The 72,089-nt window shown below is 37.2% G+C and overlaps 1 protein-coding gene across 2 annotated transcripts; it reads right to left on the bottom strand.

Moving 5' to 3' along the window:
- Positions 1 to 15,310: 15,310 nt before the first annotated feature.
- CRISPLD1 (cysteine rich secretory protein LCCL domain containing 1) lies at positions 15,311 to 55,112 on the bottom strand. 2 transcript variants are annotated; one of them, XM_040083948.2, is made up of 15 exons: positions 55,051 to 55,112; positions 53,805 to 54,127; positions 35,149 to 35,267; positions 34,883 to 35,015; positions 33,317 to 33,432; positions 32,325 to 32,425; positions 31,053 to 31,232; positions 30,899 to 30,959; positions 30,707 to 30,773; positions 29,964 to 30,094; positions 27,008 to 27,051; positions 26,849 to 26,921; positions 24,685 to 24,760; positions 18,612 to 18,742; positions 15,311 to 16,741 (listed from the first exon to the last, which is right to left on the bottom strand). In XM_040083948.2, the coding sequence occupies exons 2-15, from the start codon at positions 54,060 to 54,062 to the stop codon at positions 16,690 to 16,692; spliced, it is 1,542 nt and encodes a 513-aa protein (XP_039939882.1). In that variant the 5' UTR covers positions 54,063 to 54,127; positions 55,051 to 55,112; the 3' UTR covers positions 15,311 to 16,689. The 2 variants fall into 2 exon arrangements, with proteins under 2 accessions (XP_039939882.1, XP_039939886.1); XM_040083952.2 differs by lacking the exon at positions 55,051 to 55,112 and having other exon boundaries at positions 53,933 to 54,076.
- Between the last annotated feature and the right edge of the window lie 16,977 nt (positions 55,113 to 72,089).

The raw sequence follows: 72,089 nt of genomic DNA on the forward strand, positions 1-72,089 counted from the left end.
CACACGCAGACAAGAGATTTTCGCAGAGGTTCTTCTGATCCAGCTCCCAGCTGAAAGAGCGGAGAGAAGAGCCCCTTTGTTTATTTTTTATTTTTTATACATTTGTGGGTCTAGCAGAAGATTGGCTTTTTGGGGTTTCCACCCCTCAGCCTCAGTGGCCAGACCAATTGTCAGTTACAATTGTTTTCAGGTTAGAAATATGCAAACAAAGGACAGAGAATGAAAAACAAAGGATTTGTTTATGTTACATCTGTGGGAAAGGTAGAAAACTCTTAATATTGCACAATAACTAAAAAGATCTGACTCCATTTAAGAAAATCAAAAGGCTCAGAAAAACCAGGGTAACAGGCACCAATGGAGAATGTGCCTCATGTGAAGCAGTGCGAAAGCATGAGTGGCCTGACCAGTGCTGGTTTTGTTGCCTAATAACTTTAAGGCAACACATCACCTCTCCTGTCCCAAGTGATCAACATAAATGATAGAACCAAAAGTGGTGAATTAATTCCTTGGTTTGGTTTGCTTGCTTGTGTGGTTTTTGCTGTCCTTACTAAAATGTCTTTATCTCAACCCTCAAGTTGTCTCATTTTTGCTGTTCTGATTCTGTCCCTTATTTTGCTTCAGAAGAGTGAGAAAGTGGCTGTGTGGTGCCTTAGCTGCCTACTGGAGTCAAACACAACATACACAAAACAAACGCAAATTACAAGAATCAAAGAAAAACAAATGTTATTTAGATTTGCTTACTCTTATTTGTGTTCCCATAAAAATTTAAATTCACAAAAAACCCTCAGAGTTCAACAGCAGTGAATGTTGAGTAAATCACTCAATTGCCCATGTATGAATTCAAATAGGTAATTTTCAACATTTCTTTTCGAAAATATAATTATCTTGCCTTAAGAGTTTAAAGCGAGGTCAATGTCTTGCTCAAAAGCAAGGATCAGCTGGTGCTTTTCCATTCGCTAGTGCTAACTAAAATCTCAAAGAGAAGCAACATCCCACAGCTGCTCCCACCCCAAGTATTCACATTAATGTTTAAAAGTCCAGTTCAGTAATGTGACTGCCAACGCAAGCCACTCAAAAATATTTGAACTAAAGGCAGTAAATGTTTTACTATTAACTAACTCTCAAGATCTCATCTGTTAAACAAGAAACCTGTTCATGACTTCTAAATAAACTTATATCACAAACAGGTCTTACTAGAAGGGATTGCATGCTTGGCATTTGTCTCTAAAAGACCTCTGAAACAAGCACTGAGCACAGAGTCAGTAAGTATCTTTATTTGCTGAGCTGCAAGGAGACTTACTTATGAAAAATGGTTCTTAATTACATGTTTTGTGGGTGATAGCCAATTCTACTACAACTAAATGAATGTATACGGCAATATTATTCACTCTTCTTTCTAAAAGGCCATGTTGAATGCTTAGTGTACAGCCCTGTATCTGTAAAGGGCTATGGATCTGACAGGAATTTCAATGATTTTTCAGTAGCTGGCTTGTTCAGTAGTGCAAAGCAATAGAGCTGAACACAACTGAATGCCTGGTCAATGCATGCTCTCCAACCTCATAGGTTAAAGCACCAAAGAGGGGAAAATAAAAGTTACTAGTAGTGTCTAATCTGTCTCTCAGTGACTTCAGTGGGATTGCAATATCAGTGCAATTTGATGGTTTATTTATTTACTGAAGTTTCATCAGTATTAGAGGATTTTTAACCGTAGCATCAAAAATTTTTGAGAAACATTACGTTCTGTGAGAACTCAACAAGCGTTTAAAAAACTCCACCCCTTCTGCTATCTGAACATGATATTGGAAGTAGCTGGTTCTCTTGAAGAAGGGCCTGAGGGTTGAATACTTAACATTTTTACATTCCAATAAGTAACTGCATCTCTCATAGCATAACGCATTCTGCATAACCTGGTTGTATGTCATAGATATCCTCCATTTTTTAATGTTAAAAGTCATAGAAGGCTAGATTGAAGATAGAATGAAGAAAAGAGAAAGGAAGGAAGTGTAGATTTATATATGGAACAATTTTCCTAGTCTTGCATAAAGTACAAGAGGATAGTAGAAGGTAAATATTAATAACTTACTTGGTTCAGTTTCAGAACAAAAGCACTCTTCAAGGGACTCTGTTGGAAAAATTATATCCTGCAGAAGCTGCAGCAGATAGAATGGGAAAAGTCAATCTCCAAAGCAAAGCACTTACTTTTACTGAGTAATCTTTATTAGGAGATTCCTTATGGCAGGAAAAAATTATTTCAGTTTTAGAACTGATGCGTTTTGAAACTGCTGCAACTACCCATGAGCTTGTTGCCTTTTTGTGGTCCTCCATCTTAGAGCCTCTAGGGAACAGCTGAGATCCTTTTGTAGACAGCTTCAAGATCATTACACCTGTGATCTGACCATAGGGGATGAAATCTGGCATGTACTAGAAACTTTGCGTCCCCACTGTCACCATACCCAGCCTGATAATGCGCTGCTCCTGGATGGGTTTCTAGGCCCTGCCCTTCCACCCCAGGGAGCCTCCGCTGTCTTCAGCCCCCTGGATCAAGGGATCTTCTGCCTCACGTGTGGCCAACATTCTGAAAGTCCAGAAGTTGATGATTTCCACGTGGTCAGATAAAAGAGAGTGGTGAACACCGGTGGCAGCCTTTTGACCCACCACCAGTGTATGATACCCTGTCTAACTGGAGCAGTTATGCTAGTATGAGGTAAGGTGTGTCTTCAAATGACACACCTGATGGACGTACTTATCCCTGCCCAAGCTTCTTTAAAGGAACTGGTTTTGAAGCTATGGAAGGTAATTTTAATTATACCAAATTCAGGAATCTCACCCATAAGGGTGGGAGAAATACATTAAGATACTAGTAATTCAAATATATCAAGATAAATGTTTTGTTGTAGCCCATAAAACTTTGCCCAATTTCAGTCAAATGTCAATTTTCATTTCAATATCTTTTATTCTTCAATAGCAAGTAGTAGTTTATGCAGGAACTGTATCTTTTTCTTCTGTATAAAATTTAAGAGGTGTAAAGAGATTATTATGAATCCTAGCATACTTTTTCCCTCTCAAACATTGTTAGAGGCTCATCTTACCCCACTGACCAATGATTTTGCCTTTGTTCAAAGTTGCCTATTCACTTTTACTTCTCATATTAATACATCTAGTTTTGCTGTGCATGCAAACTTTGTGGTTCTGATTTTATTTTTACTGAGCCTGGCAACAACAAAATCAAAATTATATTGGATTGCTTATACATTCAAATAGAAAGGAAACACTGCCCATGGGGATAGAAATAATCATCTGCAATTTAAACTACCCCTTTAGGACCCTCCAAATATAGAGAAAGTTAAACAATAATATGTGGACAAAGGACTGTGGGAGTGATGACATTTTAGAAAAATCAAATGTTGGCACAGGAGTATAGTCACTAATGGAAAAGCAAATAAGTAAATTTTATTTCAAAACTGATAATGAGGTCCTACTTATTTTTCAAGGACAATTCTTGGTTTCACCCCTCAAAAGCGGTGGTGTGCTACATACATTGTTTTCCAGCATATGTCTGCCTTAAATGATGCCTTAAATGAGGTTGCCCTCAGAGGTTGTGGAGCCTCCAACCTTGGAAATATTCAAATGCTGTCACGGTCCTGGGCAACAGGTTCTAGATGGCCCTGCTTGAGCAGGGGACCAAAACATCTGCAGAGATTCCTTCGGAGCTCAGCCTTCTGTGATTCTGTGAAATGTGATGTAAACTGCGCTTCTATGGATTTTAGTATTGCATGTAAGAAGTTAGGACTGAAAATTAACAAAGATCTTGGCAGATGATATCATAATATTTTTTCCAGTGTTCAAATGGTTTGATATCAAACAAGTAAATGCCAGGCCAATTGTTATCACGTTTTACTTACTATCTGGTTAGAAAATGGCTCAGCTTATCCATTCAAACAGAATGCAAAAAATTGTCACACTTATTTTAATATAGAAATAAATCTTCCAGTTTATAAGAGATATTTCTTTTTTCTCCTCTTTTTATCTTATTCTCTTTCTTTTCCTACTCCTTAATATTTTCTGCATATACATATATATATATACACACACATATACACTGGTTTGCTAAAAGGCTGATGGAAAGAAAAAATATGACTATCACATTGTTTGATAATGTAGTTTAAATGCGTTCATGATTTAATAGCTATTTTTCCCAGAATCACATATTAAAATTATTAGGTTTTCGAAATACCTCTGATCTTATCTAGTGCCTTCTACAAGGGACAGATTTTTCAAAAGACTACATGCATTAAGTATTGTTTTACTCTGATTTTATGTACCTACCTGTATTTTTCTAACCCTGTACTCCAAAAATCAGATTTTTTAGATTTTTTTTCTGTAAATGTGCAGGTTATTTACCAACAAACATATATGAGTACCCATATTAAATAAAACCCCGCCACAGTTACTTCATACTTCTTCATCCAATGAGGACCATTTGCATCATTAGATTTTGGCCCTGATTAATAGAAAACAAGAGATGTGTGTATTTTTCATTCTGAGTGTTCCTGAAGCAATGCTGAGGAGGAGAGGTTTGGGTTCTGCGATACCATACATATTCATAGGATGCAATCTATATTCCACCAAATAATAGCAAAGATTAAATTCAAAAAAATAATTTAAAGAGGTTCTTGTTCACTCCTCCTAAATATTCACTAGATGCAGATAAAAAAAATCAGAGCACTCCCATGGGATTTGGCACATTTTGGGGCCTGGCAAAATATCATCTAGACCTGGCTCACCAGGACACACTATAAAAACAAGTACCTATTAGTTTGTATAAGACTGCTCTAAACACCGGGCTTTTTGCATCACCCATTATTTTCACTGTGCTTAGCTTAAACTCTGGCTCTGAGTTCAGCTTGCATAAGTAGGTTGTCTGCTGGGGGCTCTGCAGGGGTTGGTGAAAGAGCTTCTCTCTCAGTCAAAAAAAATTAATGACAGTAAAATTACTTCATCATGCAAGCTAGAGTTTCTGTCACATCCATGCAGTAAATTCAATTCTCTCCTGCTTTATTTCCTGAAACCTTCATGCTGGAAGAGATATACTCCTTTGTATAACCAGTTATTTATGAAGCATTTATTTCAATAGCAGTAACTTTAAAAAAATACCATCAATTTAAAGAGAGGGGTTTTTTTGTTTCCTGTATTACCATTTTGTGGTGTTGACCAGGAAATGAGCCATGGAGCAGGAAATCATGCATGCTCTGTTGTATAAATTTATGGAGGTGACAGATACAAAACCAATTTAGATGTCCTTTTAAAAAGCTTTACCAATGTTTATTTTCTGCATGGTTTTGAAGACTGTAGCTTTAGAATACCAAACTACACCACCAGCTCATGTAAATTAACAAATATTCCTTGAAGTCAAGATCACTGGCCTGATTGACACCAGCTAAAAATTTGGCTTGAGCTTTTAAAAATCACTGTGAAAAAATGTTTGTGTTGTTTTCCTTGACTAAGATTGTTTGCCAAAGTGGGAAATGAAGCAAAAGCTTTAGGGCTAGAAGAGTTTCAGCTATGCAGCTTAAAAACAGCTGGGACAATGGGCCATTACAGGCAGTTGCTTATTCCACATGACAGTAAAATTATCTGATTTTTTTACTAAATCTGTGTCCTTTAAACCAATAAATCCTGTTTATTATGCTAGGGCATTTATGCCCTGGCAGAAGGAGATCAAGGGAGCTGTCAGCTGTGTCAAGCACAGAGATTTTCTGAAAGCCAACAGAACTGTAACTTCATCTCCAAACTTGGCATGCCAGGTTTGAGGCCAGCCCACATAAGAGAAGGCAGGGAAGCTCAAGGTTTATCTGAGGCAGAAAGGCCTCTTGCAATGAGACCATTCCCCTGTTGCATTCCTTTGGTCGATGTAAATTGTACCTTGCTTGGAAGATCTTCCTGTGTCTTTGTGTACTATTCTTATTTGCAGTAGTAGACTAACAAGATTAGATGGCTTGCTGTACAAAAAATCTGGCATACAGAGAAATACACCCAACTGGTTCATAGCAAAGCACCCCAAAAAGACATACAGGTATAAGACTGTTGAAGAAATGTGTGTGGTGGAGAGGAAGGAGTGAGATCTAAGATTAAGCCTCCTCATGGAATTACAAACACTTTTACCCAGGCTGTTTGAAGTAAAAAGAAAGTCAGTCATTCTTATGCGACAGAGAAGCAAAGTATTTTGAATCATCTGTACACTTAGTATTTTTTTCCCTCTGAAAAAATTTCATACTGTTTTGAATGTTCTATAATTCATGCTACTTTCTCAAACATTTCTAAACCAAAGTGTTTCACTTCATCTGTTCCCCACTGAGCTGCTCTGGTGAAATCAGACAAATAACTTTTTTTCTGAAACCATTCATCACATTCAAATCTCTCTGCTTAGTTTGTGGATATAATGTAGAAAAAAAACACTTGCTTTTCACAGAGTTTTGTTTTATCTCATGGTACTGCAACACTTCCCACTTTCACATTGTCTTCTGAGTTGTGCCTTTAGCTGATGCATATAGGCATGAATAGACTGACATAATGCTTTAAGTTTGAATACGTCTGTCAGTGATTACAAGACTCAGTAACAGCCACCTGAAATAGCAAAACTGGTCATCACTTTCAGCCTATTGTTCCATTTTGTACAGGACATGTTCTGAGTGGGTATTTTGGGCTCCTGACAGTGGAAATTTGGGACACTTTTTAGAACCAAAAGAAGATCACAGACATACATCCATCTTGAAGAGTCATATGATGAGAAAAGTTTGTTTTATGGAAAATAATATGAAAATATGACTGCATATATATATATATATATATATGTATAAAAGTGTGTGTATATATATATAAAACATAAAGAATAGTGTTCGTCAGTGTCTGAAGATCGCCCCCACCTAAAGAATGAAAAGCATCAACTAATCCCTATTAATCCCTGCATTAAACTTCCTGATCCTGCAGCCACTAGTTGAGCAGATTAATATCAGACTAGTAAGAAGCACTAGAGGCAAGGCATAAAGAGGATACTTTCTGTCAATGGATCAACACTGTTTCCCTTAACGCCCTTGCAGAGAAGCTTAATGAATTATGGCCTTGATGAGCAGAGAGTGAGATAGATTAAAAACTGGATGAATAGCAGCGCCATGAGAGAGTCATGACCAGTGGCACAAAGTCTCATTGGAGGCCAGTGTTCTCCAGGCGTCTGTACTGGGTCCAAGACTGCTTAACTTTTTCATTAACAATCTAGATGAAGGAGGACAGCATATTCTCAGTGAGCTTGCTGATTACACAAACTGGGAGGAGTGGCTGAAGTGCCAGGTCATACTTCATGGTGCTACAACTGAAGTGGAACAACTCTGTGCACCAGTATATACTGGGGGGCACCCAGTTGGAAAGCAGCTTTGAAGAAGAGAACCTGGGGGCTCTGGCGGACACCAAGTGGCACGTGAGCCAGCAGCGTGCCCTGGCAGCAAACACTAATGGCGGTCTCCTAGGCTGCATTAGGAGGGGTGTTGCCAGCTGATGGAGGGAGGTGGTCCTGCTCCTCTACTCAGCCCTGGAGAAGCCTCACCTGGAGTGATGGGTCCAGTTCTGGGCTACTCACCATAGAAGAGACACAGACATACTAAAGAGAGTCCGGCAAGAGGCCACACAGATGATTAAGGCACTGGAGCTTCTCTCCAATGAGGAATGGCTGAAAGACCTGGGACTGTTCAGCCTGGAGAAGGCTCAGAAGGATCTTCTCAATGTCTAAAAATACCCAAAGGGAGGATGAAAACAGGACACAGCCAGGCTGTTTTCAGTGGTGCTTGTGACAGGATCAGAGTTAATGGGCACACATTGAAACTCAAGAGGTTTCCTCTGAACATCAGGAAACAAATTTTTACTGTGAGGATGACTAAGCACTGGTACCGGGTGTCTAGGGAGGCTGTGGAGTCCCCATCCTTGGGGACACTCAAAAATTGTCTGGACATGGTTCTGGGCAACCCACTCTAGGCGGCCCTGCTTGAGCAGGAGGGCTGAACTGGATGATCTCAAAAGGTACCTTCCCACCTCGGCCATTCTGTGATTCCATGATCATGCTCCACTTCAATGTCCCAGTGAAGTGGATTGATGATGATGATGATGATGATGATGATGATGATGATGATGATGATGGAAAGAAAAAATACCCTTATTCGAGTTTTGGGGGATCATCACAGATAGTGGTGTGATTACTCTGTCAAATGACTTACACCAGTTTAACTAAGAAGATAATCCAACCTCTCACCAAATTTCATCCATTATATCTAGCAATAAAGAGCTTGATCGCCTCACAATTTTTTTTGCTAAAATTCCTAGTGCTCAAAACCGTCTGTTGTCATTATTATTACAATACTGAAGATGTTTTTGTTATCACGCTTCCTTGTACTTGCTCCGCTATGGCAGGACTCCTTCCCCCCCTCCCTCTCTCTCTTCCTCTCTCTGTGATTTCACATGAGCATTTCCAGTGACAGAGCCCTGCAAGGAGTCTGCCATCCCTCTAGCCCTGCTGTGCAGAGCGATACAACCACAGACATCCCCTCCAGATTTTCTCTTCTTTTGAAACTCCCACCTTTGACTAGGAAGGAAAAGAGGCATTTATGCTCTCGCTGAGACACAAAGCAGCTGGGTTAGGTGGGAGGAGAGACACTGCCTCTATTTCACAGTCACTTCTGTCACTAGGTATGAATTATGAGAGTTGGGTAGCAACTTCAACAGTGCAGATACTTTTTGTAACTCCAGGGTCAACCGCAGAAGTTTTACTGAATAACAAGTCCTTCACTAACATGTATCAGTTAGTCAGTAGGTTGAAAGATGCTATTTCCTTCACACTGGCTTTTGGGAGAAACAAACTGCATTCCACACAACCATGTTACTTTCCTTGCACTATGAGGATAACCCACATATTATTACAACTTTTATAACTTTTTAACAAAATAAATTCTCTGGATTTTCACTCCTAACACACTGCTGCCTAGAAATACATGTATCAGGAGAGTATTACTGACCAATCTGGTAGAGATACATGGTGAATTAAAGATTGGAAAGAACAAGCAAAGAGTTTTAAACAGACTACAGGATCATAAATTCAGTTTTAAGTTCTTGTAAGTGATTTAAAATAAAATTACAAGTTGCGCTTCTACATCTACAAATTTAAATAATTAAATATCTAACTCTAGAAATTAAGAGACTGTTCAGTTTAGAAGACATGAAGATGTACTTGCTAACTAATCTAAGCAATTTGGAAACCTGTTATGGAAAAATTATAAAACAAACAACTCTCCACCCCATATTTGGCATCTATCACCTCCTGACTCTTAGAATAGCTCTTAAAGGAGGAAGATCCACAATTGTCTTTATTTCATCAGGGAATACTGAGAGCTGTATTACAAGCAGTTTCAAGGCATGAAGAAGTATTTCTGAAATATGAGGAATATTTCTTATTTCAATTTACAGCTAGCACTAAATGACTTCAGAGTCGCATTTGTTAAAACTAATTGCAAACCAATTTCTTGTGCCAGTCCTAAAAAACAGGGAAATGTAACTCAGATGGATACCCATTTAAGTGTTTTTTTGGCAGAAAGAACAACGCTCACAGGAAAACTGTTTTCTGAGAATTTGAGTGAACTTGAAAATTTGCATCAGATTTTTGTGCATCAGTATACCTCGACAAGTCTCCCTACCAGTCAAACTCCAGATAAATTCTCATTCTCAGCCCCTCTGACTTCAGTATTTGCCTAAATTTAAAAACCAAAAACCCAATGAGCTTTGAGATGTTACTTAAAGGTAATTTGGTTTGGGATAGCAGACAGCTTTAAGGTATTGACATCAATCTTTATTAATATCTACTCTTTGTTTTATAGCAGCATCTACCAGTTCTACTCATGGATCATGTGATACAAGCACATAAGTTCATCTCCTAATATATCCGAGCGCCCTGCTTTCCTTAAGAGGCATTTCTCATATTCTCTGATATCTCAGCTATTCTAGCTTTTACTGCAAATTTGTCTCATCTTTCCTGTTAAAACTTTTTCCATAACTTTGACTTATGTTAAATAAGAAGCTGGGCTGGAATCTCAGCCTTCCCAGGAGTCATAGACTGACATTTTTATAGGAGTAGTTCTGAATTGCTGTTTGGGTGCTGTACTGATGTGAGGTAAATAACAGCTTAATGTCTTCTGAGAGACTTTGGTAGAGATGATGATTTTCCTCAAGTATATGAAGGTGTTTTGTTTTAACTGTACTTCGCCAGGACTTGTAATGAAAATTACAAATTGAATCGAAGCATTAGCAGAAAAGAAAGAACAATACTTCTTTTGTGTATTAGATGTAACTGCACATCTCAGTCAAGGTGTGACTTCCTTATTCCTAGGACAAATCTTGCATATTACAAAACAATAATAAATTAGAAATTAATTGCCTTGTAACTTTAGAAAAAGCCTTTAAAATGCTTTAATAGCTGCCAGAGAAGTGTTCAAATTTAAATCCTTTTAATATTAGTGTCAAGCAAAAAACTCACAGCATCTGCACCATCTGCACATCACTGAACATGTTTGGTATAATATGCATAAACCTTCAATCACTGGCAGAAGAGCATGTCTTTATTAATAAGCCACCAAACCCATCTGTCTAGCTATTCCGCATTTTTTATAAGGCAAACTGATCTACTTTACCCTGCAGCTCTTATTGGATAAGAGAGAAGGGCTCAGAGTATTTCACAAAATTATTCCTTGGCTCAGTTTTATAGCCATGCTGGAGTAGGACTATCACCTCCTGTACAGTAAGAACTAAATCAATTCATACAATGCACTTCTTTGTGTACCGAACTGAGCTAAATCCAAAATCTGAGACTAAGTCCTTTTGCATAAAATGATTGCTCTGTTTGTGTGTTCAGTGCAGCCCGCGGCCTCAAAGGTCTTGGAGTTGTTCTGACACAATGAAAGAAATACTTATTCAGAGGACATGATCTTCAGTAGGCAAACAACCACCAACAAGAAACAGATGGATTTCAACAGATAAATACAGAATAAAGATTGAACTGACTACAGGGAGATTTATTTAGCAACTGTTTCCAATTTATCTTTGGGATGTACAGTAGCAGCAATTTATAAGAAGTCAGAGCCAGCTTGCTATTTACATTGCATATAAACAAGCCTAAGTGAATAATTAAGCCACTGAAGTACTTGTTTTTCAAACTGTGCAGGTTGTTTGGAAGCTCTACTCCATCTTTTAACTTCTTGAGGATCTTAAAGTATAATTAGTGTTATGATATATATATAAACTTATCTAATCTTATGAGTTTCTAGCTTGCAGATATGTGAGCCAACCTAAATGCAAGTTCTTGTATTTATTCTAAGATTATACTGTTGATATGGATATTGTAATAGAAAAGCATTCATTCAGAAGTAACTGCAAACACATGAAATGAAGTTTTTTAAACTGTATAACCAGACTTTATATTAAATAAATCTCAAGATTATTGCTAATATTGTTATAAATGTTTATGCTTTAAATTAAATTTGGAGATTTAAAAGCTCAGGAGTTACTGATATTGGCAACTGAAGTCTTTTGTGTGCCTACTAAAACATAGTGTTGTTTGGTCAGCATATCTCAGTTTTTAACCAACAGCTTTGCTGCCAACCTTCAGAGACTAGCCCATTGTTAGCAAAGACAAAACCAATATTGGATACAGCACCGAGGGCAGATATTGAACTGAATAACTGGGGTGATTACTGAAGTAATTGATGCAGGTAGTAAGACACAGGAGGATCATGGCCATTTTGGTTACGTGTTTTTGACTTTCCTCCTTCCGTCTCTTATATTTTCCTGTGCCTTATCATACCAAGCTGCTCTGACTGCATACTTTGCTAGCTTCTGAATATTTAGTACTCATTATTAGCACTTTTTACAAAATGCTATTATGGTTTAATGATGTAGGCATCTGTCTCCCAGCAAACAGGCTAAGATGAACAAGACAGCACAGATCATTGAACAGCTGATGGCAAATTTCAGTTGTCACATTATCATCCTATGCTAACATGGAGCAGGAACCACATTGTATTGTATTTTCGCTTGTCATATGAAGGACTTCCTCTTTACTAACAATAATATCAATAATATCAATAATGACCATATATAAAATACTATTTCAATCATTTATTTCTGACAGCAAAGACAGACTAAAGCTAAGACTGATAGCATGGCTTCTTTTCTCATATTCACAATGCATGGTTTTATAAAATCATACGCAATCTTCTGAGTGTTAAAGTGTGCTGTCATTTGTATATCTAAAACTCTCTAAGATGCATATTACACACTGAATGAAACAAAAATCCTTAGGCTTTTCACTCCTTGTATAATTCCCTAGTGTTCCACAGATGCTATAAAAACCCTTAAGCCATAGAACTGTGACAGTACAGTATTTCATACAGTATTTATATACATTTCTGAACAGAATATTGCACTGTATGAATAATCTTTGTAACTTCCAAATATTTACATTTCTAAATCTTGCCCTTTGTATGACTACAGAAATTGCAGGAAATAAACCCTCCCTTGTGTATTCACAGGAATCTGGGTTATCTGGCTTTTAAACTAAATTCAAAACATACTTCAAAAGCAATTCCACGTGGAAGACGCGGTCAATTTGAGTAACTTGGTTGCATCTCTGCCATATGAAGTAAAGCATCATGCATTGTCCTGAACACATCTATCAATACATGCTGATGTTATTTTTCTCTTTCAAATCCACTGAGAATCCATAGGCAGCTGACGCTCTTGACATTTACATAAAACTTGAATCTATTTCTTCAGTTACAGGTTATCCCAGCCTGTGTTTCAGGCTTGGTTTCAAAATCACTTTATGTAAAATTTTTAGATCAGACTGTTCTCTATACAGAAATCAAGACACAACAAAATCAGTGAACTCTTTAATAAAAATTACTCAGCATCCACATTTTAGGAAATGTTTTTCATGTTTCCTTACTTTATATGTCCAGCTAGTATTATATGTCCCAAGTTCCCTAATGCCAAAGTATCCTCCCACAGCTCCCAGAATGGTGAGCAATTGTTAAAAGAATCATCTGTTTGGGTCTGACCACTTTAGTTATGAAATCAGCTACTTTGGCTGGACGGGACACAGCACAGGAGAGCAGTACTCCTTACCAAACAACTCACCCATGCTTGACAAATGCTTGACTCCTCTCCAGATAATTCCAATGCACTTCTTTGGAAAAAATCCCTCATGAAGCAAGCCTTAATGGGAAATACCACAAGATTGTAGGAAAACGTTCATATGTACCCTTTGCTGCTTCATATATGCTTTTAGGGGCCTATTGTATTTAGCAGGTTTACATTTCTTGGAATTTTAGCCCTTTCAAAAATTCTAAATGTCAAATATTAAAATAGTATTAGTGCATGAATACATTAACAGTATCAATGTATTAATACATTTTTTGTTACGTTGTAATATATGTTGTAATAATTCTTATTGACTACTTCTAAGTCTTCCCTGAGAAGAAAGTTAAGTATTATGAATAGCATTAACTAAAATTTACTCTCCTACTGATTTTCCTTTTTTTTTTTTTTTTAATTATTATTTCAAGTTCAGAATACAATTTTTAAACTGATCAGTTAACCAAACATTCTTCAGAATTTAAAAACTGAATTTTCTGTATGTTTTTTTCTCATCAGCCAAGTTTTCCAATACTGTTAGTTACTCCTTCAGGCTTTGTGTGAATTAGTTGTGAGCATCTGGCCTACAGTTGCTTCTGCTGCAGAATGAAATACCAAAGTGTAGCTCCCACTCTACAGCTTTCTGGAAATGTCTACTCATTGACTTATTACTTACAGAAGAAAATTTCTCAAAAAAACAGTGTTAGCTGGAAAATTTAGATAAGAACAGGATAATCATTGCATGTAAGAAAGCAACAGAACTCCAAAAATTTGGGCAACAGTATACGTGAAGAGCAAGGGTGGTGAGTAACTTTCTCCTTGTCACTCTGTTGATTAGTAGAGCTGCTCACAGCAATTATTCACACATGGAATGTTGGAGGTATCTCTTTCTCTTCCCACTAAGCATTGATTTTATTGTTATGGCCCCAAGGGTCCACCCCTGCCCCATTGCAGAGGAACTTCCCGGAAGTGTGGGCCAGACTTGAAAGAAAAGATAACACAGATACACAAAAGAACAAAAAAAAAAGGCATCAGGGAAAAAAAAAAAAAAAAAAAAAAAAAAAGGAGGAAAAGGACAGAAATTTGGTGTGGCAATTGTGTTTCCATGCAGGACTCCATCCACCCACCTACCAGAAGGAAGGAAGTTGTGGTTATTGCTAGAGGTGTGGCTGCCTTGCTCTTCTCCTCCCCACAGGCTCTGCCCTGCCTGGTGCACGAATCAGGCTCAGCACCCTCGCTCCACAGCACCCCACAGGTTATCCAGGGGTTCTGAGGAGCCTGCTGGGGATCACCGGCCAGGCAGAGCTTCTGGACAACAAGGCCAGGCTGCAAGGAAGCACATCCTGCCTGTTTGGATAGCGACACTACTGCTGCAATCAAAATGTTATGGTTTGAAAGCCTCCCTCAGTAGAGATGTCTGTCCTTAATTTCAAGGGCAGCCTTACTGAATTTTATGTTCTGATGACCCCAACAACCCCAACTGCAGGTATGCAACATCTTCCTGTGTTATTGCTTTGGTGCTTTTAAGAAAACGTGGTGCAAGTCTGTCTCAAGCCTTTGACTGAGTTGGAGATTCATCACAGTCAAAGTCTACTTGCACTTTGGTTTCAATCCTGAAAAATGGTTAACACCAGTATTGCAAAATCTATATAAAACCTTCTTTAAATGGCCACCACTTGCGGAAAAGAATAGGGTTATACATAAAAGACTCTTTGTCTCCCTCATCTATTTGACCTTGGTCAAAACTTGAAAAAATGAGATTTATCCGTAAGACTTCTGAGTGGAAGTTTTGGGTCTGAACTGCCTTTAGAGTTTTAGAACCTCAGACTATGGCTGCTTGCAATGTTTAGGTCAGAAAAACAAACAAAGACATATGGTTAGAGTGGCTGTTAATTTCTTTCTCTTGAATCAGGACAAAACAAACAAACAAAGAAAAAACTGTGAAAGGTATTCTTACAATGTAAATTAATTTTATTCAAAACAGGTTAAAAAAAACTAACAAAGCTTGCCTAACTACATGAGGTAGTACATGTAGCAAAAGAGAAGGCAGAGTATCCTATTCTGAAATATGAAGAATATGAATGTTTACAAGTTGGAGTGAAATAAATTCAACAGAAACAAAATATACCAAAAATAAAGTTTAACAGCTTTTCAGTCTTAAAGCACCAATACACTTTTCATAGAAAGAAACATAGTATCACCACTACATGTTCTTCATATACCATAATATGGTAAAATTAATGTACCAAGCTGTTCATCATAAATGAATTCTTTAAAACTGTGAAGCAACAAATGACATAATTGTCACTGGGCTTCGTACCACTATACTTCCTGGCCTGCAGGAGTATTTTGCCAGGTCACAAGGAGCAAGGTTAGCCTTTGTTACCATTTTCTTTGGTTTTTTGGAACATTTACTCCCATATTAATATTTAGCATATTGATAACCTGTACAGCTCACAGCTATAAGCTTGCAAATTTCTTTATGTGTATGCAGTTCTACATTTTTCTGAACAAATTTAGGTAAATTGAAGGAATCACATGGCAAAAATAAAGCATGTGTTTGGACAGAACTGCAGGCTTATTCCATAATTTCAGGGTACTGCACTTCTCAATGCAAAGATTTTGAGATCCTTCAAGGTTATACATGTCTGTTTCACACACCCATCCCAAGACAGTGGAATGTCTGTGAAGGACTGGGCCATAATGAATTATGGTCATTTGAACTAAAGAGCTTAACAGCATCCAATCAATATTTTATGAATCTACTTTAAAAATAATAGACATGAATGGCCCAATCTCTTAAGAATATTTTTTAGAGGAAAACATGCTAGCATGACCCAGGGCTTCTTCCTACGTCTTATATTTCCCATTTTATTTTGAAATGGGTATTTGTACTTGTTACGATTAAGGTGAAATTGAGAACAATCTAGTTGTTCATTTATGCTTTCATCGCTAATGCTACTTTAAATCATCAAAAAGTTATATATGTTTTTATTTTACTTTAAGGCATGAATTATTTTATCAGGATACGGGGATGACTTCTTTTATGTACATTGAAAATAAAAACTCAGGCCTCCCTCGGTATAGTTTTAAGGTTACTGTTAGTGGCATATATAAAGCACCATATAATATATTCAGATGAAGGAAACAAAGAACATTTATGAGCTTTGAATTAACTGTATAGGAGTAACTGCTAAGAAAATATAGCAATATTTAACACAGGATTCAAAGTATTGTTATATATCATTATAGATTTTCAAATGAATTTTTCTCCCATGTTTATTTTTACAAATTTTTTTCATTAAGATTTATATGTAATTTAAACTTTTTGGTGGAAAGCAGTATACATCTTCTGTACAATAATGTTACAGCTTTATACAAATCGTAGGAATCACAAGAAATGGCCTGTATTAATCTTTTCCAAGTGCTCTGGTTTCACTTGCCTGTTTTATGTTTTGCTTGCTAGATTCAAACAACTGCAAATACTCTGAAAGCCTTGCTTCCTGGAGGATTCTGTAAACTGAAACATAAAAACATTTCTTATGTTATTTTTAAGACCATAACACTCCAGTAACAACTTTTAAAAATTTTTAATTGTTGATTTCTGCAGCACTTCATAAATTTATCTATCTAGGATTTCTTTAAAGATGCTACAAATAAAAATGACATAAATTTCAGATTTTTTTTTCCCAAACAGCTCAATAGGAACAAAATACAACACTAAAAAAAACAACCAAGTAATCCTTTTCCATGAGGGATTCCAGTTTAAAGAATTGAAGCAAAATACAAAAAGTGTTTTGGAAACAGAGAAAACATAAATCTTATGCTTACTATTCTAGCCACAGTATTTGGAGAGAACTTGCAGACCCAGGAGATCACTTGTTTTTTTTAGTTGCTTATACGGTGAAGAATAGGTTTCTACAGAGATCTAATGTCTAGCAAAACCAAAAGGAAGACCTTCTGAATAAATAAGTATCTGGCTTCAAAAGAAAAGAAAAAAAAAAATCCAATTCCAATGAAATGTTGATGGAATATGTATTTTTGCCTTAAAAGTTGGACCAGCACATCCTATTTAAAGGTCCATTGTTTTTTCTTTAGCAAATCCTGCCTGAAGATTATCTGGGAAGGAAAGGGAAATGGAGGTGGAAGCAAGGAAAGGCACAATGGAGCAGGTTGGCTGCAATAGCATTAGATTTCATGGTCTTCTGCTCCACAGAAAACTTGCATGGAAAGCTTTTCCAAACTGCTGACCTCCCAAACTATTAAGATGATTTATATGCAAATATATGTGTCTTCATACAAACTTTAAAACATGTATATATAGATAGTATATAAGATGTATATTAGGTATAAAGTATAAATAAAGATCAAATTTGCAACATTCTTCTTGTCTGCCTCCCTACTCAAGAAGATTTATATATAGACCAAAGTGTCAGTAAGGAAGGACTCTAAGGGAATTGCATGATCACAGAGAAAAGTCAAAAAATATGTAAAATAATTTATCCATTGAGCAAAGAAAATCTGTATTTTACAAGCTTCCAGATTTGTGGAAAGGTCTGAGAGAAAGAGAGAAGATATTCTCCTAACCACAATTAAAAACAAGAGAAAAATATTCAATATTTTCCTACTTCTGAGTTTTCTACAGAAACTTTTTGAGGTCTTTTTTCCACTCAGATTTCTTGGAAAGACTATAGTCTTAACAATATTTTTTAGTCTAAGAAACATTCTTAGCTTTACAGGACAAAAAGAGTGGTACAATGTTTTTTAAGTATTTTTTCTTTCTTCCTTTAGAACCTGGAAAACCCTTTCAAGGACTAAATTTAATCTGCAACATATGATGATGTGTTATCATCACACAATGCACAATGCACGTGAACTTTCACAGCATCTCCCTGTCTTTCAGGAAAACACTGTTAACAACAAATTATTTTTTCAAAAAGGACATCAAAATATGTTTAAATGGCTGTGAATTTTAATGTTTGTGCGTATTAAGTATGATTCAGGATCACTGGTTTGATACCATATAAATCACTAATGAACAGTTCATCAGGAACCAATGAACCTTCATTATTAACGTTAATTTTTAAAAAATCCCTAAGGAGGTAAAGGCAATTTTCTTATCAAATATCGAGTTATTTGCAACAAGAGGTTTACTATATCTCATAAGCCGCTTTTCAGGGTAATGTTTTATGAGCTTAGAGGAGGCAGGCAGCTCCACCACCACAGCTTCTCCTAAGTCACCGCAGCCGCTGTTACATAAGCTCTGTAAATCACCCCTTGTGGCCTGTTTGGCTTCTTGCACTGCCCCAGGGACAAACAGACACAATGCAAGACTGTGAACCTTATCGAGGTCAAGAGCAAAGAGCAACTTTTGCAAATGGGCTCAGTACCTTTCTGAATATATCCCATTTTGAAAGGAAGCAACATAGACCTTTCTTTTGTCTACCGGCATCACATCAACGTAACCGCCCTGGTTGCGCACCACACCAGCGTGCACTGCTGCCCGGCAGATACTGGAGATCTGAGAAGGGGTGAAGAAAAAGATTAGCTTTGCACTCATCCTCTTATTTCATCATTTTTAAGAAGACAAATAAAGACACTTAAACCAAGTCTAGGAAACTGAAAGCTGTTATATTTATTGCATGACAAATTGTATTAGACTTACAATATCTAAATCAGCTTCATTAGGAATTAGGCCATTTTATAGGAATTCAGAAAGAGATTTCAGATCACTTTCACCATGAGGTGAAAATCATTTATTTCAGGTTATTTCAGTTCAAAGATCAGGAACGTGTTTGAATTCTTCAGCCTTTCAAAATGAAAGGACCTATCAGCCAAAACCTCAAATATTAGTGAAATGATCCATAAAGGGAGCATCACAGTTTTCTATCCAGGCATGAGTAAACACTAAAAGCTATTAGATAGAGGGTATAATGTAAGCATCAGACAGAAAATAGAGGTCTAAAATGAAAATTCTCCTTGAAGTTAACAGCACTTATAGCTGCTTGAAACTTCTGTTTTCTGGTCACGAATTCCCCTCATGAACCCACGAGCAATAAACAATATCCAAGAAGAATTTAACAGTGGCAGTCGAGGTAATTTAAATAATTGATTTAAACTTGCATACTCTATTCTATTTCAGCATTTTAATAATTGTCAAAAGAATGAAACTTCTTAGATATTCCTGAAGGTAGGTCCCAATCTTTAAAACATAGCATAGCAAAATGCAGTTCCAGCTTCAGTGTATCTCCACTTACAGACAAGTTTTTTGGTGGGAAAAGTTTTCAATGCAATAGGTTTCTCCACAAGTAACCTTAAAAAACTTAACAATAAAACTTAAATATAAATAGCTGGCCAAACAGCCACGACTTAAACAAAACCTGCATTTTTTCCTGTTATAAGTGGAATAATTTTTATATGTTATCATAGCCATTTTCTATCTCAATGCTATACAAAATCAGCCATTTAAAATAGCAATGATTTTCTTACTTCCATTCTAAGTGCAGGACTTGCCAGGTTCACTTATACATAGTTTGCATTTTAATGTTACAATATTTAAAGTAGTAAAGATATGAAATAATTTATGCAAATAATCTCTTGCAAAGATGCTTTAGAGTTTTTCTTTCTACACTGCTGGGTGCAGTTTTTGAACATGCCAGAAAGAATGCCATTTATACCCCTCTGTACTTTTCTCCTCCCAAGGCTGCAAAACTTTTTTTATACACTGAATGTGAATAGATGCTTTATTGTTAAGATTATAGCACCCCTTATTTATCCATACTGTGGGGTAACTAAATAGTAGACTGATCATGTGCAATTTCAAATACTCAGGGGGAAAAATGGCCTCTGCAATACAGGATTACAGTCAGAAGAAATATAAGATGATATTTACAAGCAATTAACTACACTGAAGGACTAGAAGAATACTATTCATTCTATTCATTCCTAGTACAATAACACAGCAGTAACTTTGTTTTCAGTTCCCACTGGAGATATTAAAAAAAAAGGCTAGAGGTACAATTGGGGAAAAGAAAGATAGCTTTTTTGCCTCTACAATAACCATAATGCTACACTCTTTACATCATGATTTAGGGATATACATTCATAATCAGATTTGAGGGAGGCTAAGACACTGTTCCAACATTATTTGGAAGTTTTTAGTCAAGTAAAAAAGGAAAGGAAAAGTCAAGAGACAGAAATTTTAACAGAGGAGGCTCAATACATCTTGGAAAGTATCTCCAGCAAAGGCTGGAGCCATTGTTAGAGCTGGCACTGCTGGACCAGTCAAGTATGGCTGGGCTAATGCACAACATTTCAAAGGTGAAGGCAACACACTTGAATGGAATATGTGAAAAAGGAGAGGTCAGAAGACTGGGGTTCATGAAGCCAGCTCAGAGGCTATTTTCAGATGAAAATCAAACTGATTTTCTGATGCTGCATTACAGATGAGAGTGGAGAACAAGTGCACATAATTTTTGAATAAATTAACTTTATTCATAATTACATTCATAATTTCATCATAATTAGTCATAATTATGATTAATTCATAATTATGAACTAGTTTGTTGGAATAGCTATGAATAGATGGATATAGGTTTATAAACATATAGAGTTTTTGTTTTGGTTTGGTTTTTTTCACAAAGTATTATCTGACCTTATCTCTCAAGAGCTTCTCATTGTCTTGGAATGAGACTATTAGACATGCATCTAAATGGAATCAGATTCCAGCAGGGACGCCACAGTATTTCCTATGCTCAATATTATGTCATCCAGATCACACTTACTGGAACCACTAAGGCAAGCATCCTGTTGATTTAAGCAAAACAGGATTTTAATATGTCTGTCACAAATTACAGCATTTTATTTGTGGTTTACATCGGCATCCTTGTGTCACTTTCTGGAAAACTTCAAAGATCTGGGGCTGTTTCTTTAATTTTGATGAAGAAATTCCACAGGATATATAAGGATATATAAGTATTTTTAAGTTTGTATGAACGCCTCATACAGCATTATACGGCCGTGCTTTATTACTATGTTGTGAACGCTCCTAAACTTGTGTCATGGGTTAGTACAGTTTAGTTTTTTAATCATAGAGGAATGTAGAATGATTTTCCAGGTCAGGGACCTGGGAACTGCTTTAGAAAGGACAGGGACCTATCAGAGGGTTAGTTGGAATATTGGAATCTGTTCTGACCACTGAAAATTGTTGGCTACGACTTTGGGAAGTACCATATAAAACCCCTTGATTTCCAGTAGGTGGGCCCTTCCTTTTTTCCTTTGGCCAAAGAGAGACAGGTAACATCGAGCTGGGCCTGCTGCTCCCCCCTTTTTGGGGGTGGAGCTGGCCTGAGGCCTGGCCGGATTCCATCGGCTCCTGGGTTGGGAGGGGAAGGAGAAGTTACTGCTTTACAACAGCTACTTTCTCCAAACTTCCCTGGAGCAGGAAGAGATCTCTGCCAGGCCCCTGATAAGAGCCATGGGCACCATTTAGGCTGAGGCCACCCCAGTATACACCAAAGGGTGGGCCGAAAAGGCATTTATGATCCTGCCTGGTTAGGTTTTTTCTGTGATTCTGGACTGCTCGGGTGTTCTGATCTCTGATGTTTCTGCACGAGTTCTTCGTGGTCTTGAACATCTAATATCACAAACTACCACAGGAGAGAAGAGACTCTGGGCAGATTTAACCCTTCCCTGGCAACATGAAACTTCCAGAGCTTGGCCTTTCGCTGTGATAGTAAGAAAGGACAGAGTGAACATGAAAAAGAAACAGCACGAAGTCAGTAGAGCAAGAGTGAAAAGACTATTGGGACAGAGGGTTAAAGAGTTGGATGTTCCATTCATATTTGAGCTGTGGAAATGAACTCTATATTTATATTATTCCTTTAAATCATGGGAAAGATATGCATTTGGGGAGATGATTGTTTAGATTTGTGTGTGGATTTGAGCAAAGGTGTTTGTGATGGACTAAGTAATATTAATCCCATAAGATGCTTGAACAGAGATAAAGATAAGAAGCTCTCTGCACAAGTGAAGGAGTGAGAAGATACCTCTGTGCCTTGAGATGAAGAATCCTTTGCCTTTGGAGCTATTCATCTTTAAAAACTGACACCCCAATATGAAAAAGTCTAAGACTCATGACCCATAAGCAGCTGGGGAACCTGCTCCTAGGAGGGGTCACAAAGGCAGGTTTCTTCAGGCGGCTGTTTTTGTGACAGTTAAAAAACCCACAAGAGAACTGTTCTAGGTTGTCAGTGGGATCTATGACTCTAAGAGAGACTCTTCTCCTAAAGAATTGATGAAAGACTATTTTCAAACGGTGAAACTGACTGAAAATTACAAGTTTTGTCCCTTTACGTTGTTTTGTAGGAAAGTTAACACTTTGTAAGGGGAGGGATGAATGTTTTTGGAGTTTCATTCTGGTTTAGTTTTTTTCCCAACTTTCTTTTTCCATTCTTTTAGTGTGTGTTAATAAAATTATTTGTCCATTTTTAAGGTTGAGCCTGCTTTGCTTTTCTCCTAGTCTCTCTCCCACAGAAAAAGAGTGAGTACTAAGACCAGAATTTAGCAAACGTGAAACCACTACATTAACTGGTGTTTCTGCCCAGGTATTTGAAATTAAATCCATTACAGTTTTTTAGTATTTTTAACAGGTCATAGGATCTGAATACCAAGTAAATTATTTTCCTTTTTCAGATACTCAACAAATACCGGTATTAAACACAGCACAGCATTACTCTACAAAGGCATTTAAACCACAAGTGTCTTTAACATATTATCATAGGAATATGGAGCTGTTTAATATCTTTCTACATCATATTCTCTATATTTTACCATAGCAGAGAATTATGAATACTTTTGCAAAAGTTTCAGGGAATATTTCCATATATGGTTACCGAAACAAAAATTAGTATGACCAAAGTCCTCAAATGGTACAAAATTATACAGCTCCATTGAACTCTTTAGGTAAAAGATGTTTGTTGGCCTCTGGAAGAAGTCAACAAACTGAAAAATTCAAATTAATTCTGCTCTGCAGGTACCTATTTATCTCATTTGCCACTATACTCTCTGTACTAAAAACTACTAAAAACATTATCTAGAACAGCACCTTCAGTGTAAATATCTACCCTGACAGCATCTGAAGGTGATAAGAAGACTCCCACCTCCTCTTTTTTTTTACCTGTATTTATGTCCATTTTTTCCTAAAAGCAGTATGGCTGCATGTTTCTATAAAATGGAGATGTACAATGGGATAGTACACCTAAGATAATTTTGAATGATACCTTTATAACACTAATAAAGTCACTTTGGACTTCTCTAGCCAAAGAAAATACATATTCTGAGATTTCCTCCTGTTAAGGCTAAACACAGGGAAGTCTCCTTTCTCCTACAACAGTCTCTTCTACCTCACTGGGGAAATTTGGAGCCATTAATTGCAACCACAGAGCTGAAAGAAAATCATCTTCCACAAACTGGCATTGAATCTATTTTCACTGCCCATTTTATACACATTAAGGATACAGTTCATAAATCAATTACCTTTCTAAACTGGAAATATTATTCACACCCATGACACTATTATGGACAAGGATGTTTTCAGAACAAGACACTCAGGTAATCTAATGGACATCAGTTAGTTTCAAAATGCTGAGGAGTAAATATTCACATATTATTTTCACACATTTCAAAGAACTGGAAACCAGTAAAAATCATCATCTAACCCAGCTGGCTACCAAACTACTCTTTATGACATCCATAAGACAGTTAAACCATAGAGTGTACTGCCAAAAATATGAACTGCTTTCTCTGCCACACTTCCTGACTTCTCCATAGAGACATGACAAAGGAGGGGCATAAATTAGGAATCCCTTTTTGGATTTTCTACCCACCTCAGAACTAAACATGCTGTAGAAGAGAGAGGGGAAAAAAATTGACTAGCAAACAGAATGACAAAAACAAATCCGTCTGCTAAAATAATATGATAGTGTGACATAATACGACAATACTTAACACAAATATATCAGAACTCTGTTGTAAATATTTAGCTGTCCACACAGATAAGAAATATTCATAATAATGAGACTGTGTACATTTATTTTAAGAGCAATCATTTTTTGTATAGTCTGACAAGTTGTGGTTGCATCAGGATCTAAAGTGCAAGGGTTTAAATGAGTATACACTGCTAATGTTGAACAAATGTTGAACAGAGGGAATTTTGATAAAAAATTTAAAGTATGGGTCTAATGAAGCCTACAATGAGTTTCCAAATATCTTTCCATATCTTCAGTATCTGACTACCACTCACTTAAATGGGAGCATCTGAAAAAGAACTTTTGAAAAGATTGTGTGAAAAATCATCATATGGAAGAAAACTGTATATCAATATTTTATCTTATAGTTACAGTATATTTTTTTCATAGAATTTAATGTCTCATTTTATAATGTAACAAAAATCCCTATACTTACGTCAGAATAAATTCGTGTACCAATTACACGAGCATAGTGTGGATTTGCCTGCATACAGTTGTGAGGACAATACACCCTGAAAGATCAAAAACAAACCACATACAGTTAGGAAAAATATCAGGGAATTAATATATCATGCTCAATGACACAATATTAAGTATAAATAAGTTGATTGCCTGTACATATGGGTCCCTATTGTTATTTAAAAGCTGTCAGTTTTTGAGTGTTTGACCAAGCATGTGAAAGCGTTGCTGATGTGTTGAGGTTCATAATGAAGAGCTTAAAATCATACTTTAACAAGTCTGGTCTTCCTTCCTTTGGATAAGCAGATGGTGTTCTTGTTCAACATATGTGAGGCAAGTAGAAAAGTCATTGAGAAGAGAGCTCATTATTCTATAATTTATCTGATTCTAAGTGCCCTATACAAAAGGTAGTCAGATACCTGCTCAGAAGAGGCAGATCTGACTGAAAACCTGCTTTGATACTGATGACCTGGTAACACGAGACAGTTTAGCAACTATAAGAAAGCTGAACATTGGCATACATGGCTAGAATGAAAAACCTTGGAAGGTAGTGAAACTCCTAGCTGATTCTGGGAGGTCAGAAACCTACTTAAACAAACACTGTCTTTATTAACAGATTTTTTTTAATATTTGAGGAAAACTTTCTCCATGATTCATGCTTTCTGTAGCTTCAAAATGCACAAGAAAACCATGTGGGAAGCTAAGAATAGTACAGAAGATGTCACCTTCTTATTTTCTAACTGTGATATGCTACAAGCAAGAACAGTCAGCTGACTCTAGGTCTGTTCTGAGCTATTCCATTTGAAAAATGGAGCCACCCTAAAAATGGGGCAGGCCTGGGCAAGTGTTCTTCTCTAAAATGTTATCCAGGTTCCAATCAACATTTGGGAAGTCAAATCACTTGGGCATGTCTTGACAGATAGGTAAGTAAAACATGCTGATAAGAATCAGTAAGGTATTTTTGTCAGAAGTTGAAGAATCCTGTTGAAGACTTGCTGATTTATGAGTTGTTTGTAAGAGGGAAAAAGTGGGTTTGTGCAATCAATGCCATGGCTGATTAATGCTTGAAATTCCCAAGACTACATTTTCAGAATTAAGAGCATACACAGAATTGTGAATGAATCACTGCCATTATCAAGTTCCTTAAGTTGACACATCAGAATCATGTAATTTTTAACCTTGTATTTATTTTTTCATTTTCCTAAAGAAAAACCCAGTTTTTTACTTAATGAAGCTAGCTTTATTTTTTAATAATGAAGAAAAAAAGAGAAAGATAGAAGATGGAGATTGTACCCATCCATTTCTGTGTTCCACTCCTTAGCTTACTTCTCCACATCTTCCAGCTAGAAAACAGGAGTCATTGCCAAACACCAAGTGAGTCCATAGACCCAAGTGCTACATGGAAGGATGTTTTCCTAGCAGTTTTGGCTTTGTATTTATTTCCTGTTCTGGCTGTAGGATTGTTAGGAAAGTAATCCTGTGGATATCTCCAGCTTAATTTGTGGTAAATCATGCTACAGTGTATTTATCTTTGACTCATCTATGGTTTTAAGAACTGTTACCGAATTCCTTTGTCAAAATATTGTGGTAGAGGCACCTTTTGAAGAGTTAAAACACAGGCTTCAAAGAAATGGCACAGATATTTAAAGTCAAACTGCAGACTAGACCTTACCAGATATATTTCAATTTTTGTTTTATCCAGTTTCTCCAGAACTCCCAGCAAATTGGTAACTTCCATGATAATTATCTGAATTTTATCTTTTTATTGTGTCTGTTTTAGAGGTAAATAAATTGAAATAAAGTGTACTTTTCCCAAGGTGCATATATATAATAATGGACAATGAAAAATAAAAATACACTTTTATTAACAGTCTTTAGTGTAAGGATTTCACTAAGACTAGCAACAGGATCTTGATGAGTAAAAGAAAAAGATATTTTCCTAATGAAAAATCCTGCAGATCATCTTTACCTACCTTGCCTTCTACTGAGACCAAAGACTAAAACATCACTTGAACTTTTTTTACTTAATTTTTACAGCTACTGTTGTCACCTTTCTCAAAAATTTAAGATAACTTAAAATGATTAGTAAATGGCAGAAAATAGAGCAGTGCTTCAAATTAATAACATTTTATGAATTTTACCTCGGACAGTGTGAGGCTGGTTTTTGAAATGGGCACAGTTGTTCCACTGTGGTTTCACAGGTGATAGCCTGAACTGAAGAAAATAAAACACAAACAAGTAAACGTGCGCTATTTACAAAAAACAGAGTAGTACTGAGCTTGTAAGAAATAAATACTAACCTGTTACTTTAGAGACAGTGAAGGAGTTAGCAGATTGATATTTTCTGAAGAAGAAATATTAGAAATTATCAGTAAATAACGTATTTCGGTGATTTCTTTTAGCTAGAATAATTTTTATTAGAAAATATGGAAATCAACCCAAGAGAATGTCCCCAATCAGTTTTTACTCACTGCACTCCCTTCTCCTCAGTTGGGAATATAGTTATTGCAATGACACATTTACTTTGTACTCCCGGTTAATCTGTTTCAAAAACAGGAACATGTGTTAAACTCTTTCAGGAGTTTAATTTGCTAAGGGAATGTGTGATAGGAACCAATTAAGCAATGTATTGTTTCCTCATAATGTAGCATGTGGTTGCTCAGAAGCTTTCATCTACCAGAAGAGCTCATTTACCTTTTGCTGAAGGTTCATTCTTATAAACAACTCCAACTCTGAGAAGAGTTTCTCCTCACAGCCTTTCTGAAATGTTTCATTAGTTTTTACTTTTGGATTTTGCATCTCCTGTTTTCATCAGGATAATTAAAAACACAGCATAACGTGTAAGAGTTCTTTATTCCCCTGTAATTATATTGCACTCAGATATATCTTCTTCCTGTTGTTATATGTGCATAGATTATGCTGTTTCATTACAAACTGGTGAACGTTTCTATTTTATTCCCCTCATCTTCTATTTTCCCCCTCTTTTAACTCCTGGGATATGCCTCTGATTGTGATATTCTTCATCTGTAACAAAGAAGCTGATGATGCCTTTGACATACATAAGGTTACTTATTAAAAAAAAAAAAAAAAAACAAAAAAAAATCAATAAAACAACAAACCAAAGAAATTATTCCCCATTCACTTTTGGAGCAAATGGCTCCTGTGGGCTCCACTGCTTGCCTGCATTGGTTTATTTACTTGTATTACCCATCAATTTCACATTGCTCATTTACTGGATTCCAATTTGTTTTCACTGAGGTAGCTGATACTTCTGTTACCTTAGCATTGTCAAACACTGATGTAGGAATATGTATTCTGTTGTTGACTAGCTTGTTGAGATACTCAGAACAGTACCCTATCCTAAGAAAATCCAACAGCAGAAAAAACATTGGTATTAGCAATTCTGATAAGAAATCAAAGGAGCTGAAGATTAGGACATTTTCTATATCCTGCACTGACACTTACTTTTCTATATTCTCTATTCTGTTTTGCAATATGTGGTAGAGGTGAGAGCCATTTTATTTCATTATTCTCGAATAGATGAAATAGTTTATGCAAAGCTCCATCTACAGATACTGGTGAGAGTCAGATAGCTGCAAGGCATCCCCTGCCTTATTGATGGGATATATTTATTATAACCCATATATATTATATCCCATATATATATATATATATATATTATCATCCCATGGGATATATATATCCTCTTATATATTATTAATGGGCCTTTTGAAGGTTTGAAACTTTGGCAAATAATCTTTATTTATCCCATAGCCAAAATAACTTGCCCTGAGTTCCAGTTCTCAGACGATAGGTGCTAAATACACTGCAATCATACAGTTTTGTCTCATATAGCATAGAAACATAGAGATTTCAACTGATGGGCAATCAGTTGGTTTCAGTTTAAAGAGTTTTTACAGCTTATCTACTCCTACATTTGTAAGCAAAATGGCTCCTCATATGTTAGCATTGATCAAGATCTACTTCTCTCTTTGTATCAAAGCAAGTCAAAAAGAGAAATGTTTGTCTGTATCTTCATTTTTATGCAGGTAAATCAAACCAGAGTCAGGTCATCCAAAGAAACTGATTGGCATCAATGCCTTAAGTGCTACCCAGGTAGACCAAATTATAGGCCACTGAATTCAGTCTACCATGTCAGTGCTCCTTTCTATGCTGGATTAGACATTTCTGTTGAAAAGAGAAATGATGACAGGTGTCATAGCCTGTATTATTTGTTTGCACAGCACCAAGTGAGAGCACAGCCTCTGATGATTACCTTAACTCTTGACATGCCAGTCAAATATATCACTCAGAAAAATTCTGTTTTCTTTCAGCTCAATATTACCCCTATGAGCTACACATACCACTATTACATGTATACTAGCTGTAGACAGAAATAAGGAGAGCAAAGTAAAGCTCTGAAGAATACATTATGATATAGTGAAGTGTAATTTGCAAATACCAATATTATCTTAGATTCAAATATATTGATATTGATGTTTTTCTGTCTTTGGATAACTATGTATGAAACAGGCAATCATTCTCCATCTCTATGCATTGCTTTTCTGGGTTTCCCTTTAGCTACGTCTACAAGTATTTCGAGTTGTTTTCACATACCAGTCTTAGGGAAGGCACCTCAGCAGTGCAGTACGCATCCAAATTAAGTTTCCACAATATGGAATATTATTCCATCACTGGCTAATGTAGAAAAAATGCAAAATATTTGTGCAAAATGTCATTTGTAAACTGTGGAGCTGTTATGAAATTACCAAGCCATACAAGAAGATGTGCATTTTCTTCTTGTTCCGTATGCACACTACAAGAAAGTCATTTACAAACACTAACTTGTAATATTATTGCTTTGTAAACAGTCATAGATTGCTCTGCCCATGTTCAAAACAGCAAAAATAATCTGCCAGTATGTGCTAGGTTTTGACAATAAATATATACCCTTACCAATTAATTAACTGAACACTCTCAACATTATTTAAGTACAAACCCTAACTTACTGCCCAAGTCATTCTGTAAATTATTTAACCTTCTTTCACATTATTGTGTCAACTCTCTATCCACCATTAAACACTGGCCAAAGTTTCAGAATGGATACAGAATCTCTATATACACGTCTTTTCATACCTTTTTTATATTCTTTATTACAAAAAGCATAGCAAAATGTTATTAAAAATGTGATATATTTTGTATGAAACAAAAATAAACAGATAGAAACCTTTTCACACATTTTAAGAAAAAACTTACCCTATTGACTGAACACCATTTCTGTAAGACTTGATAAAGTAATTTTTCCTCCCTTGCCTAGTGACATCAACCCATCCACCTTCATTATCTAGGATGCCATAATGTATGGCTGCTTTACAAATACTGGATTGCTGAAAAACAGAGCAGGAAAAGCAGATCCATGTCAGACAGAAACCAGGTTTTAATTACAACATGTCATTAAAAATTTGGTACAGAGTCTTTTATGTTTGATTTGGTCCACGTAGGTGTTATTTCAAGCAAATAAACCACCACTTTGCCTTACACAGATAAACAATTCTCATTGACAGCATACCTGGTCACAGTAGCTGTCATTTTCTATACTGTTTTCCCATTCTAGAGAGCAAATTATATACTCTGAGCTAGTATTAAGGTTATGCACAAGCAAGTCCATCTCACTGAAACAATTTATACAAGCACACCCACAAATTGCTGCACTCCTCCTTTAGTTGCACCTTCACATATTTACATGCAAATATGTGGACACAAAAATTCTGCTTCTGTGTAAGTATAAGTATGAAGTACATTTGTACAGTACACACAGAATAGCAGATACAAATTTAGGTCACCTGATGCTTTCTTTAACATTTGGTGTAAGCTTTTACTTTTGGTGAATGCTGACATCCTCAAAATCCATTCTTAATATAATTTTAACTAGTGTGCCAACAGAAAAGACATTTCATTAAACATTCCACTGGTACAAAATCTAATTCAAAAGTATTTACCATTTCATAATGTACACTTCCAATAACTTTGGCTTTGCTATCCAAACAGCCAGCAGGACATTCATACCTAAGAAAATTAAATACAACTTGGTTTTAAATCCTGGGATTACAAAAAGGAGAACAATTTCAGCTCATGTACAAATATAGCCTTTCAGAAAAATCTCAAAATGACAACTGTAAAATTTACCATACCTATTGCAAGTTGTTCCTTTGCACTGATCTCTTAGCCTTACTTCACATGAAACAATCTGAGCTAAAACAAGCAAAAAAGCAAATTCACTGTAATGAATTTGATACTACATAATTCATTTTTTTTGACCACTTGCAAATCAGGTAAATTCCTTACACATTTGCTGTGTGCTTATCACTTCATTTTTCTCACTGTCATCAGTGCCTGTGGAGGCCGAAGGCTGATGTGTTCTTGGCCGGCTTTGCACATTTGCATCCTGGGCTTTGGATTGCTGACGTTCAATCTCATTGGTTTCCTCTTCTGGTTCATGGGGGGAATAAGGTCTTCCTGAATCCTCTGTTTCAGAAAATGAGCAAAAAAAAATAATCTCTCAGGAAAAAAAAACAAAAAAATCAGTGTGGAATGTAAATCCTTACCATGTTTCAGTAAAATGGCTTTCTTCTCATAAAATGATGGACAAAAGGAAGAAAGCAAGGAAAACCCTCCACTTCTTCATAAGATGGAGAACTCAAGATTAATAAAGCACTTCAAGTATGTTTGTGATAGTGAGAAAATATATGCTGGGTTTTCCCCAACATGTGTAGCACAATTGAAGTATGAAACTGCTCTTAACGCTCCTGTTTTAATATCTTTATGCCATCAGAAAACCAATTGGACAATCTGTTACACATGGGCAAAGTTTTACCAAGTTCATAGATAGCATGCAAATAAAGCTTATTTCATAGTAACATACACCAGAAAAGGAGGCCCTTCTATTCATACATAGTAAAAACAATTCTGAAACACTCATAACTTTATCTACGTTTCTTACTTAGAACCATGAGGAGGCTATATGGGCACCCACATGCCGCTTTCATATGGTCCACATGAAATCTCAGAAGTTATTAGCAAAAATTGCTAAATGAGTTGTTCACAGAGTAGAACAAAAAAAAGTAACAGCTTCATAATATGCTGTGTTTCAATGCTATAAATGCTATTCCAAAAATGGTAAGTTAATAATCATCCTAGCTGACATTTTCTTTAATTACTAACGTCTTCTAGCTTTGTTCTTGATTTTTCACACACACCACAAGACTCTGTCACTGAGCAAATGTTTCCCTATAAACAAGTGACTGCACAGACTTCCAGTGTAATTACAGAAAGGCATATAAAGAGCACACAATGAGTCTTCATCTTTGTGTACTAAAACCCCTGAATCAGCACTTATCAGCTGGAGTTCAGTGCACCCCATTCCCTCTGGTGAGACTCAGCCTCACGCATCACAAGCACATATTCCCATTCAACATAGTAAAGTAGGGTCTAATTCATCTTTTGGCACACACGTAATATATTTTATTCCCTTATGTTAAAGCACAATGAGGAAAGAAATCAAAAGAAAAGTCACGTTTCTCTTCCCGTTTATAGTTGTAACAGTGAAACCGTACATACCTCTATAACAAAGGTTCTCTCTACAACCTCCTCCAAAACTAGGGGGACACGCAGAACAGGGGCGGCCAGGTTTATAAGGAGCGTGACCCCACCAGTTACCCCTTTAGAGGAAAAAATAGCAAAAAATGCTTAATCAATGAGCACATGAACATATTAATATTAAACAGCACTTAATATATCAAGAAATAAATTATGAAAATCAGCAGACACATAATCCATAACATTGTTCTGATATTCCCAAGTTGCAAGCAATAGGATGAGAGGAAATGGCCTAAAGTTGCACTAGGAGAGGTTTAGATTGGATATTAGGAAGCATTTTTCACTGAAAGGGCTGAGCACTGGAACAGGCTTCTCAGGGAAGTGGTGGAGTTACCATCCCTGGAGGTATTTAAAAGGTGTGTAGATGTGGCACTCAAGGACATGGTTTAGTGGTGGATTTGCCAGCATTAGGTTACTGGCTGGAGTCAATGCTCTCTATGGTCTTTTCCTGTCCAAATGATTCTATGATTCTACACCAAAATACACAGGATCTAGTTGAAAAGTCCATGAAGAAAAAAAATTAAGAACTGACACAAATGGCTGTAAGATCTTTTTAGATTGGCATAGCAACATAAGACCAAATTTCTCCACTTCATGAGAACAGGCTCCACTCTCTCCTAGATGGAATATCCTATAAAAATTGATCTTAACCATGGGCTTCCTGTTACACATTTCTTTAAGTCACAGTGGGGAGATACATTTATTTTTCAGAAAAATATCAGACTATAATAAAGGTCTCTGATGCTGTTTATGTACTACAACACAGGCCAGGAAACTGAAGCACCAGAAAACTCGCAAGAGTGTTTGTGCAGCTGAAGGCTGTTTGGGAACAATGTTCTATTTTGTAACAGTATAAAAACCAGAAAATCTAGACTGATTTCCTTGCAGATTATTTCCTGGACTATTATAAGAAATTGTCCCCTCAAGATATTTTTGGGTGTCAATCTACTTACTTAGGAGAATAATTGCATACAAGATAAACTGCTTTTGGCCAAATCTGCCCCCAGATGTTCATGTTATGACACAAATTAATTGCACAACCAATTCTGCTACTTGTAGCCCAAACAACCTGTGGAAAAGAGGAAAACATGAAAACCGAAGATGATCAACTTAAAATCAAAACTATCTCCAATATACAAAACTCAAATTACCAAAGTGATGTATTCCACTCTCTTATAAATGACTTGAAGTGGCCTAATTACAACAGTCAAAACGCCATTCATTTATACCCTTATTAGAGAGAAAAGTTTTACCTTGATGGAAAAGATATGGCTCTCATTTATACAAGTGCTCTAAGCATACATTTGAAAGTGTAGCAAAACATTTACAAAACATGATCTGAAGAACTGATTCTTGGAATCACAATTGATTAAATATTGTGAGTTAGAAGTTATGGTCCTGTGTGCTGGAGTTCTCAGTACAACTTAAAGACCCAGATGGGTTTGAATTGGTTGGACTGAGACAAGATTTTTTTCAGCAGTAAAATGAGGTAACAAAGGATAAATAACATTAACAAAAATATTTATACACTGAATAGATCCAAGGTATGGATTTTAAATGAAAATGGTTTCATGTCATTGCAATCTAAGGTCTGTGCTCCTTTATTCAACTTTCATTGCAGATCTCAAAAGTAATCAAAATTACCAAATCTGGAATGTTTAAATGATACAAATGAAAGGTTTTGAAAATCTATTCATTCAAGGTAAGCCAAATTTGTAGATCCAACAGGATTTAGGAGTAGAAAGAGATAAGTATTGTGAAGAACTAGAACCACAAAAAAGTTGTATATATGTATTGATCTTGTGTGTAATAATAAATGTAACTACAGGTTATAGATACAGTAAATAAGAATAAGGAGGTAAGTTTATTTTTAAAAGAAGATACAATTGTAAATTATGCTCGTAAACAGAAAATAAATGTTTAAAAATTAATATTTTTTAAGTTTTTCAATGTTATATCAAAAATTATATGTGGACCATAGTATGTTCAAAAGATCATGTATTTCACATTCACTGAAAACTTGCCTGGTACCCCTCAACAAAAATTCAGGCTTGGTACACAGATTTCAGAAGTATGAAGTAAATTATCACTATGCAATTTTAAAATCTTCCTGAAGTTAAAACAAGGTCTTAAAAACTACTGTTTGATCTGAGGAATTCTCCTAGGATTTTTTTTTTTTTTTTTTTAATGAGCTGTTTCTTCAACATATTATGGGCAGGGTTATCCAGATTACGCAAAGTGCACTGAGCAGTAATACTCAGTTTAACACTGCAGTTTGTGAGCTTTTTCCTCAATGCTGCTGATATTTATGAGGACGAAATTTAAATATTTGTATAACGACCTTACTTTGTCATTGATACCCAGTGCTTGTAACTGTAGAGTCTAAACAAGCCCTTTTTGGGCTTTTGTGCTGTGGTATGTACTGCAAGTTTAGTGTGCTCCAAGTGTCATACAGCAACCTAGCTGGAGCCTCTGCCACTCTTTCCCATGGGTGATTAAAACCAAGCGCACCAACATACCTGTGTGTAATGTGTACAAACAGGACCAGAGCACCTATATGGACAATATGGATTGCATTCATGAGGATGGGGATATGTGAAATCTCTCACTTCATCATACCATGCTTGGACGTGAAATGTTGGAGGTCTGTACCTAGGAAAGCCAGTAGCAGTGCATTAGATAATTCAAAAGTTGTATCTCCCACCATTTTTCCTTTAAGTAACAAGCAAATTTTGTTAGATTTTTAAAAATGTCACATATTGCATAAAACAGTATCTTAAATTACCTTCCCCAGTGTGCCCCCAGATTCTGCCCAATTGATGGAAGAAGGCTTGCTGGTCCATGCTCCCACAAACAGGTTTCAGCCCACGACTCTGCAGATCTCTCCAGTTCTGTGTCCCATGTCTGAAATTTAAAAGAAGAGAAAGGGAAATCTTCTTAGAAATATTTGGTGTGTATTTTATTCTTTTAAAAAAAGAAATTGTCCATTTTTTAAAATTTTGAAGCTTCTTGTACTGAGGCAGAAGACCAAAAAGTAAGAATTGAAAAATGTATGCTGCATTTGGGTTATGTAAAAAAGAAAAATGCTTTTACCAAGAGAAAAAAAGTTTTAATCCCTTCACAGCATTCCCTTTAGAAACCATGTGCAGCCACATGCAGTGAATAAAGCACAAATATGAAACTACGAGGCTTAGTTCAACTTTCAAAGCTAAATTAAGTGCATTTTTTTATTTTGTGTTTTTGTGTTTTTTAAGTAATGGGCATTTCCTTAACCAAAAGAGTATTATCCAACCTGCTTTCAAACAAAGCTTTATTTCCTCTAAACTAATAGTTTATGTGAAATGAATGAGATCTCCTCTTCCTTTTTTATAACCACCATTTGCTGAAATAATACACAATTCAAACACAAATTATGAAAACTAGAGTAAGGTTGTCGTTCATTGATTTTATGGATAGGTTGGCAAAAAAAGGAACATTCATGATAGTAAAGAAGCATGCTTAGAAGAAGTTAAAAAAAAAGTATTGTTGATTATCCTTAGTTTTTTATTCCTTAAGGGAGAAGGAAGAATAAACTTCCTACTGAAAGGTAAATCCACATCTTTCTTTCAAAAGCATACTAAGACATAGTCTTCTTGAAAAAAGTCATATCATACTGTGAATGCATAATTTTTACTGCACTAAGCTGGAGTTTGCTCAAAGTGGTCCATTGCTCTAGTGCAAAGTATCCATGATTTTGCTTGGATTTTGGAATTTCCTGATAGCTGCAGAAATAATTTCCAGATAACTGACTTTCTAATACCAACACTCAGGTTAGGATACTAGAATATTTCCAGGAAAGAAACGTATATTAATAGAACCTGAAATACTTAATTATACGTTCAGACTAAATTTCATTAAACGAGACTATGATATCTAAACAACAGTAATTCAGTATTTCCAGATTCAAATTCCCATGCAGACACTGAAGACCATGTCTACTGCTTCTTGGCACAGATGAAAGGTAGAAAACTCCTTAACACAGCCAAAGATTACACAAATATAACAGACAAATTCCCCATGCTAGAATTTATTTTTCTATGGATTTTGACATGCAGTTTTCAAATTATTAATCAGGTAGCTCATTAAAAACAAGTATGTCCTTAGTTACGCAAGACTATTATTATGTAAAGACTTTATTATCATTCAGTTTAATCCTAGAATATCTGTTCTTGCGTCTCCAGAAGTCTGTGATGTGTTGAATTGCATTTTGTCCATTATTATTATCAGCAAGTAAATAATTTACACAGTATATTTTGACTCACAAAATGCAACATTTATTTTGACAGATATACTCTAAGAGTGTAATAATGACAGAATAAATCTTTCAACCCACCTATGGATACAAAACCCACTGACTTTAGAAAACTGTACAGATTTTCCATTCACTGTTCTGGGCCATTATTTCTGTGTCATAAACCAAAACTTTTTTAATCTCCAGAAGAAAATATTTTAATCTTAAATCATAAAGTTTGCATAATTCTTTTGCTCTTCCCTTTACTTGTCACGCCACCATAAAATGTTCTTCCCCCTATTGTACCCATTTGTTAAAAACACATGAAGATTAACACACTTCATCCACACATATACTTTGTTCTTTTAGGCTGTAGTAGAGTTGCTTCATCTTCCACCACAAGATCACAAGACCATAATATTTTAAAATAAAAGCCACTACAATTTGTCTTTGTTGCATATATTCTATGATATTAAGCCACCTCAAAATCTTATAATATGTAGATTTAGCTCTTAGGATGAATAAGTAATAAAGTTAATATATTTCCCAAATAATTGCTATTAAGAACGGTTTTCCCAACTGAACTCTGAAATACAAATTCAGAATAAATTAGACTTATGATAGAACAAAATTTCAGTACTTGCTCAATTTTACAACTTCCTATCTCCAAGGCTAGCTACAATTTCTTACAGCTCTTATGACGTTCAGAAAGCCAGAAGATATTATCTTGTAAAGCATCCCCCCACATTTTCCACTCTTAATATAACAGTCATGGTTAAAGGAATCACACTATTGTTCTATTTTTCTTACCACACAAGTTTAAGAAATGTTTTATGCAGCTATTTTAACTGAAATAATGATACTTTTTTTCTTTACATTTAGAACTAGGCAATCAATAGTACCTGCTTGAATCAGCTCTTCAAGCTTGTGAAGTAGTTACCTTTAACAATTTTTTTTTTAATAGTGATGAAAGCTATGCATGACAGAGCGATCCAGAACTCTGAAAGAACAACTTTTTGATGAAAAACTTAAATTCATCGTTAATCCTCCTGACAGATGAGCACTCAAACTCCAAATACTGCTGAAATTGGTCATGGTCTTCAACGTTCTGTCTTCAACTGTTTCTCTGCTTTCATCAACAGCATAAAATATTGTCTTTACTCCCTTTACCTTACTTAGCCAGAGATAAGCACACTTTCCACTTTCTAGGCCTCATCATAATGCACTTCCCTTGAAGCAGCTTCATTTATGATTAACAAGACATATTTTAATTTCTTTCTCATTTTAATCACTTAAGTATACTTCGAGATGTGATGGAATAAATATCAAAATTGCTACAAATTCAGGTGTAAAAAAAATCAGTCAAGTGTAAATTGCACTATAAGGGAAAAAAAAAAACAAAAACACCCTCCTTAAGTGTTGTGTTTATTGTTCAATGGGCTCATTTTCTCATCAAAGCCTCCACTTCCTGCAATGTCTTCAATACAAGTTAAAATTAAAAAAAAAAAAAAAAAAAAAAAACACAAAAAACTAAACCAAACAAACAAAACAAAAAACCCAAACAAACAAAAAACCAAGAAACTCTACTAAGAAACATCAATTTTATACAACAGCCTGGAAGACCGTCTAAATGTCCCAGTTCCAAAGAGTTTTCTAGAGATTAGAGTCACTTTCTTGATTACCAGAGACTTCAAAGAAAAGATGTGAATAAAACATCACTAACCTCCTACAGCCAGCAGACGAAAAAGAGATAAAAGTGCTAGAAGTCACAGTTATAAGTGTCTCCTAGACCTATCAAGACAGAACCCATAAAACACAAATCCAAACCAATGTAGAAATTAAAAGGTTTCCAAATCTCCAGGATCACTATAATGGCCTTCAATAAAAAGAGGGAAACTTGATATTCAAGGACTGCTTTCTCCAAGCTAAAGGATGATCCTGATGAGCAAGAAATCAGGCAAAGGGAGCAAAAGACATGTGTGGATGAACTCCTGTCATTACTTAACCATAGCCAGGAAGTACAGGTGGAAGCAGGCCAAGGCTCTTCAAGAACCTGGTCAAGGACAACAAGGACAAAACAAAGGACTTGTTCAAATACATCAATAACAAAAGGAAAACTAAGGATAGTGTGGGCTTGTTACTAAATGGAGTGGGGACCTTGGTAGCAGGACACAGAGAACGCAGTACTGAACACCTTTGCATTGGGCTTTACTGACAAGACCAGCCCTCAGATCTCTGATCTAGGAGACCAAAGCAGTGGAATGAAGGAAGGAAGACTTGCCCTCTATCAAGGAGGATTGAGTCAGAGAAAACATAGCCAAACTTGACATCAAGAAGTCTATGGGCCCTAACAGGATGCATCCACAAGTGCTGACAGTCACAACAGTGACTCACAATCATATCTGGAAGTTTGTGGAGATCAGAGTGGTGCCTGAGGAATGAAAAAAGCAAATATCACCCCAGTTTTATGCTTCTCAAAAAGCATAAGAATGAGGACTCAGGAAATTAGCACAGTGTCAGCCTCACCTCAATCCCTTGAAAGGCAATGGAATGCTCCATTCTGGAGGTCATCTCTACCAAAGTGAAGGACAAGGTGATCAGGAGTAGTAAGCACGGATTCCCTAAAGGTAAATCATGCTTGACCAATCCAATTTCCCTCTATGATCAACCAACAACCTGGATATCAGTGGATATCATCTACCTTGACTTCAGCAAGGTTCTTTGCACTGTCTCGCACAACATCCTCACCGGCAAACGCAGAAACTGTGGACTGGATGAGTGAACAGCAAGGTGGGTTGAGACATGGCTGAACAGCAGATCCCAGAGGGTTGTAATCAGTGGCACAGGGTCCAGATGGAGGTCCGTCACTAGCTGTGTCCTCCAAAGTTTAATAATGGGCCCAATATTGTTTAACTTTTTTATCAATTACTTGGATGAAGGGGCAGATGTCTTCTCAGGAGCTTTATTGATGACACAAAGCTGGGAAGAGCTGCGCATACCCCAGAGAGCTGTGCAGCCCTTCAGAAGGACCTGGACAGGTTGGACAGAGAAGAACCCTCTGAAATTCATCTGAAGGGCTCTGAAAGGCAAATGCAGGGTCCTGCACCTGCGGAAGAAAATCCCCAGGTACAAGGGTTCAGAGACTGGAGCCAGGCTCTTCTAGGTAGTGCCAGGCAATAGGACAAGAGGCAATGGGCAGAAACTGATGCACAAGAAGTTCCACCTGAAACTGAGGAAGAACTTTACTGTGTGGGCGACTGAGAATTGGAACAGATTGCCTAGAGAGCAACCTAGAGAGGTTGCACAGTCCCCCTCACTGGAGATATTCAAGAATCATCTGCATGCTATCCTGTGTTGTATGCTCTAGGATGACCTTGTGTTGGAGTCCAGAGCATTCCTTTGGTTGCCCTGGAGGGTCAGGGACCTGGGCAGGGGGGTCTGGGACCCCAGCCCAGAGCCCAGAGCTCAGAGAGACACTGGATTTGATTTCAGTCCATGGGAGAGGCTTCTTGCACTGCAGGAAGCATTGCAGGCCACAAGAGTGTGAAAATAGTAGTTTAGAATATCACAGGGTGAAAAAACAGTAGGTTTGGGATTCTTGGCATTGAAGTGAATGGAGCAAGATGGAGAATTTAGGGCGTTGTCCCTTTCTTCTTCCTTCTTGTTCCCTCACTCCATTTCTGCAGTGACATTGGCACAAAGTAGTTAGTGAGGATTGGGTCAGAGTAAAGATGACCTTTTTAGTAATAGTGATAGACATTGGTAAGAAATAGTAAATAAAGAATACGTAGCAATTAGTATAAAAGATAAGGACAGCCCAGAGACAGGGGGAGTCACCAGATGTCCGAGCCGCAGCAAACATCTTTTGGACACTGAGAAAATTGTAAGATAAGAACTAATAAACGAAGCATGTAACCTTGAAGACTCTGTCTTTTCCTGCGTTTGGCACAGAGCTTTGCAGAGAGTCAGAACTCTAAAACTACCTGAATGCCGGGGAATTTAAGCTCCTGAAAAGGAGCCCCCGACAACCTTGCTTGAGCAGGGAGGTTGGACCAGATGACTCACTGTGGTCCCTTCCAACCTTACCAATTCTGTGACTCTATAAGTGGTATCCTAATCTCTGATGCAACCACTTGGAAAACGATCTTAAATTTATATCTGACTACTCCAGTAATGCAAAAATTATACACAGGCTCTAGTAACATGAATATGTATGAAATTTCTGAAAACAAAATTAAACCTTGTACAAGAAATCTGTAAGATTGCAATCCATATCACAGTTTACACTGAGAAAATTAGCAAAAAAGGTATTTTTGAAGGCCAGTTCTACAGTCACATGAAGGTAGAATTTGAATAATTCAGAAGATTTTCTACTGAATTAACAACATGCCTAAACTTTGCTTCAGAGATAGGATCAAGAACAGGAAGAAGCCACTTTACATTTTTGATACCACCTTGAATTTTGTTCTTCTCGTTCATTAGTTAAAATAAGAGATCTAAATTTCTCTCCTAAACTATTCTAATAGAAGTTACATGAAGAAAAACTGTGTATCTTAATTCTAAGGATAAAAGACTGTTTATTTTTAAGTTTTTTCATACTAATCCTGTCAGATTAGTTCTAAATATAATGCATTTCTTACAAAGCAAGCTAAATGAAACAAACGTGAAATAATCTGCCTAAGTATTTAAAAGATACCTCTTTACTGGAATAGGAATTTTATTCTTGTGTTTTTAATAGCATTCCCTTGTTTCACTTACATGATTTCACTTACATGATGGCAAGCTTTGGGCTTCAAACAATGAAAGCATCTCCATATTCAAAGATAAACATCTAAGTTTTCATATTCCTTCAGATCAAATAACACAGTGAAGAACTTCAAACAAGTACAAAACTAGTGATCTTCAAAATGCCAAGATGCTCGGCATTTTAAAAGAAGACAGAATAAAAGTGGAAGAATATGGAGAGTCACAGCAACCTATTTATTTTACATCCTACCAGAAGTAAGCATTTCTCAAATTTTAACCACAATGTCATTAGTGATATTAAAATCTGGCTACTGAAATATATATATATTGAGCTGACTTGAATTAAGCTTTAAGCTTAATTCCAAAAGTTCTTCCACAATACTCAGAGATAGTCAGTATTTTACAGATTTAAACTAAGGATACTTCTAAAACCACTTAACTCTTTGAAAGAAATTGTAAAGTTGAAAAGAAATCTCTGCATAGCTATAGGCAAGGATCCTAAAGGATGAAGAAAACCTTCCAACACTTACTTAAAAAAAATAGGAAATTTCTTTTCATTAAAATTATTCATTAATTTTTTGAAATATAGGTGTGCACAGCATCTGATTTTTCATCCACTAGTTCCCTCATCCATGCTCTGACATGACCAGGTTTCAATGATTTTGGTCTATCAGATTTCCTTGGTAAATACAGGGTATTGAAGAGAGCACAAGATAAAAGTGCAACGAGGCAGCTGATTCCCAGGTCTGACAAGCACTTTGACTGGGATTCATTTGGTACTACATGAAAGGTAATTCAACTTGTTTACCAAGAAAAAGTATTGCTCACATTGTCAGAAAACTATATGAGATCTATCTTTTGGATAAGGTATCATCATCAGGGTTGGCTTTCTATGTCGAGATAGGCACACATTGAAAATATCACAAGCTGCTCAGAGGTATGGACCTCCTTGAAACTACTCCTTTTGTTTTGCAGAACAGTGCTAGAGTGCACTTTGAAGTTGTTCAAGGGTATTCATTCCACAGAGAAAAACACGCAGAAAAAAAACAAGCCCTGAAACGCAATCAGCATGAATGTCGGGCTCTCAGCATCAATTAATTTGTTCTACAAATCTGTTTGAATGGCACCACAACGCTTGTCAACACAGGCATTTCTTTCATCAGAATCCTGTTAAAACTAGTTCACCATCAAAGACACACAGATATGGCACTATCAGAGTTTCACAAATATTCTCAGGCACTTCCCTGGCTGAAGCCAAAACCCAGCTGAGGAGGTTAAACTGAATGGCAGCAGCAGTTACTGCCTCCCTGACTCTTCTACCCCAGAAGATTGCATCACATTTTGCAGCAGGGATGTTACAGACAATATGGATCTTCTGACTGCTTCTGGTTTACAACAGACCCCCTTAAAATAAACCACAATTAATGCCAGTTTAGCTTTACAGACTGGACTAAAAATTTTGGAATTTAACCTCTGTCAACATGGGGTTCGAGTAGAGTGTAGACCTGAACTTTTGTTCTGCTTATTGGAGGAGCTGCTATTTCAGTGAGGCTGCCACATCTTAAATTAAAATTCATCAATAGCCAAACAAATTACATGGAGTAGGATTAACCTCCCCTGAATTTAAACAGCCTCAAAGTAGATACCTATACCTGAGCTAATTATCTAAATAACTTTTGCAGTTACATAGACAAATAAGCATCTATAGAGGGAGATAATTTTAGCCACCCATCTTTAACTGAGATAAACTGTGCATTGGAGATTCTAATTTTCCCTACTAGTTAAAGGAGGCTGGCTCAAATGCAGACATCTTCACCACAGACATCAAAAGCTTTGTGAGATGAAACCCACCATTGTGTTGCATGAGTGTTAAATCAAAAATGTACATTCTCATCCAAGTCACACCAGCATGAGTCCACCTATTACACCAAACGGTATTGCAACAGAACTGCAAAGGCCAGTAGCTCAAAAAATATATATTAAAAAACCAAAACAACAACAACAACAACAAAAAATAACCTCAACAGTTGCAACATCTTAATTGGAGATATTTTCACATATGTTGGAAGGCAGAAAAAAATCATATGGAATGGGACTGTATGGAAATTAAACAAGAGCTAAAATTTAAGCTCAGTAAAGATGGAAAAGTAAGTACAGTGGGCACCACTGAAAGTAAACATTTACCATGGCATAGTATAAATACCTCATTGCTGTATACATTCTAAATATAGGGAAAGAGTGGGAAAGTAAATACCACGGTACAGTATGGGTATTTATTTACGTTTTAAAGGAATCCACTGTATTAAGACTAATGACACTGAGAAGGAAAAAAAAGTAAAGATGAAACATAGAATGAGAAATGCCATGAGCAAATATGCCAGAAATATAGTTGAGAACTAGAAATCACCTGCAGGGCACCAACACAGAAAAATAGAAACATACAGTTAAAAATTACTTCAAGAGAGTGATCCTCACTGTAGTCTATCTAGCCTTTTCCACTGAGCCAGATGTATGTGTATTATGCACATTTTTATAATTTAAAATAGTAATTTTTCAGAATAATATTTAAACAGTACTTTCAGAATAATATTTACTTTCATTTTCTTCTGGATTTTTATGATTGTAAGAATAGAGAATCTCCTTGGTATGCAACCTAAACTTCCTGCCCTGCAATGCTAGCTGATGTTTTATTGTCACATAAAAGAAAAATCTCTTTCCTGTAACTCCCTTTATTTATTTCCCAGACTAACCAAACTCAGCTGCTTCATTCCTTCAATTATCTCATAAATCATGTATTCTGTCTTCATAATCAATCTTATTAATCTCTTTCATTCTCTCTAGAAGGGGTAGACCATTCTTTAAAAATTACCAAAAATGGGCATTTGCATTTCACACAAGTTCTCATCAGTTTCACCCACGGACCACTCTTGGTGCCACATATTTTTTTAAGTCAGTGCAACTCCTGCATGTTTATGTTGCATATTTATACAGTTTTACCTCTACATTTTATCTCTTGTATTTCACCTGTTTGATTTCTTCCTCATTCCATACCTTGCAATTAAGTCTTATCATGTTGATCCCTGGCCATTATTTCTAATTTTGAACATGTTCTTTAAAACTACCCTATCTTGTGCCTATATTATACATACACACACACACTGCAGTTTTCAGGTGTACTCTTTGCTCACACAAGTCACAAGTGTTTAACCAAAACAGAACAGGCTCCAACAGCATTGAACACCTTCTATCTTCCACCTGTTTAAAAGGAGGTTCTGTCAATTTTCTCTCACAAAAACATCAGGGTAGAGTAGCTTGCACTCAACAGAGATGCTTACCTCCAGTCATTTGAGTCAGAAAAAAATGTGACCTCCCCAAAGCCTGACGTCCCTTGTGCGGCAGTGACCACAAAAACTCAGAAGTACTGTAACACCAGGCAATACTCCCTTGAAAATAAAAACCCAACAATACTAACAAGTACTGATACATTCTTTAAGCACAAAGTAGCTAAAACTGACAAACTTTCCTCTACCAAGAAAGTCAAGACAGTAATTTTCTGCTGGAAAACTACTACCTGGCTAGAAGTGAAATGGTAAGGAACTTATATGCTACCATGTGGCAGACTGGAGTTTATAGAGCTTTAAACTGGGCAGAGATCCCTGAATAGACCTTGAGGTTTCATCTACTCTTTTGGAAAAGAGTAAAAAGCAAAAGTAAAGTAAAACTGTGGCTTTTGCCTGGAAACAGGAAAGTGGTATAAGGCCAAAAATATTGTTCTCAAACACTGAAAAAATAGCACCAATATTTAGAAGTATCTCCTTATTACAGCTTCATGTGTTTGAGCCTTCTGTGTTGAAGAAGTAAAACCAGGAATATGAACCAGCAGACACGACTAATCACATTTAATTCTCTGTGTATTCTAAGCATGTTAAAAAACCTTGCTGGAATATTCAGCTTTCCAAGGTGTTCTGAAACAGTGCATTTACTTTGCTCCTTTTTAAAAGCAGTGCATTGAGACTGTCTATTAGAACATGACTAAAAATCATCTTTTCACTTCTATATTCTAACAGAAATGGAAGAGAAGCAACAACATGAAAGCTGATCTTGATTTCTCTAGTTTGTCCATTGTCAAATTATGAATTGCATATATTCATTACAAATAGTATTCATGAATATTTATAGGTAATCACAAACTGACCAGAGCACAGGTCCTTACCTCAAATCCTAGTCGTGATTACCAGATTAAACTCACTGTAACTGCTTTCATACAGCAGTTTCAGAGATGTCACAGAATTTCCTGGGCTTTGAACAGGAATTAGCCATGGTATCTCAAATATGTGTCAAACTAAATGCTTTTAAAAGGTGACCACTGTGTTTTGACATAAGTGAATTGAACTTACTGCCAGAAAGCATCCATTAATCATATGTGACCTGGCACTACTCTCAGAAATATTTTCAAATGGAATCTCAAAGAACCATTGGAAAATGTATTAAAGGAATCCCTAACCACTTGAAGATCCAACAGGGAATTCAGAACAAATCTATTGTGATATGTTCAGGCAGCCACATTCTGGATTTAACAGCCTCATTTTAACAAACTGTTATCTTCTCCCATAATAAAGTGAAATTTGTCCATCTTTATATTACCAGAGGATAGTCTTTGGAATGAATCACACTTTTTCTAAGATAGTCACTCATGCCAAACCTAACGCTGATTATACTGACATAGAACAGGATAACTTCATACCTAGCATTTCAATGAAATAATGTTGAGAATTTTTTTTCTCAATTAAAAAGAAAAAAAATTGTTAAGGAAGACTCCAAGGCAAATATCATGAAGATGATACACAACAGGAAGCTCCTTTTATAAATCTTATTGGTCCTTTATGTGTTTTGTTCACATTTTGAATTTAAGCTTAGATTCTGCCACTACTGTTTAATATTTAATCAGTTTCTTTAATTTGAGGACAAAGAAGTCCTATGACAGCAAAAATAAAAGATGAACAGTGTCTGTCCTGTGTTGCTAATTATTTTATTTTGGGAAGGCTCCCTTAAACTTTGAGACAGTGAGCCTTTTTGCTACTTTCCACTTTCAGTTTCTTTACTTGGAGTTGCTCAGTTGTTGTTGGCATTACATCAATAGAAGTCATACCACTTTTTTTCTTGGCCACTTCACATCGCACAATCCTTTGCTAAAACTGCCAGGGAGAACAAGAGGATAAGTCAACGTCACTGTGTTCTTTGATGCAGAGTCAGTCGCCTTTGAGCACAGGCAAAGAAGCTGAAGCACTTCCACCAATCTTTGAAGTGAAGCAGAAAAGTGGAAAACCAGAGGGAAAGCAGGCAGGTTCACTCTGAATAGAGCTGCTCTGTTCTTGGCACCCAAAGTGCTCTTCAGCCACTTAGGGAATTCCACAAACCAAAGCTCTCTGCTCAAAAGAAACAGGAATTATTTTTAATCAAGCATCCCTGAAAAGTTTTGGCAAGATACACTAAACAGAGACATCAAAATGTTTTGTCAGAAAGGTCTAGGAAATTTAACAGAGCACTTCAGAACAGAAAAATTCACCAAAACATGCATATCCACTACAAGGTCTTCCTTTATCTTTCCTAATGCTGTTTCAATTTTCCTAGGAATAGTACAAAAATAAAAAAAAAAATCCTCAGCTGGGAACTTACTGATACACAGAGAAGAGCTGCTACTCCCTGACTTAAATTGATCATAGAACATAAATGCATCACAAAATAGCAATAAAATTTATTTTGATCCCTATTCAATCACTATGATGCCATGAATAACCTTTCACAATCATGCAAGCGCTCCATCCACTAGATAGAGTGGGTGATAGTGGGTTCCTATAATCCAAAGTCCAATGGTTTCTATTTAACTATAACAGAAGATCGCCTACAGGAAGATTTTTTTAAAAAAAAATCTAAATAAATAAGCAATATTTCTTATTTGTTTTCTTCTGAAGTCTTCTTCTGAGAGGCAAACCTTCAAGCCTCCCAAAATACAAGGATCTTCCTAGAAGTTACGAATTAGTCATGGTTTTGAAAGGAATTATGTGGTATCAGCACTTTTAACATATCACTACAAAGGTTTTCAAACTAAGAGCTTCAGAGGTATTATACCAACATTATACCAAACTAAGAAAAAAAATATTTCTTTTTTTCCCTCTTTTTTATTTTTTGAACAAAATATGAGTCCAATACTGCTGCCACATACACATCCAGAATTTTTCTGAAGAACCACACAGCTATACCAAATAAATATTCTAATCACAACTTTTACAAGGTAAAACTTCATAGAAGCAAGTTATAGGCTTTGCAATGACATCCCTGGTATTTATTGGTAGGATCTTGCCAAAAGACTAGAGATAACAAAATAAGCAGACTTCCTTGCCCTAGAAAACACTGGTGTCTCCAATTACAGTAATTACAAAATGCAGTGCATGGCTCGGGGCCAAGAAATACCAGGTTGAAATACTCTGCTATCTATCAAGCTGAAACCTGAATACTCTTAAGTACAGCAATGGCACATGCATAGAATGAGGATCTCACATAAATCATTTGACTTCTTTGTTTACAAAAATATGTATGAAGTCAGGGAATGAATACTAAAATAATGGTTTAAAATATAGTGCACTATAAATTCATTAATCAAAATGACTTTTGTGAATATTCTTGGTGAATCATTTTCTTCTGCAAACTACAATAGTTTGGAATATAGAGGAATTAACAACTACCACTATCCAAATAATAATGACTGTTTTTAAATTCTTGACTGCAATAATCATAAAGAAAATCAGTTTTCCTTAATACATTCAGATTTACTAAGGTTCAATGCTATCAATGAAATTACTGGGAAAAAAAATTTTTGCAATTTCAGTGCATGATATACAACAAATGCTTCAAAAAAAAAAAAAAAAAATTAGGAGTTCAGGAAGTTTTCCAAGTTTTATTAAACCTTTACAAGAAGAAATTATTAATATGCAGCAAACCCTTTCTAACTGAATAAGAGAATAAGGGGACTATTTCACATGAATCCACAACAAACCATTGGCAAGTACATGACAAAACCTGATGGTTCCCATCTTTCCCTTAAAGGATAGGTCTTTGGCAAGAGAAGCTGGGCAGGCACAGCACAGCAGAGGACCAGGCATGGACACCTGAGCAGCAGAGCAGCAGAGCCGCAGCCCCTCTGCTCTGGTCAGACTGAATGGTGCCAGGAGCCCGTGGCTGGAGTTTCCAGTACTCACTCAAGTGTCCCTTCCATCCTTGGGGTGTCCCCTCCATCCCCAAGTGCAGGCGTGGTGTGAAGGCCAAACTGCTGGCAACAGCCCAGGGGGGACATGCTGAAAGCATGACATTTCGCACAGTGCTCTAAGCTGCTTTAGAAGGGGAGCGGGGAAGGCTCATTCCTCTCTCCTCTCTTTCCAGTGCTGTTAAATTCATGTGCACACCAAAAAGAAAATGTTCCTTACACCTTTCTTAAAAAGGAAGCAATCCAGATAAAAAAATGTAAACATGCATTTGCCATGCATTTTCATAACACACTGTTCATCATAACCTCAATTTTTTTTTTTTTTTTCTCTTTTTCTATTTAAGTCATAATGTCAACAACCCAAAAACTCTCTCAGCTTTCAAGGAGGAGGTCTGGGAAAGAATGATCTAACATGCAGTCATAAGGTCAAATAAGGCCACTGCAGAGGAGTTTAATGAATTTTTGCCATACTGTTCCATACAGAGGAGGTTATGCATGTTCTCACACCAGAATTCTTCCATGCAGAAAAAGAGACAGAAAATGAGGCAGAGGATCCAAATCAGCCTTAAGATACAGTAGCCAAAATTGAAAATACGGACTATCAAATTGCCAGGGCCAAACAAATTCCTTCAAGAACCTGGAAGAACTTGCTCATTGAACTTCTAAGTACTGTGCAGTACACTACCTCTCTTGTTACCACATTAACAAAAAACAGGACATGGTTAATTATATTTTTTAAAGCTTCTAGAAGATCCAGAGAAACCACAGACTAAAAAACTACTTCCATTGGGATAATTTTATAGGGTAAGTTAAAAAAATATGAAATATACAGATAATTACTCCCACATATACTACACCTTGCGGGTGTCAACATGTGGAGAAGGGTTAAGTGCAGTCAAACTTTCCAAAGATCTCCTAAGTTACTTAAAAATTAACAAACAAACAAAATTAAGCTATCATAAAGTAAAGAAAGAAGTGATAAATGTCAGAAAAGGGACTTAAGAATACAAAATAATTTTTCAGATTCCCTGAAAGTTGTGTCCTGGTCTCTGCAGCATACCTTCTCCAAAATAGCCCAGGAAAAGAGAATGCAATGTAGTATTCACTATTTTATATAGGCAAAAACAGAATAGGAAAAATAAAGGGCAAAAACAAGAGACTCATTAATGCTAAGTGATTGGAAGACAAAATAATTTACAGCATTTAATGTGAACGAATACAAAGTAAAAAGGACATTGCTGGAGATAACAGCCAACTATATATATATAGTAGTGTAGTAAATGACCTCTTAGCACATTAGGAAGATCTTGAAGTCATTGTGAGTAGCACCATGAAACATGTCAGCTGTAGGACACTTAAGTCAAAAAGTAAAAGAATGTTAGAAATTATTAGGAAGTAAAGAAAATAAATACAATTATAACAATTTGCAGTATGCCATAAACATCCACAGTTTGGTTTGCCCCTTTGCATTAAAAGGAAAATAGGAGAATCATAGAAAAATGGAACAGTTTTCAGATAGAACAGTTTTCAAGTAAACGGATTAGGATTCTTCAGCTGAAAGCCTTGTGATCACTAAGAAAATTGTTATTTCTCACAATAAAGAAAAGTAAGGCATCAAATAGAAAACCAAGTTTAAAGGAAAACAAATGTCCTTTTCCCCGTCTGCACAGTTAAATTTATAGAGCTCTGCAAATTGATGCCATGGATTCAAAGAATACAACTTAGAAACTTTGAGATTCATAGAGAAAATTCCATGTAAGAGTATTCCATCTGATGCAAAATGTACAACAGCAGATTGAGGAAGTCTCTAAGCTGCTGTTTGCTGGAAGCTGGGGTGTTTCATTGCAGAAGTTTCTCTTTTCACATGCTTTATTCTTATCCTCTTATCTTAGGAATCCATTACTGCTCACCACCAGAGCCACAGTGCTTGGGAAGATGAACTTTTCATCCAGTAAGTTCAGCCAGACAACCATGAGAACACTTTGTTCATTAGACCTAGCTACTGTGAATCTTACTGCACTGTAACTTTAGGTCTCTGAACTATGACAGCCTAGTAATGTTTGCTTTTTCAAAGCATATGGGAAGAGGGTACAGCTCAGTAATGCAACTCTTTAGTTTTCCTTGTTTTTTCCTTTTATTTTTTTAATAGAACCAAGATCTTATGCTGCAGCCTTATCTCAAAGGTAAGGTCGGACTTTGTAAGTAATAAAACCAACAGCTCCTACCCGGTGTAGTTCTCCATCCCACCCATTCCTTAGTTATTCATTCCAATGTTATCAGCACTGCTACTCATCTGATTCTGCCATGCAGGGAGACAGTGTCATGACTCAGAATGAAAAAAAAAAAAAAACCAAAAAAAAAAACCACCACCAACCCCTTAAAATTACTTTTTTAAAATAAAATCTGATTATTTAATTACTTGGATCAGTCTCATCATCAACTCAGGTGTGTTCTAGCAGCAGGAGCAGGACAGAGGCACTTCATCCAGAGCTGTCACATTAGTCTGGGACATCTAAGGCAACCTAACAGTGCAGTGAGATCATGCAGTCTCCACACACTGCTCCAAGTACTCTAGGATATCTTAAACTTCTCAACTATACCACAGATTTATAGAGACACAGGTTTATCAGGGAGGCACCTGGACCTTGCTTGTCTCCATACAGGTTCAGTGAGACGTGAAACTTCACTCCCCAAGGAGAACTAGCTCTATTCACAAGGAAAGGATTTACTAATACAAAGGGCAATTTACAGGGACATGACCCTACCAATAGCAGGAGAACTCTTTGCCAGCATGTCTATATTAATGAACCACACCAAAAGTAGGTAAAAATACTCCAGCTACACTCATCTATCTTGCTAAATACCAGACAAGCATCAGATGGATGGTTTCCCCCTTCTGGAGCACTAATAATTAACTTTAGTGAGACAATTAATGGAAAATCTCTAAGAGTACCATAAAAATATATGTACAATCAGAAGTCCTGTCCTTTCCTCATTCTGCTCAAGCAGCATGTGGTTCCCACTGTCTTCTAAACCCTCCTGTCTCCATTCACAATACTGACTCTCATCTGCTTCCTCCAGGTTCACTCTTGCTCCCCACTTACCAATAGGTTTAGACTTTTCAAATAGCCTCTCAAACAGCCAATTTCTGTGCCCTTAACCTCCTTCCATAAACTTCTGATCCAAATCAGAGTCACAGGTCTTAGCTTAAACACATCTATTCATCAAATGCTCTTTTTTCACCATCACAATGGTTTCTCAACACCTCCTTGACCACTCAGGCTCTCTCCACACCCTTCTCATGGGTCCCTGTCCCTCCACAGGCATCTATCCCTCTGACCACACACTTTACACAGACCCTTTTTGCCTTCAAATCCCTGCCTATCCTAATCCCTCATTCCCTTGGATATTATGCCAAAACTGAATCCCATCTTCTTGAAAGCTGCTGCCCTGTTCCAAGTTACATCCTTGATGTTAAAATCAGGTAATTGCTTTTCCATGCTACTCTCTGGCTCAGGCATCATTGGAGAGCACAAAAAAAAACCCAAAAACCATAACCAAAAAGCTTGTTCCAGATGGAGACCTAACACAGAGTCTAAGCCCAAGTGTGTGCAGTGCTGGAAGAACCTTTGAATAAAGCTGTCAAAAACCTTACTTCTGTGAGCATATCCAAATTCTCCTTTCCAAGATATATAAGACAGGCAAATGTAGTATGGCATTAGGAATGGAAAAAGGCACATAAGTACAAAGCAGCTATGCTTTCATAGAATCTCAAGAAAAAGGCTTGCAGTTTTTTAACATGGGAAAGAACAGTCTTCCTGATTCTTCTTTTACAAAAAGACTTAATAGCTTGTTCTTGAGCTTTTCAGAAAAATAAAATCAACCTGAGTGACTGGGAACACAACGTTAACATCTATTATAACAAGGTCTGAAAAAGTCACAACAGAAGACAAAGTTTATGAATATGTGCAGACAATTCAGACAATTGTAACTGAACAGATAAAGGGTTTCAGGTATTATCATCTCTTTGTTTGGAGATTATATGTGGCATCATATCCTGTGATTCCATGAACTAATTCTCTGATGACTCTTAGTCTAATATAGTAACACTCATACAATTAAACTTAAACTGCCTTTAATGGGGGGGTGGTCTAGAGAACCTTTAACAGTCCCCTCCAACCCAAACTATCCTGTGATTCTACTGATGGTTTTTCCAGGGCGTATATGTGCTCTGTTCAATCAGATCTCCAACCTGAAAGATGCCACTCCAGTCTAGCAAAGATATTTTGATCTGGAAATTTGCTAGTATAAACCTCTGTCATGGAAAGTGTCAAGAAACCTGTCTAATATTTATATAAACAACTCAACCTATACCAATGCTATTTCTCTGGTGCATGAGCTGGTAAGTCAACAATATACCATGTGGACCAAGGAAAAATGTGCAGAAAAAAGAAAAGTTGCCAATTTTTGTCAAACCCCTAGACTTCTTAAAAACTCTAATGACCTGATTTCATCTACTTAGCAAGAAGAGATAGAATTAGCCTTGAACTATGGCATAAAAACAAAATTCAGAGACATGGGACTTAATGCCACTAATAATAGAGGTTTTTAAGGAAAAGAAAATAAACAGAAATTATGCATTACATTGTTATTTTGAACACAGAAATATACAGCCCTCCAGTAACACATGCCAACTTAAATAGAAGACTTTCTTGTTATAAGACCCTTATTTTGCTCAGGAATTCCATCCGACCTAGAAGCATGGAAAAGAATACATTCATGGTATCTTGAAACTTCATAGTTTAGTACTCTTCTCAGATGGTAACTTTATAGGCCATAATTACAGTCAACTTTATTGAGTACTGCAATTTTGGAAATTAGTCCCTAACACTGAGGAAGAGCCACATAAATTTAAGAGAGCTATGAGAGATTAAACACGTTAATATAAGTAGAGCATGACACTTGATCCACAAACAGGCATTTTTATGTCACAGTTCATACCTGTACAAAAAAAAACTAAAAACAAAAACAAAAAAACCACAAGTGACAAGTCCTTTAAATGAGAAAACAAGCAAGCTAAGACTGAAAGTATGCTGTTTTATAAAGCGATAGCAACTATTCTAAGAACATTTTTTTCTGCATGTCACTATCCGTTTTTCCTTACCATATATTCCATATTGGAAGCTGGTGGATACACCTGACCCCGTAATTTATTATGAAGATCCAAGATACTTTGCATATCACTGTCTGTGATAGCCCTTTTCCCTCTCTGCTTGGCGATCCACCACTCACCATCTTCATCCATGTATTTTTCCAAAAGTTCCTCTAAGAGCGTGGCATTGGGAAGAACCATTGCAGAAACTGCTTGAGCTATGAATAGCAAGGTAGTTATTCTGAGCCATTCCTGTACTACATACTTCATGATGAATGATCTCAAAATGCTCAGGAGTTAGCTCCAAGACAAAGCCTCTCTTCCAGGTTTGCTGGCTGTAAATGCATAAGAGAGAATAATGTAATTTGTAGACTGAAGGACTGGCCTGTAGGAACTTATTAAGCAACAAAATCTCTAGTTCATACAGATTTTGTGATTGTTGCTCTAGAGGGAGAAAGCAGGATGCTGCCTTTTTTACTTTAAAAGTGCACACTGTTTATTTGGGAAGATAGCTTATCTTCAGCCTTATGTACTTCAGTTTCTTCAAATGGTTTTATATATTACATTGGCATGCACATTTTAATGCCTGTATGCAAAAAAAGCATGCTTTTCATATTTACTTAAAAGGAGCCAGACATCAATGAAGATTAGACGGTAGATAAGGTCCTCCAGTATTGGAACTTAACAAAAGAAGGTTAAAGGCTGGCAGTCATTGCCAAAATGTAAACCGAAATCCACAATTAACTTGATACAAAACTATCCCCTATTAGTGCATTTCAAACTATTACTTTGAAAAAAGCTTTTGTTCTACGATTTCCAAAACCCAAATGAAACTAAAGGTATTCAACTCGGACACGAAAACGGGGGAGACGGGGTTTTTCTAGTCACCAAGCAAAGGAAAGCACTGAAAACTCAGAAAAAGTAGCACCACTTCCAAGAATGCGATATTCTAACAACGCCTACTACGCGACAGAGCGCTTTAGGTAGGAAAGCCGAGGTCACTCCCTCACCCTGGGTGAGCACGCGCGAATCCCGCCACACCGGCCCCAGCGGAGGGAGGGAGGGAAGCACAAAGAGGCGCACCGGCAGCCCCGGGCGCTCCCCAGCGCGCCGCCGCACCCGGCCCCGCTCTCCGCGGGGCGGCCGAGCCGGCCGGAGCGCCCCCGGCCGCCGGGCGGGCCCGCCGCCGCCGCCCGTGCTCCCGCCGCCGCGGGCAGGATGCTGCGGGGAGGATGCTGCCCCCCGCCAGTGCCCTTACCCCTCCGGCGGCGGCTGCCCGCTCTCCCCGCAGCCAGCTTCGCTCCGCCGCCCGCCTCCTCGCCACGCCCGCGTCGGGCCGGGGGCGGCGGGAACGGCCTCGCCCCGCCGGCCGCGGCGGAGCCGCGCTGGGAGCGGCGCGGCGGGCGCGGACGTGTCCGGCAGCGGAGCCGCGGCGCGGGGCCGCCCCCGAGCTCAGCCGCCGCCGCCGCCTCCCCCGCCCGCCTCCGGATCGCCACCGCCGCGCCGAGTCGCTCCACGCTTCTCCCCACGGCTCCCGCCCCGCCGGGCATTTATCGCGGGCGGCGGTGACGTGCGGCGGACAGCCCTCCCCGGCACCCCGCGGGGCGGGACGGCCGCGCTCCGGGCACCGCGCCCGCCCCCGGCCCCCGCACCCTCGCCCCGGCATCGGCGCCCGGGGGCGGCGGAACCCGCACCCGCTCCCGCGGCGATACCTGGAGTCCGGCGGGCAGCGGGCGCTGGCCGGGACCGCAGCCTCAGCCAGAAGCTGGCCGCGGTCCTGCAAAAGCTATCGCCCGGAAAAGTCGAGGGGGGCCCCGGCCCCAGCCGCCTCCATCCTTGGCAGCCGGCAAGAGGATGCTAAGCCGGCCTGCTCCTGCTGAGACGCGGCAAAATGGAAAAGCTGCGAGCTCCGCAGAAGTCCAGAACATGTGAATATGGCTGGAGGTATCAGGACAGGAATTTTATTGCGGATTCAAACCAGCCGCATGAGACTTCTCTTTACAAAGTAGAATTCAAAAGTTTATAACCACTCATTTCTGTGCCAAGCAAGAATAGGCATCAGATACATACTTTCTATTGTATCGAAGTCCTCTAGACTGAAATTTTTTTGCGAGCTGATGGGGTTGACATTTCATTTACTTAGTATAATTTGTTACAGTGAGCTAAAGGTGGGATTGACCAGCTTCCAGTCTTCACAGGACTGCTGTATCAGCTTCCAAAAGTTTTCTGTATTTTCATTTTCAGAAACTGAGAGGCTGAGGTTAAAATTCGTCAGAATCCAACTGGCTTCAGACTAGGTCTATAAATGCTTCCAAACTTCATGGGCCCAAGAGAAACAATGCCATGCAAGCAACACACAGCTGCTTCTTGTGCTCTCTCTCAGTTTTAGTTATAATTTCCCTGAAGACTTTGGAACTAAGTGCAGGATGCTATTGGTTCTCTTTCCCTTACACACTGTGATATTAAAAAAAAAAAAAAGAAAAAAAAAAAAAAGTTTTATATTGGTTGATTCTTATAACCTTTTTTCTTGCAGTCCTGGAATTGGATTTCTGCGCTCAAGTATTGGGCACTAAACCTTTTATTTAACGAAACCGTGTGAGGTGAAATGCCATTGTGGAGCTGGATGCACAGATTAGATGCAAGTGTTTTCAGTGTTTATGCACCGGGATAACTTATCACTTGTCATTTTGGGTACAGAAGAATGAACCATACTTATAGACTGGCCATGCAGAAGAGATTAAACAAACAGGAAGGAAATAAAAAATTAGAAGTACTTGTTGGAGTCTATATGTCAGATCTGGATTTTTTTTTTTTTATATTGACATTACTTTTGTATTGCTATATCTTGTTTCCATCCTCTTTTGGCCTCTGGAGGCCAAGATGCAGATTCTGTACTGTCAAGGCATAGCTTCGCATTATCACCTAGTAAATATTATGTGTAATTTATTCTGTGTACTGGCACAAATGTTATTTCATTATAAAACAGCAGAATAGCTTTATTATTAGACCCAGTAATGGTTGTACACAAGAAACTGAAAAATTTTAAAATAGTGATGATATTTATGAGGTTCAGACCAACTGGGAATTGCAGTAGTTGCCCCTTTCCACCAGCACTACATATTTGGCGGGCTTCAGACAGAATATAGATCAAATATCACTCTTCATAATTTTAAAAAACACTTGATCATATTTGGTCTTTGTCAAATTGAAGACATTGTTTTATGATGCAAGTTTTAGATTCATTAAAATAAATACTAATTCAAAAAGAAATAGGTCTTATTGAAACTGATTTTTTTTTTTTTTTCAGCAAATGTATAAAGCCTTTGCACCCCATGATTGTGCCCTTTGAATTTGATTTATGGCTGTATGGTTTATGGCCACATAAAAGTGTTATGACTTTGACAAACAATATTTTGACATATCCACTAATTTTATATATTAATATAATTAAACTTTGCTGGATTTCTTTTCTTAATCAGAATCGGGGAGGCTTTTTTTTTTTTTTTTTTTTTTTTTTTTTTTTTTTTTTTTATAGGTTGGTTCGGTTTCGTTTGGTTTGGTTTGGTTTTGTTTTGTTTTTCTGGATTGGTTTAAACCTCTGCCAGTGGACATGTAACTGCCATCCATAATTTAAAATTATTATCATAAACACTTAAGCACCAATACATCTGCTGAAACTAAAACTAAGTATTCTCCCTTACCAAAAGCAAATGCAGACAGTGCATATGCAAACAGATGGACTGAGTAACTGTTTTCTGAATTGTTTAACACCAACAACAAAAATTACAACCAAAAACCCACTTGAAATAAATTAGTAAGAGGTCATCAGGTACATGCTGCACAAACACAGAGAATAGGGCACTAAGAAAATCCTGGAAAGGAAAACTGGCTAAAACAGATTTAAAATGTGAGGGAAAAAAAAGTATCTTCTGCTGTCTAAATCGTCCTGTATTTGATGAGAGCAAGTTCCAGCACTCATCGTAAATAAACAAGGGTATGACTAAAAGATATTTTACTTCATCATCAATTTGTTTTCCTAATAGAAAAATACATGGAGTAGGCAAATATGGATAATTGGGCTAAGAAATAGTTACACTGTCAGTTAAGGAAGACAAGGAAAGACTTGTAATACATATAAAAATATTTTACAAATCTGCTGAATTATAAGAGCTGAGCTTTTAATTGAAAACAGAAGGAAGAATCCAAATCCAGGCCATTTTTTCTGTTGATTTTAAGTGTCTTTAGCTAATTCACCTTGTGATTTTCTGCTGGGTGTTATAACATCACAGCACTGTATTGACTAAAATAGCCATTGAAAAGTCTTATCCATTGCAGCAATTTGGGAACATCTTATTTTTTACACAAAAATTAGACCCACAAAAACACTGTTTAGTTGTTACCTGGTCTTGATGGTGACTAAAAAGGCAACTAATAATCATGGGAAGTTTTTTTTGCCAGAAAGATCTCCTGTACACAGAAGTTTAACCCCTGGAGGTATACATTACTGCATATATCACAAACCTGCTGTCACACACATAAGCTCCACTGGCTCCCAAATCAGGACCCCTATCTGTCTGTCTGTACTAACAATGTGGTCAATTGTTTCAGACTCACACAAAATTGGCCAAGCAGGAGACATTTCGAAAGAGATGTCTGTATGGTGAGAGACCAATTTTCAGATTTAATCTCTTCCTAATATGGAGCGGGTTCTTGTATGCTCCCTTGCTGAGATCTAATATGCCTGCCATGTTGCTGAGTGGTCTGAATTGATTTTGCTTTTGGTGACTCTTGTTTAAATCTAGTGGGTTTTTTCTGTTTTATTTTTTCGCTATTAAATATACATAGACTAGAGAAAGTAAATATATCCATGTGAAAGCTGGTGACCAAAATGGATGAACTCGGTTCAAAGCCTTGTTTTATGCTTTTGCCCAAACTGTCCCAAACTGTGGGATTTATTATTATTATTATTATTATTTTCTGCTCAGATTGGGGAAAAAAATACTTTTGGGCAGAACAAGAAATGAAGTATAGAGATGACGGGTGTCAGTATCCCTGCTCTTCTGGGTGTGGTTACAATAATGTGCAAAATTATTCCAATGATGCAAAATCTGATAGATTATTTCAGCCAGAAAATGTCTTGGACACATCCATTGTTGAGTCCTTTGTGAACTGTCTTCTTCTTGAGAAGCACAGCTATATTGGTAATTCAGAGACAGAAAAAAAATCAGGGGAAATAAACCACACACAAACATATTAAAAAAAAAAAAAAAAAAAAAAAAAGTTGATTTAGATTTAAAAATAAAAAATAAAAAAAATAAAAAAATAAAAAAAGAAAAAAATAAAAAAAAAGAAAAAAGGAAAAAAGAAAAAAAGAAAAAAAGAAAAAAAGAAAAAAAGAAAAAAAGAAAAAAAAGAAAAAAGAAAAAAAAAGGAGGTGGGGGGGAAACCACACCACAATAAAACAATGGGGAATAGCTTTCTTTTGGCTAGATTTAACAGAATAAAAAGATTTATTAAGATCCCCTGCCATCCATCAGTAGCTGTACAAGTCCTGGACATATTGCATTTACTAGGTAGCATTTCCATACATTTTCCTTTATCTTCCATACCTTTTCCTTTTGGAATTACTGTGCATTCCCTAGTAAAGTTTGTGCTACATGATGTTCATTCAAGTGCTGGTCATCTTTAGACATTGTAGCATCACAGAGACAACTTTCCTTGCCGTTGCATTTGGTATTATACCAGCAGATTTCACAAAGATTATATTTTCCCATTAGTGTCTCAGAAAAATATTTAAAAGATCAGGATACTTGCAGCACATCACAGTTCCTGGCCTTCAGGAAAAGTAGCCACATCTAGTATCATGTACTACCCATTGCTAAGATAAAGAGCAAGACTGGCAGAAATGCTTCTCTGCACCATCCTCACCAGCTATTTCACAAAAGTAACTAAAATAGTAATCATAAAATTTTGTAAAATTAAATAGTCAAATATAAATTGGTATATAAAGATACATGAAATCTATGTCATGCAATGATTCCTAGAACAGTTAGTTGAACATAAGGTTTTTATACTTGTAATGAATAGATGAAATTAAACTTTTTTTTTCTAACTGGTTTAAAAAGTTTCATTTAAAAAATTTAATACAGTAATTGCATGAAGACAGAGCGATTATTTTATATCATTGCCTTTGAAAAAGACACTCGTGTATTTATAGGGATTGGAAGCATTTATTTCTGCTAAGGGGAGCTCCTACTCTGCTTCTAGTTGAGACTAAGAACAGTTTATTTTTTTAGTTTGATTTTGTCTAAGATCAACAATGAACAAAAGTTATCATCAATTAACATTCTTCAACTGGTATGAAATCCGATAAGGATTTTAACCAACAGAGAAATGTCAGAGCTGCAGGCCACTGGGGAGCTGGGGTGCATGGAAGGCAGGATATCATTAAAAAGAAAAATGGCATGACTTAAATTACTCTGAAGATACATTTTAAAAGAAAGATACAGGAAATCTTTCTGATTTCCAAACTGTAGTTTATTATAAACCTGGTTCATTTACTCCACTTACCTCTTAAGTGCATCAAGATCAAAAACTATTTTGTTTATCAAACAAAAAAGCTCTTGAAATAAACAATTGGACTCTCTTGAAATAGTCTCTGACATCAGATTTTAGCACATAGAATCATTATTTCAATAAGGCTGGTCATAAAATAAAACATACTGCCTTTCCCTTTACACAGTCTCACAAGAGATAATCAGCCAGCATTCCATTTCCACCCCTCTCTAAAAGAATTTGAGCCTGATTGCCCATGATTAATTTCCCCAACCTGTACATTACAGTGAGGCAGAACAACATTCTGTCTGTCACTTCTATTTCACAAAATAATCAAGTATACTTTGAGCCAAAAGGATGTGTAGTAGCACTTCTGTAACCCAGTGATGAGGGCACTTCTGGTAAAATGAAGTCACACTGAAAACCAATATTTACATTTAATGTATTTGAAATAAAGTACTAATTGGGGCAGGTTTATGGTACCATATATATTCTTATTGATGTAGTCTCACGTTTATTCTCACTCTCAAGCTCACAACCATAGGTTGTTTTTTTTTTTTTTCTGCCTTAACTGATATACCCAGACAGCTCCAATAAATTCAAGCCTTAAGCGCAGAAACAATTTGTTCTAAATCTCTTTGCCACTGATTGATTTGGAATACAGCTGAGAATTTTGTTGGAGGTTACTGTCTCCAGGTATTTCTCCCATGAAATTAACTGAATTAAGTGTTGCCCTTGCACACAGTGTTACTGCTGAGACAGGACTGGAACATTTTGCCCAAAACTAACTTGTACTTCAAGGGAGGAGTTTTGTCAGGATAAGTTTGGAACAAAACCTAATATCAAATTTCTTTTTTTTTTACATTATATATGAAATGTGAAGAGAAATATCATTCAACCCAGTGAACAGTTCTGCAAGAACAGCTTGCTGGGAAGAGATGTGGCACCTTTGAGGAGACTCCCAGCATGACCTGTACAGCTCAAACTGTGCAGAGCTGTGGCACACACAGTCTGCAAGTATCAGCCTCACACGTGTTACCCATGGTGATGTCTGCAGGGCCAAAAACTCCATGTTGAAAATGGCTGGGAATATTGGAGTAGAAATGGCTGGTGATCTTTACTGTGTGGGAAAAATTATACAGGCATCTGTCCTGAGCTATTTGGACCACTGAACAAACTAGAGGGTCTCACTGATAGTGAAGAAGATGCTGTGGGTATCTAGAAGCCACCATCTTAGAATCCCAAATACTATATTGCCAACAAATTCCAGGTTGACCTTTACTGTGTGACTGCATGTGAATTATGCATTTTGCTATCTGAAAGAAAGGTGAGGAAGCATGGATGTCAGACTTGATGTCATATTGTTGTTTGCATGCTTTGTCCTTCACGGTAGCAGCAAGACAGATGATTACAAACTGTAACTTCCTGTGAAACTGTCAAATTTCAGCAGCACTATCACCCTGTCTCTGGCAAAGGCAGCAGTTACACAGCACTGGAATGACCAGCACTGTGAGGTACCTTGAACTAATATCAGTGCTCCAAGACCTGCAGGTTCACAGCTCGTGCAAGTCAGCTGGGACAGATGCACGGGTGAGGTGATGAGGAGTATATGGAATAGCACTGCCCCGCACCAGAGCTAGAAATGGGGCAAGACATAGGTGTTTTCTGCTGACAGAAATGCTTGGGTATGTTTTGTCCCTGTCATGTACATACTTACAGAATCATAGAACCGTTGGTTGGAGAAGACCCTTAAGATCATCGAGCCAACTATTAACGTTGTACTGCCGATTCCACCACTAGAAAATGTCCCTATGTGTCATTTGTTTGGTTTGAAAACAAACACCATGGAAAAAGACCTATGGAACTGCTTCTACATAGGTTGCTCTTCTTTACTCACAGTTTCCTGCAGCATAATCAGAGGATTTCAGATGCCTTGACTGGTCAGGAGTAACCCCTAAAGAACACATTTTTACTCTGGGAGAGAGTCTGCCATGTCTGTGCCCCAATCTTGGATTCATCTTCTTCTTTCTGCATCATCCTGGTTCTTAAAATAAGTCTGGCATGGTAAGGACAGGAAGTGGAGAAGAGCTTTACTTAAGTCAAACTTCGTACGACTGACTGGAAGAGAACAACAAACTAGGCCGACAGGGTGTCATGGGTTAGTACAGTTTGTTTTTATAGTTATAGAAGAATGTAGAATAATTCTCCAGGTCAGGACCTGGGAATTGCTTTAGAAAAGACAGGGACCTATCAGAGGGTTAGTTGGAATATTGGCATCTGTTCTGACCACTGAAAATTGTTAGCTATGACTTTGGGAAGTACCATATAAAACCCCTTGATTTCCTGTAGGTGGGCCTTTTTCCTTCCTTCCTTTGGCCAGAGAGAGACAGGTGACATAGAGCTGGGCCTGCTGCTCTCCTCTTTTTGGCGGGGAGCTGGCCTGAGGCCTGGCCGGATTCCGTCGGCTCCCAGGTGGAGGGGAAGGAGAGGTTGCTGCTTCACAACTGCTACTTTTTCCAAACTTCCTGGAGCAGGGAGAGATCTCTGCCAGGCCCCTGATAAGAGCTATGGGCACCATTTAGGCTGAGGCTGCCCCTATTTACACCGAGGGGTGGGCTGAGAAGACATTTATGATCCTGCCTGGTTTTTTTGTGATTCTGGGCTGTCCGGGTGCTCTGATCTCTGATGTTTCTGTGAGCTCTTCCTCCCTCACCACCGTGGCCTTGAACATCTAACACCACCAGCTACAGATGGAGAGACAAAGACTCTGGGCAGATTTAACCCTTTCCTGGCAACATGAAGTTTCCAGAGCTTAGCTCTTCTCTGAGAGAGTAAAAAAAGACAGAGTGAACATAAAGAAAAAAAGAGCATGAAGTCAGTAGAGCAAGAGTGAAAAGACTATTGGGACAGAGGGTTGAAGAGTTGGTTGTTCCATTCTTACTTGAGCCATGGAAATGAACTCTATATTTAGATAATTCCTTTAAATCATGGGAAAGATAAGCATTTGGGGAGATGATTGTTTAGATTTGTGTTTGGATTTGAGCAAAGGTGTTTGTGATGGACTAAGTAATATTAATCCTGTAAGATGCTTGAACAGAGATAAAGATGAGAAGCTCTCTGCGCCAGTGAAGAAGTGAGAAGATATCTCTGTACCTTGAGATGAAGAATCCTTTGCTTTGGAGTTATTCATCTTTAAAAGCTGACACCCCAGTATGCAAAAGTCTAAGACCCATGATCCATAAGCAGCTTGGGAAACTGCTCCTGGGAGGAGTCACAAAGGCAAGTTTCTCCGAGCAGTTGTTTTTGTGACAGTTAAAAAACCCACAAGAGAATTGTTCTAGGTTGTCAGTAGGATCTATGACTCTAAAAGAGACTCTTCTCCTAAAGAATTGATGAAAGACTATTGCCAGATAGTGAAACTGACTAAAAATTACAAGTTTTATCCCTTTATGTTGTTTTGTAGGAAAGTGAACAGTTTGTAAAGGGATGGATGAGTGTTTTGGAAGTTTCATTATGTTTTAGGTTTTTTCCAACTTTCTTTTTTCTATTCTTTTAGTGTATGTTAATAAAACTATTTGTTAATTTTTGAAGTTGAGCCTGCTTTGTTTTTCTCCTAGTCTCTCTCCCACAAAAAAAGAATGAGTACTAAGACCAGAATTTAGTAAACGTAAAACCACTACAGAGGGGCACCAGCAGAGCCTCTTCATGTGAGAAACATGTTCAAGTGCCAATACAGAATCATCTGCATTAGCACCTGTAACATCTCACACTGTCCATGCCACCCTAGTAAGTGTCTCTTTGGCATCAACCTTCTCCTAGAGACCTCATACATCCAGCACCTCAGGCAGTAAAAAACAGTATGATTTGCAAGTCTCAGGCCTTGCTTGGCCTTAATCACATGTCTTTTCAATGTGAGCAAAATCAGTAAGAATATTTAATTCTGATTTTATGTTGGCATGACTAAGCATGCTAATTCTACTATTACGAGTTGTTAGTAATCCTTTTTTTTTTTTTTTTTTTTTTTTTTTTCCCTTCTTCTATATAAAGCACTCAGCTGTGCAAAACAGGGTCTTTATAAATTATACCGGTATGGGAAGTTATAGTCAACTTATTAAGAATTAATTTATGTCACCTTACATATCACCTCAGTTTTCAATACCAACTCATTCTAAATTACAAAAATCAACACCATATTTTAAACAAAGATTTTTAATATTATTAATTTTTGTTATTATTGTATTCCCTGTAAATTTCCGGATAAGTGTAATTAAATATGTTTCCACAAGCTCATGAAAGGAAGGAATTGTTTAAAATTTGATTCATAAAGGAAGTTTTAATTAGAATTATGAAGGACAATGAAAGCAATGAACTTTGTCAGTAGGAATATTGCTCTTTCATAAGCAGATCTTTGAAGAAGGTGGTCATTAGCATATTTCTATATTTTGCCCAGGAGCACTTCAGCTAGACTTATTCAAGTTTCATTAATATTTTAAATTTTGTGGCAAAAATGTAACTTTAATTATGGGGTTGGATTATTTGAAAATTAAAATACTGCCTTTAGCTGTACTAAAAGAGCACTCAAAAGAGACCTTGTGAGAATCTTATTTCTCCTTAAATCCCATGAGATGGAATCAATTTCTATTTTAATTAATAGCTTATTTGCCAGTCATTTACAATTCAGTGCATAGCCTTGACTGTTAGCACCTCTAAATACTCATTCCTCATGCCGGGTAAATTATTTTCCAGGATCAGGAAAAGGTTTCTGCTGCAATGTCTTTTTTGAGGAAATGATGGCTTTGGGAATTGATTCATATGGCACATTTGGTTGTATCAAGGACATACAGATATGAACATGGAAGACTAAAACCATTGCAATGATATCATGATGTGGATGGGCTGCCACCCTCAGCAGCAGTAGCAGCAGCTTTCAGGTCTGTGCTTCCAGTGCAGGTGGTGCAGGAAGAACCATTCTTCCCTCATTTCTTCTTTAAACTAAACAGTGTTAAATGTTAATTGAAGGAAATCAGCCAGTTATCCTCTCTACTTCCTTCTGTCCCAGTCCCACACTTCCCCCTCCCTCCACGCCTGCTGTGTCCTTTCACCTACAAGCAACCAGACTCTGTACTCTCACAGCTCTTTATTTTAGGCCTCTTCAGCTTTGGAACTGCATTTACTTACCTGCTTCATATTGGGAAATCTGACTACTCCTCAAGAGCAATGTCTTTACAATTCCTTAACTTCCTATTTCGGCACTCAGAATAACTGTGCATGTTTCTAAATAGATATATCATTTATTTGCCACCTTTTTCCCCTGTATAACAAGTCTGTGCCTTAAAAAACGTTATACATTCAGCAGCAGTATGGGCTTGGATATACAGATGGCTGAAAAATATAAATGGAATGTTTGTTAGAGAAATGCTTTTTTCCTAGGAATCTCCCATTCCATCAGTCTTTCATATTCTGATGTTCTGCATCCCCTAATCCAAACTTCCTCTTTCCTCAAACCCACTGTTAAAACAGAGCACCACAGCCAAGGACTGGGGAAAATGCTGCACCCACAGCTGCTGCAGTAGACAGCAAATCCACAAACTACTGCTACAGCTACAGCAGCAAGAGGGTATGTGAGGGTTTGAGTTGCTGCTTTGAAGGAATAGCACCTTTAAAGGAGTGCAGGATATACACATCAATATACTGACCTGTTTATGTTATAAAACATAATTAGTTGCTTACAGAATGTGGGGCCCCAGCAGAGGAAGTTCAAGCAAGCAGTATAATATAAGCTTTGCAAAGAAGCTTTCAGATTTGCAGAGTCTATTGGCGCTCTCCAAAACGGTGTGGCCAACGTCAGCCAGGTAGGTGCCACTGCAAACACCACCAGGGTAAATACTGAAAGGTCAGCTCCCCTTTTGTGCCAGTTGTGTGTGCCTGTTCTTCAGCCTTTTTGCTCTAAACAGACCGATATCTGTATGTGTGCAAATATTAAAACATACATTCTTACACTGGTGCCAGTGTCTGTTTTTCTTAAAGAAGCAGTATTCATATGTGCAAACAAGACAGTTACAGAGGGTATGGACTGCAGTATTTACTCACCACAGTTCCTTCTTGCCTTGAAAAAAAGAGGAAAAGGGACAGGTCTTTCCTGATGAGGAGAGCTTTGGGATCTTGGCATCTTTGCAGTAGTACCTGACTAATCTGAGGAAAAACTTTGTGTGCCATGTGATCTTTTGCAAATGATCCTCCAAAGGATGCTATAAAATTCAGTGCAGCCAAGTGGAAGAAACATTAACAACATTTACCCAAAGTCCGTTTCCTTTGGGAAAGAAATTCGGTGTGGCTTTATTTTAATTAGTTTGTACTATTTGAGAGAGGAGAAGTGAAATGTTCAAACTGCAGTAGGACTCATGGTTGGGGTCTTGCAGGAGACAGGGATTTGAAAGGTGTCCTCACATCATCATTCTAGCACACATCAAAGAGGATGTCTGTGGCTGTCACAGTATGATTGTGCTGTGGAGATGTGTACCTGGTAACGTCACAGAGCAGGACATTTGGGCTGCTTGGGAATGATATCCCTGTCTGCTGCTATTACCACCAGATCTGCAATTTCCCCATATGAGTGCATGGCTAAAAAGGGGAAAGATTGATTTCTTCATTTCCTCTATGCAAATCAGTAATGGAGGGGAAAAAGGAGCTATCCCTCACATATTGTGACAGTCTGCATGTCCTTTGCAGTTAGCAAATCAAAATACTGCTGTGTTTGTGTCCTTTGCTATTGCTTGTCAGCCTCATAATAGAATAGCACAAAATTTCTGGTCTCTGGTCTGTTATTAGGGAAGTGATGTTTTAACACTTGGGGTTTTGTAATGTAAGAGGCATACAGCAGTTTGGTTTGGGTTTGTGCTTTTTTTTAAGTCTCATCAACACTTTGAAAAATAGTAAAATGGTGAAATACTGCCACTTATGTGCAAAGTTGTCAGGGTGCAAATTAAGGAGGTTTTCTTAAAAGGTGCTTATGCCTGGGGTAAAACTTCTCAGAAAATTCTCAGAAGCTGAAAGTTTTTTTGGAAGATTGTGAAAACTGATCCTAATGGTTTTGGTGAAAACTTCTGGATGACATTTTTTATGTATTGTGGCCTTTTTCTCCTAAATATTTCATATCGCATGAATTTACAATGGAATTACTATGTATGAATGATAGCGTATCACATACTCAAAATAATACTATATCATAATAAAAAGCCACACAGCATTAATGTGGTGACCTACCTGCCTCTGGGCAGATTTTAACTCTACATGTTTTCTCACCTCAGCCAGAGCTCCCTTCACAATCACTTCCTGACATCAGGACCACCCACTCATTGACATATGATAAGGTTTTGAAAAATGACTTGTCAGCAAGATTCAACATCTATACTTAACAAATCATGATAAAAATAACTGAAATTTCTGAGGTTCCCAAAATACACACTAGAAAATATATTCTGAGGGAGCTATATAATGCATTATTTCCAGATGTAAAATAAATACCATGCTTCTTTAAAAATGCTAAGAAAGCAGTTTCTTCCAACATTTAAGACAGTTTAAGGTACAAGGGCACATAAAGTGAAAAGCAGTAAGTGCAGAAAGATGTTTTGGATTTGGTAACATTTATAGGGATTTCTGTAAGGAAACAAAAGCCCAAAGTCCCCCTAATTATAAAGCTTGAAATAACTAGCTTTAATTATAATGCATATATTTTCATGTGTAGAAGATTTATTTTAAAAATCATAGCAAAAATATTTCTATTGTATTTCCCACATTTCCCACAACCAACTGCTTATTCACCTTTCATACCCTTCCAGGCTGCTGCTCTCAGTACAGTGCCTTTGTCAGTTCACAGGGGTACCTCCATGGCTGCAACCAGCCTTTTCTCCTGCACGAGAAATGCTACTCCCAAATCTCTTTGGGAAGCCTTGATTCTTTCTTGGACTGCAGATATTCTTCAAACCGTGCTTTGGACCTCTTGTGGTTCCGTATTTTCCCTAATCTCAAGGTATATTTGGTAATGCAAGCCAAGGCGGGCTGCACGCTGCCTCCTGCAACTGCATCTCCCATGAAAGTGGAAAATATCAAGTTGCCCTGGAGTACCCTTAGTTCAGATCTTGTGGACAATCATCTATCCTTGATAGACCCTAAAATATGTCTAACTAGGACTGATACATTATGAAGCCTTTCCAGAGAGCTTTTCTAAATAACTCATAAACAGTCACATACCATCTACTGAATACAAAGAATACACTAAGTTTTGCTAGAATGTATTGATTGTTTTGTGTGTGCAGCATTCAATACTATACCCCATACTTTGTGCACTTACAACCATATTTGCTCACATTCCATATTTTTCTCTAGTTAGCCCTTTTAAAATATTTCCCACTATTTGCTCACCACAATATTGGTCCAGCCAGTTCTTGCCTACTCGAATGAATTTTTTCAGTCTCTTTCATTCCAGTTTTGTTTTACAAACCTGAACTCTTCCCTTTTGCCTTTCTTATGCTCACTGACGTTTTATTTTCATTCTTGGAACAGAGCAGGCATTTGTTACTTTGTCTCTCTTACTTCAATTCCTCAGCAATTGTTTTCCCTGTCCTTGACTTTATTTTTCCATCTTCTCTCCATCTGTCTTTTTCTTATACTCCACCAGCCTGACATGGTAGGTCAGGCTACACCATTGGATGAGACCGAGAAAATGTCTCCTGCTATAAATGCCAAATATAGCAAGGACAGAAGACAGCTGGGTCCTGTTACACATATCAGATTTTAAGAAGAAGTTTGATTATTTAATGGCAAGTGCCTGTATTTTCTTTTTTTCAATGTCTGCTTTTATCTTTACCCTTCAAGTAACACTGCAGTATAATATCAATTTAATATCACTGTTATAAAATACTTAATAGAGTGGAAGCAGAAGCGGCATAGCATGTATGGAGGGTGTGGAGCTGAACCAGCAACTGTGCTGAAATTACTCTCCTTGGATGAACTTGGTTCGTTATAATCTAACTGTTAGCCTAACACACATCCTAATTTACCTGCCTTGAAGGTACAACCACCTTTAACTGAGCAGGTGGTCAATATTTTATTGACTTTAATTTTAAGAGTGAAGCGAGACAATTTTACACCCACTGTTAACAAAGGTATGCATGACTAGAGCCACTCAACCTCTGACTAAACATAAGGAAATAGTGTAAGAGTAAGTTAAGAATGGGGAAAAGTTAGAGAGGACTCCATTTTAGCTTCTGGGATCAATTGATGGCTGAACCTGTCTTCTCCCTCATTGGGATGTCTGTTGGGTAAGAAACATATTCTATTTCTTGCTAAATTATTACACTGAGCTAACTTTTATTGGTGGATAGAACATGTCTTTATACTGCTTTGAGCACATTTTTGCGGTCAGACACCATTACCTTTGCAAACCTTTTCAGATTTTCATATTTCCAAGCCTTAACCTGTCACACTTTTCAGTTAACAGTGTGTACATAAATAAAGTGTGTTATTCCACTCACGGCGAGTGTTCACGGCAGTCGGTGGCAGTGGGTGATATACTCAACTAAGGGAGACTATGGAAGGGTGCTTCTTGCCGTGACCCAGAAAATATTCGTCAAACCACCCTCTGATCCAGCAGTGGAGCATGCCCATAACAGGACACAGACAGAGTGGTCGGCCACAAGGTGCTCACAGACCAAACACAAAGGATTTTAGGAAAGCCCTCTCCCCCATCTTCATGTGACAGTTCCATCTCTTCACTCTCTCACTTGGCTACAGGATACAATATGGATCCTAACTTCAATGTCCTTGATTGACAGATTAATTAATTAAGTTATGGTTATTAAACATACCATGGAATATCAGTGAGTGAAGAGCTACAGCAAGCATTTAACTTCTCTTAAGGAACTAAAAAAAAATGTACTCTACTTGGTTTTTTCATATGTTTTCTCTTCATTGTCTGAAAGTATTTTCAGTGACGATACACAGAGAGTAACAAACTGATATGCTTGTTATAATATTTCTACTGTTTTGAGTTCCAGGTATGCCATTTAATTATAACTATTTCAAATCTGATTTGTCTTTGAAGAAAATATCTAGATGTCTTACCAAGCTCTGGAAACATGATTGATTAAAAAAAAAAAAAAATTGGTAAGCATTTCAGTCCACTAAAAGAAATGTTGATGTGGCACAGGTAAATTGATGAGCTGATGAAAAAGAAGTTGAAAACAACCCATAATAAATTAAATTATGTTATTTGTAAGCCAAGATCTACTGATGAAGAAAATTATTTTAATGAACCTCATTTTTCCCCATTAAAAGAAAATCTGCAATAATATTTTGTTAGTGAAATAACCCTCCTTACTTAAAAGACTATCTTAGATCTCTGCAGATCTAGTTTCAGACAGCTACTTGATTTTTGAGAATTACTTGTACCTATCAGAAAACTATTAATAGAATATGGACTTACAATTTGCCAATTTTTACGTGATTTAATAGTGAGTCCTGATTTGTATCACCAACTTTTCATACTTACAAAAAAAAAAAAAAAATTATTCCATGTCAGGGCTGTACTATAGCTGGTAATTCTTTGTAGCTGAAAATAAGTGAAACACTCTTGTCTCTGTTGGTCTCTTTTCCTTCCTGGACTGCTGAATACAGCACCTCATTTGTATTTATTAGTTAGTGTTACTTCTCTGTCTTTTTATTCTGGCTTTCTGCCTTCTTTTATATGCCTTTTTAATTAAATCTTATTCTGTCCTTTCATTACTTATTAATGTTTTCATTGGCAAGCATTTTCTCTCTCCATACACAGCAGAGTCAATTTATTTCAATAACCTTATTTAGACCTAGTTATCAGCAATAACACAAATAATCCATTTGTTAATTATGTGAATTGAGGTGACAACTCCAGAACACATATTTCTAACACAAGGTCAAATGGTCATACCTGGAATGTGGCTTCTGCTTCATCAGCAAATGTGCTGACTATTAATGCGACAGCATCTGATAGAAATTATTTACAACTTCTTACTAGGAGCACTTGAGTTAGGTAGCTAAGTACGATGGTTTTCCTATATGTCCATTGTGAAGGAGACTTGGAATATCAAAGTTAACCTCCTTATTGTGGTCAGCCCTCTAAAGCAGCCTACATTGACTGTAAAGGAGCTCAGAATCCTAGTTTAGGTGCCTGAAGTCAGGCAGTGCAAATAACCTCTTCTCAACATCTCTGCAAATCACCAGATCTCATTTAACAAAGTATTGACAACGACACTTGGACTGTATCTCTTCTTTTAGCCATGTTCTCATGGAGTAGTCTTCTGGTAATACTTCCAAATTTCTGTTATCTGTAAACCTCAATCCACATTTTGTACTGACTGCTACATTTCTTGTAAATTTGCCTTCACTGAGTAATGGTTTGAAAAAAAGGCTGTCATTTTTTGTTCTTTGCTGTGATTTCTCATCTTCTTTACCTTGCCACTGGATTAATTCCTAGCACTTTCACTCCTACCCTCATAAATAACAGTAGATTTTAATATCTACAATTCCCTTCAGAAAGAATTTAACAAATAAAATGTGAAAGCACCTCATTTTGTATACTTTCTTTGGTTTTCAGATAGCTTCTGTATGCAGTGAGCAATTTAAGCAACATCACTTCTACTTTTTGGTATTGGCAAAAACATAGCTTACTTCTTCATTATGCCATAACGAAGAAGAATACAAGTAAAA

Source organism: Hirundo rustica, chromosome 1 (genome assembly GCF_015227805.2).
Source record: "Hirundo rustica isolate bHirRus1 chromosome 1, bHirRus1.pri.v3, whole genome shotgun sequence".
Classification (NCBI taxonomy): domain Eukaryota; kingdom Metazoa; phylum Chordata; class Aves; order Passeriformes; family Hirundinidae; genus Hirundo; species Hirundo rustica.

What these genes read in the sequence shown, in the direction of transcription:
- CRISPLD1 (XM_040083948.2), bottom strand. Translation starts at nt 54,062, where the DNA reads ATGAAGTATGTAGTACAGGAATGGCTCAGAATAACTACCTTGCTATTC. An exon ending in GTATGCAATTATTCTCCTAA is followed by an intron (nt 32,426 to 33,316) that starts GTAAGTAGATTG and finishes TTTCCTCTAAAG; the next exon opens with GGGTAACTGGTGGGGTCACG. An exon ending in AGAGAACCTTTGTTATAGAG is followed by an intron (nt 31,233 to 32,324) that starts GTATGTACGGTT and finishes TTTCTGAAACAG; the next exon opens with AGGATTCAGGAAGACCTTAT.